The sequence below is a fragment of the Aquila chrysaetos genome, chromosome 2 (genome assembly GCF_900496995.4).
Source record: "Aquila chrysaetos chrysaetos chromosome 2, bAquChr1.4, whole genome shotgun sequence".
NCBI classification, from domain to species: domain Eukaryota; kingdom Metazoa; phylum Chordata; class Aves; order Accipitriformes; family Accipitridae; genus Aquila; species Aquila chrysaetos.
The window spans coordinates 48,730,557-48,802,645 of NC_044005.1; positions in this window are offsets into that span (position 1 = coordinate 48,730,557).

Here is a 72,089-nt window from a genome sequence, read left to right on the forward strand (position 1 = left end):
TTGTTTCTTTGGAGACTTTTTGATCAGTTGGTTAGTAGCCTAAAAAGTTAATTGCAGGGTAACTGAAATAGTTTGTGTCTAATTAACTGAAGAGCTTCAACTGAAACAAAAAATTATTATTTTGTGTTGGATCAGTTAACTTCATTTTGACACTTTCAAAGCATTTGAGATTTAGGTTGATAAAAAAATAACCTGAGAGGTAGGTAAAATAAAAATCAGAAATAAAAACTGAACTCTAGTTACCAGATTCCCCAGAAATGCTCATTTCCACTTTCACTATACGGCTTTGAAAGTGGATAACTGAATCCACTCTGTCTTGTGTGTCAGGAGCTGTGAGACTCCTGTGCAGACAAGTGAATACAACCTAGGTTTGTTAATAAGCAATTTGTCACTCAGTGGACTAGAGAATCTAGCCATGAGCATTTATCCTTTTGATCCCTGACTTTACTGTAATCACTTAAAAATAAGGCATTCTAGCTTGGCCCAAATTTAAAAAAAAAAAAAAAAAAAAAGAATTGATAGCTGGTGGATCTTGTTTCAACAAGAAAGGGCTGTTCACAAAAGCTGATTTTATCCTGTGAACACCAGTTTTTCTAGGCTCCTTCTATGTTCATTAAACAATGAAAAACTCCTCCAAGGGTTATTCAGACCCTGAAAGAAACTATCATCTCACCACTGCTTGTTGAAGAAATTTAGAGGCACCAGCATTCCACAACTCAAACATTTGCAAACACACTTTAAAAACACATACAGAAAAATATTTCATGTCCATTTAACCTGTTCAGCAGCAAAACCAGAAAGAAATCAATATGTTTGCACTGTTCTAATTGGAAACTGAGGTTTTTCCTCTCCTGTTATTTGGTCTAACATCAAAACATCAGAGTAAATTTTTGTGCTCTCTATTAGATTTGTGATCTGCTTGAATGAATAAAGAAAGTAAAACATGCAATTATCAGACATTTTACTGCAACACAAATCCAAATGGAAGATCTGCAGCTGCCCTTCTCTGTGGAACATCAAGGCTCTGTGTGTGTGTGTGTGTGTGTGTGTGTGTGTGTATAAATAAATAAATAAACAAAATAAGCAGCAGGCTTGGGCAGGTGGCGGTGGGGGAGAGGGGTTATTCCTGACCCTTTATTTTAAAAGTATATTGGCTAGAGGATGTAAGATCCTATTATTTTATATGCCTTGAATAAAAATGCCAAATGGCTCAGCTGCACAGAGGTTGGTGAAAAAGAGTGATCTAAGTCATGGACTAGCTTTAGTTCACAGTCACATTTCCCTGCAGATGATCATACAATGAACAGTGCAGAATGTGATTATTTGAGGGCTCTGTCATAAGGTACCATACTATCGGTCCTCTATTCCTGTTCCTGGGTAATGGTGGAAAAGTCAGCCTAAATCATGAACTTATACTAATATATGTGTGTGATGTTATGTTTTATTGTTCTGAAAATAAACTGAAACGAGGATACAGTTGAGCCTACTTAGGTCAGCTCTTTGGTTAAATCCTAACTACAAAGCAGGTTTATTATAATGCTTAAAACACCACCTGCTCTTCACCATGAAGCTGGTCCTAATCAAATCTGGAAGATAAGAGCTTGCATCCTGATTTTAGAATTGAAGAGGAGCACTGCTCCAACTGATAGCTGGCATGCTGCAATTGCCATGTTATTTTCAATGTTCGAGGTTAACCAAATGCCCACTGAAAGGCTGCGTGTATTGGGAACAGAGGACAAGAGAAGCGTAAGGACAGGATTTTAGTAGAAAAAGAATATCCTTGGCAGTTTATCTTTGGTATCCTTTAGTAGAAAAAGCATACTGTTCTAAAACTGTATTTTCTTTAGACTTGGCTAATGGACACTCTGCATCCTTAACTTAGCACTCTAAAACAGACTTCACAATTTGTAGCTCATACAACCCCTTCAAAGAACTATTGGAAGTTTGGCAGTTGCAGAGTGAGGAGGCAGAATTTGCGCATATGCGTTCAAACTGAGAGTAAAATAGAAGAACTGTACAGTTTTTAAAACTAGTAAGTGATAAATTCCTATGGCAGCTTCCATTTAGTAAGTGCAGAGAATAGAGAAAAAAATAAGAAATGTTTTGACCTTTTGACTAATTAATTGTCGGACACACTTATGAGTGATTTGTAACTCACTCAAATAGAAGACCAAGAACTTGCCAAATTCATGGCAACTTGTGATAACCTCTGCACCGGTATTTTGGATGTACAATATTCCAAATGTCCTATTAATACTGTTCTGCTTATAGATAGCTGCATAGACATTTCTGTGCATCCACAAAAATACATCACGAGGAAAAAAAAACCCTCATATGAATGCATCTGTGTCATTCATCTGAGTAAGCTCTAAAAGAACAGAGAGAAATAATGGCTGAATGTAATCAACACATAATTTGAGTTTAATATATTTTTTTCTTTCTATGAGTTTAAAAGTTGTGCTCATGTTTAATATGACAAATTCAGCTTTAACTGAAAATTATACAAAATAAAAATGAGTCTGCCTACTTCCCCAAGTCATTATTCAGGTTCCAGGAATTAACAAGAAGCTACAGATTATGACATTTTAATATGGTGTTTTGGGTTTGTGTGGCGGGGTTTTGGTAGCGGGGCAGGGTGCGCAGGGCCGGCTCCTGCTGGAAGCTGCTGGAAGCTCCCCCGGCCCCGAGCCGGACCTGCCGCTGGCCCCGGCCGAGCCCCTCAGCGACGGCGGCAGCGCCTCTGGGAGAGCGGAGTGAAGGGGGGAAACCTGCGGTGAGTGGGGATTGGGACGGGAGAGGAACCCCTCTGCGGGTACCGAGGTCGGGGAAGGAGGGGAGGAGGTGTGCCGGAGGAGGGGATGCCCCCTGTGCCGCGGTGAGGCGGCAGGCTGTCCCCCCCAGCCCACGGAGGGGAGCAGGGGAGCAGATGCCCACCTGCAGCCCGGGGAGAGAGGAGCCCACGCTGGAGCAGGTGGATGCCCCCCAAAATGGCCACCACTCCATGGGAAAGCTCGCGCTGGAGCAGGCTGTGCCTGAAGGACTGCAGCCCACATAAAGGACCCGCGCTGGAGGAGTTTGTGAGGAGCTGCAGCCCGCGGGAAGGACCCACGCTGGAGCAGTTGGTGAAGGGCTGCCTCCCGCGGGAGACACCCCACGGAGGAGCAGGGGCCGAGCGCGGAGTCCTCCTCCCCCCGAGGAGGAAGGAGCGGCAGAGACGTGTAATGAACTGACCCTGTCCCCCATTCCCCTTCCCCCTGCACTGCTGGGGGGAAGGACGGAGAGAAAATCAGGAGTAAAATTAAACCTGGGAAGAAGAGGGTGGGGGGGAGGTGTTGTAAGGTTTGGGTTTACTTCTCAGTATCCTTGGTTTGATTTGATTGGTAGTAAATTAAATTGATTTTGTTTCTTCCCCAAGCTGAGCCTGTCTTTTGCTTGTGACCATAAGTGAGGAGTGATCCCTCCCTGCCCTTGTCTCGACCCATGAGCCTTTCTTTATATTTTCTCCTTCTCATCCTACTGGGGTCGGGGCTGGGGGGAGAGGAGTGAGTGCGTGGCTTCGTGGTGCTTTGTTGCTGGCTAGGCTTAAATCCCGACATATAGCCTAGCCTTTAAACTTTTATAAGCTCTTTTAATGATTGAACTTCTAGAACTCTCATTTTTAAGTTTTCTCTGCAACAAATGTCATTTACTTCTTCCCTTCTGTAGGGAAAATGGAAATTCTTATGTACAATATAGAGATGTTTTGTAATGTTTTTCTGAACAAGATAATTGACTAAATGTACTCATCTGTCTGTAAAATTACTCACCAGAGCTGAATGACTTAAATCTTTCCTGGAGAGCATTCATTTTTAAGAGGACTGAGAAAAGAGAAAAACAGAGCAATAGCTTGTAGGTGTCTCTGTTGCTCTGACCGCAGCTGAATAGCTGTCCACCCATCTTGGGGGACGAGGACTGGACATCATGCTTTTAACAACCGGGAGCCAGGGAACCAAGTGTGAACAGCTTGGCTATTAACTTTTGCAGCAGATCAGAACAGAGAAATGAAGATTCTTTGGGCAAGCAAGACTGACAACTTTGCTAAGCCAGTCTAAGTTAAGGTTTGACTTGGTCATGGAAAGAGCAGGACTTTATATAGTATATTCCAGTTAACTAATAAACACTGCTTTGTTTTGAAAAGGTTTCATGAATCAGTGTAATTACTTCTGGTCACCTTATTTCTTCACAAACTAGGAGTTTTAGCACAGTTGTTTCTATGGACTCTTTGGAGAATTCCGTCAAAACCACAGCTACTGAAGGTACGGTCTCAAGAGAGGAGGAAGCCAAGGGGGCTTTCTCTGACACTGAAGTCATGCTGGGGGCTCTTTCAAGGAGTTGGAAATGTGTCTTCAACCTGACTACACAGAAAAGAGAGCGTGTCATCTGAGTGCAACACGGGGGCAAGCAGCTTTCAGCAGGCAAGAGATTTTACTGAACTGAGGATCGAGACTTCGAGTTCTGTGTTTCAGTAGCAGTTTTCAGTGTGTCATTTTGGATTGTTATAAGAATGTGATCTTGGTCATGATAAAGACAGCAAGTCAATCTTATTTTATTAAACTTAGCAGCAGTAATATCTTCTAGCATGGTATCAGACCATCTCTATTTAGGATTATGTATTTTTTGCCATGGACTCTGAGTGATCAGTAAGGCATTAGGCTTGTGTATTTGTGACAACTTTAGAAACTCACTGTTTTTCTATATAAGAAAGTAAATCTAAAAAAGAAGTGAATTTGTCTGAACGGCAGCAGTGGCAAAACAACAAAATCATGGTATAATATCTATGGATTAATAAAGCAGTAGGGAAAGCAAGAACATAGCAAAACGCCTGTGGTTGTTATTGTTCATCACACTACATTGAGAACAGTCTCAGACAGTGTGAACAGACAGGTTTTTAGAGCAGATATTTGTATTTTTAATTATAGATATTTACATGCAGACTTAGAATACATGAAAGAGACAAAAGAGCCTGAAGAGGCATTGCTATCTAATACCTGCAAATCCACCTATGTATACTTAGTCTTTGTACTCTTCCTCTCAAAAAAGGTGATGTCTTCTTTCCTTCACTCTTAATTTGCCTTTTTTACCCAGCACTAAGTTTTATAAATACTTATATGTATTTATTCATATGACTGCAATGAACTTCTCAAATGTGTAAAAGTAAAAATCTTCAGAGAATGGACTGTCTTTAGATATTTCTAAATAGCACAGGTAACACAGGGCCCCTTATGGTTTGCCACGCCTACACAAATGCTGAATAAGAACAACAAAAAAAATCAAGTAATAATAGCCATTTTACCTGGCATGAAACAAAAAGGTAACTCCTAATTCAGTTTATAATAGTATCTACTGTGACTCATGGTGGCATTGTGAGTTTGGAGACCCTCAAATAAGACAGAAAGAGTAGCCTGTCAGAAAGAAAATACATAGGGTTTTTTTTAGAAATAAAATAAAATATACCATAAAACTGCACAATGGAAGAGCCTTTCTTGCTGTGATCAGACTGTTGCATTTTTCCTGGTGCTGGTTAGTAAAACCTGAGTTTCAAATGTGGTAAGAACAAGAAGCATTTTCATCCTGTAGTATTCTATTTCACTGCTAAAATTAATTCCATTAATTATGTGGTTACAATTAACCTATTTTGCCAAGGCTGAAGTTAAGTTGTAGGCTTAAGTTTTAAGACTTCTCTTATCAGCAATTATATCCTCCCATCTAGGAATAGACATATTTTCTTTATTTTCTATACATTTTATTGTTTTATTTTAAGTCATTTCTTGGATATAAATTCATGTCTTAAGTGTTTGGTTGGGGTTTTTTTTATTTATTTCCTATAAGCCTGAGTTACTTCTTCAAATCCTGTTTTCCCTTCTTTGTGTGTGGCTTTTCTGAATTTTTAATTTTAGAAAACTCAAGATTTCCTGATACAGCCCTATTGATCTTTTACTAGGATTCTTGTCTTTCTCCTGATACGGACAGTTTGCCATTGCTGAATTAATATGGTTTCTTTCAGTACCTGTCAGCTCTGCTACAACCCTTTATACCTTAGAATAGTCTTCCAAGTCCCTAACAACCAGGTTCCTCAGGTCATTGAGGTCTCCTTTTTCTGAAGTCCCTTGCCTTCATTTCACTGTTATCAGTCCTTTCTTTCCTTAAAATCAGAAACACTATTGAAATTAATTTCTATTGTTATTCTACCACTTTTACTCAAAATTCAATCTAAAGTAGCTCATCTTTAGATAATTTCCTACCATTTATGATAATGCTGATCCAAAGATTTTCTAACATCTCAAGTTATCTGAGCCTTGCTTTTCTAACAGATAGTCAATAATTAAAGGTCCCTATTATCACAAGGTCCCACTTTGTGAATAATGCTTGTAGTTGTTTAGAAAAACCCCAAACACATCATTCACCTCTTTCCTGAATAGATGCTTCTTTAATAGACCTTACCATGGTATCCTCCTCCTTATCCTTCATTACCTTCAGAGTGAGCTGGCGTGTTAACAAATAGAAATAACCTTAAAATATAAAGAAAATTATGGGTTTGGTTTTTTTTTTTTTTTTACCCATCCTCTTATCCCTAAACAGGTGTTACCCTTTTAATTATGTATTTAGTAAGTTCCACTGAGCATCTGACTATATTTTTTTTGGTCTTACATATCTACATTTTTCGAGACATTTTTTCTTTCTAGTTCAGACTGTTCTTGTTATAAACAGTTCTTTCTTGACCATTCTCATCTTATTCTCCAGTGATGATTAACAAAACAGAACCTGTTGGCAGAAACAAAAGGCAATCAATTAATTAGTCTTCTTGACATCAAAATAAAAAAATCCCCCTGCTTTCTTGGAACATTGTAAACTGGCTTTAGCTCCTGGGCACTAATCTTACCTATTCTATAAAAGCAACTATAATTCCTCATATAGCAAGTAAAAATTCTGTGATCTCACAATCAGAAAAATCTGCCCCATTACAAAACCCAGAAACCTCTAGTTGTCTCCACAGGCATGAAAGATGCTGTTCTAATTTCTCCGTATCATCCACTCACAAATGGGTATTGTTGTGTCCATTAGCTTTGTATGCATTCAATGGATAAATAAGGACTTTGAACTAATCTGTACACAAAGCTGGCTTGGCAGGGTTTTGAGGTTTAATTGAACTTTGTATTCATTTACAATTAGTTTGTTTTGTTTACTTTCTGATAGCATTAGCAAACTTATTAAAAAGGAGATACAAATAAAATTTGTGCCAGTTACATATGAGAATAATTGGATTTTATTAATCCAAGAATTCATGCAATCAATTTAATTATTGGTACTCTCATTTCAGATACCTTATTATTCTTCACACTAATTAATCACAACCACTAATGAGTAGTTTTGAAAGGGGAGTCTTTACTCACTTACCCTGAATGGAAAGTTCCTTAAATAACCATTGATATTTACTTTACAGAAACAAGAAAGTTTTATAAATTAATTTATACATTTTTTTTCAAAAAAAGATGTGAGTCTGTAAGGTAACAGCAGCTTTCTTGGTTCAAAATAAGAAATTTAAAAGACTTTCATATGGGACTTACATTTCATTTACAGTATTGTCTACAGTTATAGACTTAGATTATAGGAGAATAGAGCTCATGATTTTTATTTTTTATTCCAGTACTGAGTTTGGGCAAGTGACTTATCTTTGCCTTCTTAAATATGTTGTTAGTCAGCAAGGATCAGTGCACATCAAAATGGAGGATTAACAAATACTGTATATAAACATAGGGCTATGCAGAGGTCTTTACTGAACAACCATATAAGCTTTTGGAGGTTATCTTCCTCTTGTGTCTCTATACATTCAGTCTGGAAGTACATTCCATTTTTTATGATGTCATGTAGAGAAAACATACGAATGTGAGAGTCTAGCAAATAGGGTATTACAAAGACTATCCTTCCTCATAGAGATGTAAGAGAAAACACATTTGAAAAGGAAGGTGTTATTTCTGATGCAATACCATGTATAGAAGAACTTGAAGATATGCTAATTCCAAAAGTGAATACGGGAAACACATTTGGTTTTTAACTGAGGACACCAAAGGAAGGGGGATAAAGCCAGACTGGTTAGGAAAAATAATAAAGCTGATGGACTATTTCTGACAGACAAGAATGGGACAAGATTGTGGAGATCAGAGAATAAGTAATGAAGAGACTTATGTCAGAAAATGAAGAAGAGAAATAGCAAAGACAAGGGTTATAATTTTAGTTGTACACATAGCAAGATAAAAAGCAACCCCCTAAGATGCTGAGAAAAAGACTCTCTGTAAGAACATCTTTAAGAAAAGGCAAAAACGCCATAAGAAAAGGCAAAAACGCCATAGAGCAGAGAGGAGAGAAGAAAAAAGAAGTGTGAGAAACAACAGTGTGAACACCGCGGTCAGAGAAGGAGGGGGAGGAGGTGCTCCAGGCAGAGCAGAGGTTCTCCTCCAGCCTGTGGAAGAGCCCACGGTGGAGATGGTATTTCCCTGCAGCCCACAGGTGAGTCCACGCTGGAGCAGACAGCCACCCTGCCGCCCTGGGAGGACCCAGGCGGGAGCAGTTGGGTGTTTCCTGAAGGAACTCTGGCTGGAGGAGAGCCCATGCTGGAGCAAGGGAAAGTGTGGGGAGGAAGGAGCTGCAGAAAGGAGCTGCTCAGGGGAGGCGTGGAGGGAGGTAGAGGAATCGGGAGTGAAGTTGAGCCTGGGAAAAAGGATGGGGAGAGGGTGTTTTAATTTTGTCTTTGTCATTACCCAAATCCATTTTAACTGGCAGTAGATGAAATTAATTTTCCCCAAGCCGAGTCTGTTTTCCCCGTTGCAGGAACCGGTAAATGATCTCCCTGTCTCTATCTCAACCCACATGCTTTTTCATTTCATTTTCTCCCTGTGTCCGGTCGAGGAGGGGAATGAGGGAAGGGCTGGGTGGGCAGCTGGCAGCTGGATGAGGTCAGCCCAGCACACATTTACCAACAGAAAGAGCAGAGTATATTGATACTGTCATTTCTTGACTGGATTCATTCTAATTTCTTCTGTGGATAATGCAGTTTTAAAAAAAGTAATGATGATGTTAGTTTAATTTGTAGTGATAGAAATACCACATTTTTTCATTTTAAAATACTCATTTTAAGGCTCTGATGGTTTCAACTTTCATTAAAAAGTGAAAATAGTTATTAAAACTTATTCATTAAAATTACTTTTGCTTAGTGAAATGTTATTTAAGGACTTAAAAATAAATTTTCTTTTATTAAGGACAAAAATATACCCTGTAAGAAACAAGTAACAAAAGCTCTTTTCCTCAGGCTTTATGCCTTTTGGTAGAAGTTATGATACCTAGTCAGGCGCCAATGCCAGTAACAGGTTGTATGATGATTAGGGTATTCTTAATACCTTTCTTTCCCTTTGGATTCTTTAATAAGTGCTGAATTCATCCCCCTGCTTTCCCAATAGAAGAGGCAATACTACAAGGATCATTTCTATCCAGAAGTCACTTTTGACAAAATGCTTAGGAACTTTGGAGAGCTGTGTATATCTGACAAACATCTTTCCAATTGATCAGCAGACACAGACTATGGTGTCTTCACTCACAAAAGAACACATTTGCTGAGGAAAAATAGTGAATAAAACAACTGCCTGCAACTACAGTTTATGAAGGCAGAACACAATCAACAACCATAAGACTCTGCCAACAAACTAAAATTAGCACCCTTCTCTTGTATAACCACCACATATTTGATGATCACTGTTAATAAAACCCAATATTTTAAGAGAAAGGACTTCCTTTAAAGTGCTTAAGAAGCTTCCATTATTTTCACACTATACTCACTTCCCTGCCAAATAAATGAAGGAAAAAGAAAATCCAAATAGAAAAAATATATTAGGCTATATTAGAGCTACACTTCAAAACATAAAGAAAAAAAGTATATTAAAAAAGGTTTTCCGTATCATTTTCCAATTAAAAACAGAGCTATTTTGAAAGTGTCTAAGCCAGACCTAAAGTGACAGATCTGCATCTGTTGTCATTGCTGTTAAATTCCCTAAGATCATTTTTTAAAATTATTTTTAAATGTAGGTGTGCTAATGACAAAATAGAATCACTAGTTTGCAATATAAAAATAATGCTTTCTCTTCAAAATACCTTTAAAAAGTTGACACACATCATCATTAAATACTTTCAGAATCTGAGGATACGTAGATACAGCTGATCTCAATGATAGTTCTGCCCTAGTGAACAAAACCAGAAGGAGAAGATACATGTGGAAGCATAACACATTGTTCTAACTCAATCTGTTCTCTTAAAACAAGATTAAAAAACCCCAATTTGCTTGATCTGTATTTTTGCTTCTACTCTTCTTTTTGCGCACTGGCATGCAAAAATTAAATTCGGGGTTTATCATTACCTCTAAATAAGCAGTTAATTTGATTACCAACTGGTCATTTGCAATCCTCAGAAATGCAACACGCAACAAGTGTTTGTGCGATGGGTTCTCAACCCAATATTGGAGCAAGTCACTGATAACAGTTACTTGACATGCACAAAGTATTTGAAAGTGTGATTTCAGCACACCTAAACGTTTTCTTAAGTAAAGGTCTGCATGCAACTGGGTGATTACTAAAACCATGTTAAGTTCCTACTACTAGTAGTGATCAAATAGTAGACACAAAAATGTCTAGTTCTGTAATGTTTTGAAAATTTAGTCTAATGAAATAACTAAACTAATTCCAGAAGACTCAGATAATAACTTCTTTAGGATTATTTTTATTGTTAGTCCATACTATCAACTGGTTCTATATATAAAAAAGTAGGACTGTAAACAATGATTAATTTGTCTAGTATTCACAGCAATAATAGGCATCTATAGGAAACTATTGTGCATAAAATTGTTTTACTGCATTTCTCTCTAAGTATTTACGGTGAGATATGTAACACATTTCCATATATTGTAAGTATCAGATGGGCTTCAGATACTTAAAGGTGCTTTTCTTCCTTAATATATCAAACATGCTAATGTAAATTTTGCAGTTTATATGACACCTAAAACTGCAAGCTGTTTTTTTAATTTCAATTTAATACTATTGTAGCAGAACTAAAGTCCTTTTCTACACCAGACACTGTAAGCTTAAACTTGCCACCCCACTTCACTTTTTCAGCTGGAAAATACATGACAAACACAATCACATCCCAGTAGTTCCCCATGGCACTTCAGAATTAAAAGATAATTCATATGATATCTCACTAGATGAAAAAAAAAAACAAACCCAAAGCTTACAATGACAAAGAGTAAAAAGCTTCTTTAGCCTAATTTTTTTAGAAATCAAAAATAATGCTTTGTACTCCAAAAGGTGGAACTTGCCTCTGGGAAAGTCATTGTAGCACTTTTTAGATAAAAATCAACGTTAGAAAAAAAACCTAAACCCAAATTTTGGAATAGTCAGGGACTGTATGATAATGAACTTTGGCACCCAATTAAGTAGGGAATATCTAAGCTCTTCAAAGCTCCATTTATGTATAAACTAGATCAAAGTTGTCTGTCAACTATCTTTGAAGAAAAGCATTTTCAATTCCTATTTTCCTTCCTGCTCTACCATCTGATTTTCCCCTCCTACTTTCAGGGTTCTGATAACTTCTAATGGCACGTTTCAGCAAATCATTGGGTGCAACCTAGAGAGATGGCTGGAGGAAACATTTCACTTTAACATGGAAGTTGAAGCATTGTCACGTACAGAGCTTAGTGTGGACTTGTTATTCCTGATATAATTTTAAAATGTAAAAGAGCATATGATCCACAAAATTCTGTTCTAGACTTGGTGGAGGATATTTATACGTGCTACATTTAGGTACCTAACTTGAATTAGGAGACTAGTCATATTGTCTCTGCAGATGGATGCCTCCTGCTAGAGGATGATTCTGAGCAGAAGTTCACTTTAGGGTTTTTAATTGCTCCGGACTACTTTCAGTAGCCTTCCAGTATTTCACACAATTATAAATCAGCTGTCTGATCAATGATAACAGTGAAAACCATTTCTGCAACAAATTCCTGCATTCAAATTGCTGCCTATTCTAGCAGAAGTCTAAGCAGATACCTTAGATAAGGCAACAAAGTTTTAGAAAGCTAAGATTGTAATGTTTTCAGTTGTATTGCAAACTAACAGTCCAGCCATTTAAAAATAAACACAATCATAATTAAGTTACTAATAAGCACAGTAAATTATGCCATACAATAACCTGTAGAGTCATGAATAAATTATTTGTAGCACCTGAGCGAATATATTCTATGTTGGCCCATCTCATTCATGATGCAACATCAATAAAAACTGTTAAACTGCATTTATTTTAACTGGGAAGCTGAATCTTAAGATGAAAGCCTTAGTTATATTTTTTATTGGCACAACTTAACACTTCAAGAAACAGCCAGATGCTTTCTTGAAATATGTGAAGTTTACCTTACATTTCACATGAAATCAAGCTTTGATAACTGATTGTGCAAAACTGAAGAAAACGATTGGTCCCCCAAAATATATTTTTTAGGAGCTAAGCAGGCAAGTGTCCAATCCAACTCTATAAATATAGACAGAATTAAAAATTTGAAAAATTCATCAACCATCAGTGTGCATATTTTTCGGTGTCAGATAATTTTATTTTTGTTTGTACAATATTTAGCACCATCAAAGTCTCAATAGTATTCCCAAACTTCAGTGTAAACCGTCTTAGTGACATACTATGACTAAGAGTCAAAAAAGTATGGCAAATTCTCTAGAAGTAACTTTTGTGTATCACTGGACTTAAATTTTGCCTTCATGTACTTATGCCTCGGTTAAGAAAAATTAAACCTTGGCAATAATTCCTCTAGTGCACTTTGGAAAATCATGCTTACAGACACTGAATCAAAAAACAATTGCTAGATAAAATACTGTGGGTTCACATGTACATTAAAACTAAACCAAACAAAAATAACGTATCATCTCCTATTTCTATGTTTTTGTTTTTATAACAATGGGCCTTTTGGCCTCTTTAAGGTCAAGAGGAAGGCTTTACCAAATGCATTTGTTCCTCTGTGTTACTGCCTTAAACCCAAAAATGTTCTTTCTTAGTCTAATACTTAGTAATAAGTAGTTTCCTGGACACACTCAATCTGGATGTGGAATCTTCAGGCAAAATGTCCTGTAATGGTGTCAGACATGAAATTGTCTTGTGGGATGTTCTGTGTAAATATAACTCCCTCATCAAAGGCATTGCAAGAAATCTTCATTAGCGCACCATTCAGAAGTATATTTGTACAGTCCAAATCATCAATGGTATTATCAAATACTAGTTTGTCTCATGCTATGTGGTACTCAACACTGCAGCAGATCATAATACAGCACTACCTTGAAAATGGAAGTTTCTGTCCATAATGCTGAAGAAAGGAGCTTGAAAATCTAGTTTCTAAAGATGTTTTTTAAAGAAGCAAATTAAAAGAAGCATAAATACATTAACTGAAAAGTTTAATGAATTAAAAGCCATTACAGTCCCTTCATGATTTTTTAATGGAGTCGATAGCACTGCATGGATCAAGTTCTTTAGCATTTATTCCATTAAACACTTGAGAACTTGCCTTGAATGCAGTCAGGCAAAAAGAATGCCTTCTCCAGGCAAACCCCACATTGCCTTGAATTTTGTCAGAGATTTTTGTCAGAATAAGGGTTCCAGGATTTGATTTTGTAAGTTTCCAATTATGCTTAGTACTTTATAAAGTGTTTCAGTTAAACAAGAGTAACATTTTTGTTGTGAGTACTCAATTCATGTAACTTAACCACACAGCTAAGTTCCCATCAGCAAATCCAAAGGCGAGGAAGTCTGCAATGAATTGTAACAAGAGCATTTCTGTAGGAAATATTTTGCACTATATTTTCAATTCAAATAAAACATTTAAATTATTCTTATATTTCTTTAAAGTAACACTATATCTTTAGTTCAAACCAGAGCTGAGATAACAATCTGGTAGTGAATACTTTATCCAAAGGTTTGGGTTTGTTTCTTTGTTTTTTTTTTTTTCACTGTTCACTGAATACTACAGTACAAATACAGCTTTCTAATATTTTGGTTGAATTTCTTATTAATATACTTTAAAATTTATATATATTGTTCTTAAAGCTTTCCTTAATTCATTAGTATTTCTTGGAACTCAAGATTTCATATTTTAAACATTTTTGACCATTTCTTAAAAAATAGTTATAAGCAGAAACAATTAATATTATTTTAGTAAAGTGGGTAATTATGGGCCTGTTTTAATTTTATTTTTATAATACATGCCTGATTGCAGTTAAAACTCTATATTTGGAGAAAAGAGAAGCTAAGTAAAATGTTTTTCTTCTTTGTTATTTGTGTTAAGGAAGCACCTAGAAACCATAACAAAGAAAAGTATGATCATGCTAAGGAGAGGAATATTAAGATCCAGTATCTGTACTAAAAAGTCTGTTCTCTAAATAGAAGAGATGGAGTCAGAAAAGAAGAGGCACAGAATGGTAAAATGATTGCCAGGGTTACACAGCACACTAGCATAAGCGAGCCATGAAGCCTATATTTCCTACCCTCCTGTGCACTTTGCCTTCTTCCTGGAACTATGTTGCCTCTTGTATTCAATTAATCAACATATCAACATTCTGTAGTGCTACATTTACAACTTGTCCCCGGAGAAGAATGCATGGACATGAATTAATGAGGACCCATAAACCAAGGATAAGAAGATAAGAAACATCACTATCTCAATTACTTAACAGTTGGAAAATGAAAACTCTAGGAACTCAATTCCCTGCAACAGTATCAACTAGAAATACACCGTGCAAAACCTGCATTCCTGAGGAAGAGAAGGCCCAGAACATTCAAATGATTTGCAGAAGATGACATGGGAAATCTATAGCAAAACCTTTACCTTGGACTGCTTAACTCCCAACCCTGCATCTTAATCATAGAATGCTTCTTCCTCCCTACACTAAATGTGATAAACGGACACATCTAAGCCTAACTCTCTCCCCCCCCTGCACCAAGGTATCTTAGGAACTCATATCGATTTTGATGGTTTGTGTCTGAGCACAGCTTAAGACAGAAGTTTGGCCTTTGAGGTTTTTTTAAGCAGTTGATACTTTGTTAAATGGGAAAATAAAACCAAAAAATAATCTTGTTCGTACCTTTTATTCATTCTTGGTATTTGACATTTTCGTTTAAAGCATGTTTTGGAATACAGTGTAATTTCCCAAGCCTGGAAACTATTTTAATACATGAGTTAAATCATTCCTAGATTATATAGTTAAGGTTATAAATATTTTAATCTCTTTGGGTTAAAGAAGATTAAATAATGACATGTACATACCCTCCCTATATAGGACTGATTTCTTGAATGCTATACTAATTTTTATAAGTCTCAAGAAGTTATTTTAATCATTATATTGGATAAATATGTTCAAAACAATTATATTTATATTTTTACCATAAAGCATTTTATATCCTCTGAATTGTTTGAAACTTTACCTTGGAGCTCTTTTTCAGTGGGTTTTTTTCAGGCATAAGAAGAGAAAAAAAGGTCAAAGAAGGAGAGAAGGAATAAATATACAAACCTACCACAGCAAGAAACTGTCATTGTAATTAGGCTTCCTGAGAATAGTTGTGGAGCAATATGAGCTTATAGAAATAAACTAAAAAGTTTGTTTTCATAGAAGGGAGTGTAGTTTATTCTGAAATGGATTCAGATATAGATTTTTCCCGGCTGCTTGAAAACCTACTTGTTTGTTTTGAACAAGCAGGAAGAACGGCATGTGAAATGGCAGGGTGACATCTAACAGAATCCTTGAAAGCAATTCTGTAGCCATTTTCTAACTCATCTGGCCCACTGAGAACTGAGAAGATGGAGGACACGAGTTTAACATTTCATAGTAGAATGGATTTACTATAAGTTGAAGTAGTATTTTAGGGACATGGGTTTTCTTGCCAAATTTCAACTCAGTAAACATGAAGTCATTCACTGCACTTGTTAAAAATGGGGTTTGGATTCCTGGAAGCAGTATCTACAACATCGTCTTGAAATTAGGGGCACAGACATGTTGACAATAAGATGAGTGTTTGTTAAGATGGATTTTCTTCATGAATATGTCACACAGATTTACACACAGAGCATGTTGTTAAAATGGCTTCAAATTTACATAAGTTACTCTAATAATAGTCTAAATTTGGCCTCTAGCAATTGAATATTAACAGGGATAAATTATATCAAACAAATTGGTTTAGAAATTTAACAATTATCTACTTTAAGACTCTTTAATTAAATGGTTAGTATGCTGTACTTCCCTTTGGCCAAAGGATAAGGAAAAATGCTTATTTTTATATCTCCTTTCTACTATATCAGTTGTCTCTTATGCGACAAGCCTCATCTTCTTTAACACACTTCCATTTTATCCAAAACTACCTCCATGCTAGCTATTAAGCTAGGATAAAATGCGTACAGAAGTCATTGTTTACTTACATTCTTTTTCCTAGACATTGCTATTGTCAGATATTAGGAGACATGATAGTCTCAAGTAGCAGCCAAATGGGGAGGGCGAAGAAAGGTGCAACAGGCGAAGAACCACAGTTTATCATGCCATTCACTCCATGTTTTGATATATGGTCACAAGCAAAATCCAGAACCATCCTGAACATCTTGATTTGCAATAATATAATACACCCTGTTGATTCTGTACAGTAGCAAAGCGTCTACACTATACAGATCATGTCTACAAAGTGACACTGGCATAAATAACACTGGAAATGGAATTGCAAGTAAAGATATGCTATATCACTGTTCATACTTACAGATTCTTTACTTACCGGTAATTTTGGATTATTTTCTGGTTCATTTACTGATCCATCTGGAAGTATCTAAGAACATTAGTTCACAAAAGTTTTACTTGAAAAACATGTCATTTACTATATATTCTGTATCACATCAGGGTGACAGTCTGTAATAAGTCCATTCAAACACCCTAGGAGCTGTGTTGCAGAATAGTCTGTATTACTGTGACAGGTGCTTCATTTAATTGTTTGCAGGGAGAAAACAATCAGGTTTTCCATCCAGTATAGTTACCAGTCTGTCAGAAGATCAAAGGCCCTCATTAAAATTAGAGAAATATTAGCAAGCACAAACTGTACCGTAGTTAAAATCACACCAGAAAGGCCCCGCACAGAGACCATTCCTATATAAAGACCCACCACGTCTCCACTATCCCAATAAGGTCATAGCCCTGTAACGGCACAGAGACTTCTAACTCCTGTTTGCTCCCCATTCTGCTCACATTGGTGCAGGGGCACTTCCGAGAGGCAGTAAAGTGTGCTAATTGCCTAGTACATGTTTGAGCGATTTCCCCTTGAAGATGCTTTGCAGGCATTTAGTTGTTTACATGTCTACCCTCAAAAGGATCCACTTCGGCTTCAGTTGGCCAGCCTGCTGGTGAAGGTACTTTTGCCCCATGCAGTCACATGGATCCTGTCTCTTCCAAAGAGCTGTTGAGCCTCAAAAAGGGTCCCATGGTCATAGAAACCAAAGCCCTGCTGCTACCACAAGCTGCACAACCCACAGGATCCACTCCTCAAACCTTTCCGCTTTACCAGGGGGGTTAAAAACTCATTTGGGCTCCCATTCCCTTGAACACTGCCCCCAGAATCCTCCAGTCACCCTTGATACTTCCCAGGTCACCCCAGTAGTATCACTGGGTCTTACATGGAAAAGCAACAGAGTAGCGGACAAAAGGCCAGAAGAGCCTCTGTAGTTTCTCCACAACATCCCGAGTGCAAACCCCTGGGAATCAACAAACGGACAAACCTCCCAAGGTGACAAGTCAAGTCAGTTGATGGGTGTCTCTGTCCCCTGCAATAGGGAGTCTCCTACCACTGTCACTCACTGCTTCCTTGTAGTGGTCATGTGTGGCTCAGGCTCAGCCATCTGAGAAGCTCCACAAGACAGCACCCAGAGATCATCATCAACTAGAAGGGCAGTTAACCTATTCTGCAGGTCAGTAGGTAGGGCAGGAGCCTTCCTCCTGGTAGGAGGACTCATCAGCTTCCAGCCTCCATCATGACAGCAATTTCTGATTTCACAGGTACAGGCTCTTCTTGCCCCTCCCCTGTAGCTGGAGGTTCAGACTCTTGAAGCTGTAGGGACTCAGAGAAGATCTAGTTGATCTCCTTCTTATCGTTTCTGATGCTGCACAGTCTGCTGACCTCCACTCAAAGCTCTTTTACTTGGCAGCACAGCTCCTCAGCAACTGTGTATCTCCTGCGGGCTAAAAGACCATATGGCCAAGACTCAGCAAGAGGTCCCAAGCACTCCTTGCAGCCAGAAACTTGCAGAGCTGCAGCCTCCTTCCAAAGCTCTGTATGATTCCAAGAGTCCCATAGGAAATGGACAGTTACTCTAGCAGCACTTGAGGAAAAACCTGTGATGCGTGATCACCATACCTAAGAATGTATATGCAGCACAGGAAAAGCTTGCTAGTCTCTCATTTGCATCTGTGCTGGTTTGGGCTGGGATAGAGTTAATTTTCTTCACAGTAGCTAGTATGGGGCTCTGCTTTGGATTTGTGCTGCAAACAGTGTTGGTGACACAGGGATGTTTTCGTTACTGCTGAGCAGTGCTCACACAGAGCCAAGGACTTTTCTGCTTCTCCCCCCACCCCACCAGGGGCAGGCTGGGGGGGCACAAGGAGTCGGGAGGGGACACAGCCGGGACAGCTGACCCCGACTGACCCAAGGGATATTCCAGACCATAGGACGTCATGCTCGGCATATAAACCTGGGGGAAGAAGGACAGGGGTGATGTTTGGAGTGATGGCATTTGTCTTCCCAAGTAACTGCTACTTAGTGTGATGGAACCTGGCTTTCCTGGAGATGGCTGAACACCTGCCTGCCCATGGGAAGGGGGAATGGATTCCTTATTTTGCTCTGCTTGCGTGTGCGGCTTTTTCTTTACCTATTAAACTGTCTTTATCTCAACCCATGAGTTTTCTCACTATTACCCTTCTGATTCTCTCCCCCATCCCACCAGAGGGGAGTGAGTGAGCAGCTGTCTGGGGCTGAGCTGCCGGCTGGGGTTAAACCACGACAGCACCCTGCTGCATAAACTGCCTGGCTCTTATACAGGCTAAGAGTGCTTGACTCTCCCCGATCACGGGTTAGCTGGAACAAAGACTAGAGGCACCCTTGATCAAGGACAGCTGACAGAGTTTGTTAGGAGCTGTTAGAGCTACCCTTACTTTATTCTTAGCATTACATGGTAGCAGCAGAAACCCTCAGAGGGTTCCCAGGAGTTCCCAGATCCCAGGGAAAGTGCGCAGAAAGCTTGACAAGATCTCAAGAAAATCTCAAAGAAGCAGAGCCCAGAAACTGCTGTGCAAACTGCTGCATCTGCTGGTTGCCTCTGGGAGCTGTGCTGTTACCTACCCTAACGGCCTAAATTTGGTTCCTAGCGTATTTTCTTCCTTTAGCCAAAACATTAAAGCATTATGGTAGGCAGCAGAGCAACATTGCTTGGTTAAGGCAACATATCTAATTTGGATTTGTTTTCTTGTGTATTTCTAAATGCATATTAAAGATTGCTCCTAAGTTTATAAATGTGAATTGCCCCTTTCAACACAGAGTGCTTAAGCACACTTCTGGATCAAGGTTTAAAAATCGTGAATTATATTACACATTCATAGAAAGTGAAGAGGAGCAGTTTCATATGGCAATTTAAATTTAGTCTAGAGTCTTAAAGAGGATTTAAGCAAAGAGACACTCACCACCAGATGAATAACAGTGAAATTAGAGATTAGGCCACAGAATTTACCCCAATTGCAACACTTTTTTGGAATATATTTCTTTCTTTCTGTATCACTTTCTTCATTTGGGCAGACTCAAAATGAAATTCTGACTCAGCTGAAATAATTAGTTTCAGGGGGTTTAGGATAGGGTCTTTCACCCATTAACTGAATATGTATTTGGGGTGAATTTCCTGCTGCTTTCTGTACTCACCATATCAAGAAGTATCTACTAGATGTTGTCTTATGTGGAGTCTTAACAAGTGGCAGTAAGATGAGGAAATGCTGTACAAAAAGCAATTCAAAAGCATAAAGAATATAATCCCTTGGGGTAATATAGAAATAGTATTATGTAGAATAGTAGAATATTATTCTTTAAAAACAGAAAGACATACGATGTGTTAATTTTAAATGGAGTCAAAGTCATGTGCATTACATAACCATTTTTTCTTCCTTGTGCATATAATCATATTTAAAGAGAAGATATCTCTTTGATGTTGACCACCAAAGAAAATGTCTGTATTCAGGAATAAGTCTTTCCTGCAAACAGTAATGAATAGAATCATTTCTATCCCAAACACGTCTAATTCACCCTACTGTCTGTATAATGAATCACATAGCTCTTCCTACTGAAAAAAAAAGGAAGAATAGAAAAATGTCACAAATAAGAATGCACATAAAACCAAGAAACAACCAATATTATATTTTAAAATTATTGCATTATCAAGAAAATTGCATTGTTGAATGCAATGTGAGATGAAAGTCAGGAGTCTATGTTTTCAGTTACAATGACTGATTTTCTCCTGAATACAAACTTGCATGCACTGATAGTGGCCTATGGAAATCCTTGCTTTGTTTTATTTTTTCCCAAAACACTGAGTTCCCTGAGTTGATGGATATCATTACTCTCTTGCTTGGCTTTCTTTAAAGAGATTGAAAGTTTTCTTCCTTTTGAAAATTATGCCCCAACTAAGTGTAACAGTAGCCGGTTCAGGAAAAAGAGGAATGTAAAATCTGGTCCTGGCAGGTAAGTGAAAAGAGGAAGGTGATTTTCCACTTTCTCTCTATTATTTGCAAGTCTACCTATATTATCTGCTATCAGTTTGGGGTGTCCCACAGTTCAGGAAAAATTATTTTCAGTACACCATTAAACACTTATCAATGCAATATTGAAGGTTCAGAGATAGCAATGCAAAGATTGCCAGTAATTTTAAGAGCAACAGGCACCATGAATAAGCAGCAAATCATTATTTTCAAAAGGTCATTCAGCACGATTGAGCTCTGCTATCTTACATCAAAACACATACAGGATATTATTGCGAGGAATGCTAGATGACATTCAAAGCAAAAGCTTGCTGTAAAGGGAGTACTATGATGGCTATTTTCAGTAACTTGCCATTTAGTTCTGTCAGCGATGAACTGCACAATATCACAGGACATACTCTGCTTTTTGGTTTCTGATTCTGAAATGTACCTGAAAATAGAATGAAATAAAGTGTCATTAAATTTACTGCAGAACTATATTTAATTTCAAAAAAGTTTAAGAAATTGGTGTTTGTTGACTGGAATTAGACATGGCTTTCTATCCTTTACTATTTGATTTAGAGTAGCCCCTATGATTTCAACTTAATGTTTGTGTTTCAGTACATGAAGCTGTGCAGAACAGTTTTGTACCTCTCTCAAAGTGCAGTCAGACAGATCCAAGATGTCATCATATATAGAAAAGAAGAGAAAATGAGGATAATAAGAGTATTTTCCATTTGTGTAGGCTATCAGCTTCCACTGTTCATCATTTTGAGTCAGTTCTTATTATTTCATTATTTATATAAATAATAAATACAAGATGAATTTCAGATGTCTTGACTGTCTCATCTTCTTATATTTGAATTTAACGTAAGCAGTTATGGAGAGTGGATTTTAGAGAAACAAAAGTACAGTGATTCGGTGTCATGGTTTCAGCCCAGCCGGTAACAAAGCACCACACAGCCACTCGCTCACCCCCCCAGCCCTGGTGGGAAGAGGAGAAAATAGAAAGAAACATTCGTGGGTTGTGGGTCGAGACAAGAGCAGGGAGGGATCACTCCCCACTTATGGTCATGGGCAGAAGACAGGCTCAGCTTGGGGAAGAAACAAAATCAATTTAATTTGCTACCAATCAAATCAAAGCAAGGATATTGGGAAGTAAACCCCAACCCGAGAGCAGCTTCCCCCCCGCCCTCCCTCCTTCCCGCCTCAGCCCCACTCCCGGTTCTCTGTCCCCAGGGGAGCAGGGGACGGGGCTGCGGTCGGTTCCTCACCCCTTGTCTCTGCCGCTCCTTCCTCCTCGGGGGGAGGAGGACTCCGCGCTCGGCCCCTGCTCCGCCGGGGGGTGTCTCCCGCGGGAGGCAGCCCTCCACCAACTGCTCCAGCGCGGGTCCTTCCCGCGGGCTGCAGTCCTTCAGGCACAGCCTGCTCCAGCGCGGGCTTTCCCACGGAGTCACGGCCATTTTGGGTGGCCTCCGCTCCCCCACTTCCCTCCGTGGGCTGGGGGGCACAGCCTGCCGCCTCACCGCGGCACAGGGGGCATCCCCTCCTCCGGCACACCTCCTCCCCTCCTTCCCCGACCTCGGTACCCGCAGAGGGGTTCCTCTCCCGTCCCAATCCCCACTCACCGCAGGTTTCCCCCCTTCACTCCGCTCTCCCAGAGGCGCTGCCGCCGTCGCTGAGGGGCTCGGCCGGGGCCAGCGGCGGGTCCGGCTCGGGGCCGGGGGAGCTTCCAGCAGCTTCCAGCAGGAGCCGGCCCCGCGCACCCTGCCCCGCTACCAAAACCCCGCCACACAAACCCAAAGCAGTAGGGAAGCACGCTTTGCCTTTATCTCGACAAATATTTGCTTACTGGAACGATACTTCCAGCGTTCACTAATACTCTGCAATACCTCTGTATGAGCCAAACCCCCTTTTTTTTATAAATACCACTGGGGTGGAAGGAAAGAAAATAGTATGAGCATGAATTCACAGCACTCATATCCAGTTCGGGCAAGATTCTGTGCCAAAGGAAAACAAGAGCAGGAAGATGGTCAAAGCTTTTGCTTCTGGCTGCTGCTATATTTACTTCTGCCTCACACGTGCAACTTTTTTTCTCTGAGAGCTAATGTATGGGGTGCAATGCACCTAACACATTTTTGAGGAACTCAGATATTACTTAGGTAGTAACTGTACTTTGTGACACTGGGTCTCACAATGTGATGAGCATGGAACCAAACAAAGGGATAGGAAAAGATTATTTTGCGTCAACTTAAATGCAATATAAATGGTTTTGTTTACACAAGACGTCAATGAGAATGTACATTCACTAAATGTAATCACATGTAAGCATGTGAGTGTCACATGCTTTAATTCATCAGGAATTAAAAAACTAATTGAATAACTACTAAAACTGAGATGCTGCCTAATGCTCTCCTTAAAGTTGCAGCACAATATTAGTCATCTGAATTGCATTTTCATAAGGGCTCAGCAACTAGCAAATGTCTATTAGGCACTTCATCAAAACAAGCTTTCTGTTTTCTTCAGAGAGGATGCTTAATCCACCAATCTTTATCTGTGTTTGCTAAATATATAACTAAGCTCTTGCTTAATTCCCCTTCCTCCCCCTTCCTGAAAACAAAGGCCCCATCAAAACATCTAGGTACAGAAACAGAAAAATCATCTCACACCAAAGTCAAGAATCCCTGAATTTACTAGTTTTCAAATCATCTGGAAGTAGGAGAATAAGTGTCACTGAATGAAAGAAAAGAGGATGGCTTTAGCACCGTGTCAGGAAGTAGCAATGATCTATACTTTGAAATCAAGGTGTCAATACCCATGAATAAACCTGTTCTGAGAACTGTTTATTCATATAGCTCAGTTCTAAATCACCAAAATTAAGACTACTGCTGTAAGAGGCTGCTATTAATATTGAAAATTTGTAGAACAATCTGTTTTAGATAGTTTCCATTCCTCCATGAAAAACCTCTTGGTTTTGGAAAACATGGAGGTTTCCAAAGCTCCATGAAAAAATCTCTTTAGGACTATAAACTATTAGCAATCCATTCTCGTCATAGTATTTTTAATATGAAGTTGTTTAATAATTCTTGTGACCACACCTAATAAAAGGAGTACTCACATGCTTATAGCAAGAGAGAATTCTGCCATAGACCGCAAGTAACATCACGCGCAATTTAAACATTTTAATAAATTCATTGTTAGTATACTAAAAACAACAAGTCATCTATACTGAACTCCCATTAGGGACATCCATGTTGGAATAACTACGCTAGGTTAGTCTTGTTCTCTGTACCATGACAGTAGGACGGGCCCTGTCCTCCTGCCCTGGGGACCCCCCCACCGGTCCCAGCACCCGGAGGGTCTCCAGCCTCGCTGCACCCTGACCCTGTCTTAGACACAGCACAGAGCAACCCAACGGTGAGGAACAGTGTTCCTGTCTGCTCTTTGTTAGCCGAATGAGCATGGATAGAAAAAATTAAGCAGGCTATGGACAATTGGCTGCCAAAGTTTTCGGAATTTGTGGAATAAAGCAAAATGGAAATATTGTTAATGAACCTGATAGTGAGCCCCGGGATACAATAGGCCAGGTTTAAAAGTGTTGTTTCTTTCAAAGGTATCACATTGACTTTTCTTCAGTGAGGTGAATTCAACCTAGATCTCTGTGGAATTTGTTTTCACTGATAAAGTTTCTTTCTTTGTATTCCTCTAATTTTTACTAGCTTTTTTTGAGTTGTCCAAGAATAATATAAACCTTGAATTCACTTGATTTGTATTTCTGTGTTAGATTGGTTTAATCAAGATTAGCAACGTTAAAGAAACATGTTATCCATGGATCTGATATTAAATCTATTCTAGCATGATCAGATGTGTGGAGCCAGATGTGCATATACCCTCAGTGACACTCCTTAAGGTAAGTCCTTAAGGTCTGTAAACCTGAGCATTGATCAATGCAAGGAAAATTGTTGTATTCCTGGTATGCTTACTGATGGCTAATATCAAATGTAGTTAACAGAGATGTTAACATAGTAAATAGAGCACCTTTTACCTGCAATTAAAACAACAATAAAGTTTCATGTCAGGAGAAGATGAGAAGAATGCATAACAAAACCCAAGAGGTTTCTTTTTTCACTAATCGCAGACACTAGAATAGATCAAAGTTGAAAGGAAAAAACCCAGCTGACCTAGGCATGGTTTTACTTATTTAGTTTTTCCTTGTTCTTTACGGTCTGGTTCAGTGAATCAATTCTTCTGAATAGTTCACTAAGTTATGACTACTTTACAAATTCCCATAAATACCTGCTTATCATTTGGTTTTCAGAACAATATCATGTTATAATTCCCTCCAAATACGAAATGAAGGTATATGGTCACAACACTTTCTTATACATGTAACAAAGTCTTGAAATTCAGAGATGATTACATTTCAGTAGGTCATTCAATCTGTCCCCTTGTCAGTGCATGCTAATCCTCTGCACATATTTGCTAGTGCTTTATCTTGCTTTATTTTACAAGAGCCAAGCTAACAGATCTTTAAATGAATTTTCAGCAACTTTTTACAGTTTAATAAAACTCATGGTAAGATCATACTACAAATTCATAAAGATAAAGAAATTATTTAAGTTTCCATGTTTATTTTGTGGCTAAGTTACATCAAGGAAGTGTTAAATTCTCCAAATATTAAGGTTTTTTTGGTTTGTAGAAAAAAATCCACATGTGTATTAGATTATATCATGGATGACATTATTGGATAACTGTTTTTAAAATCAAATTACCACACAAGGAATTGCCGGTGACTTAAATATGGCCAGAATTTAATCTACATAACTCCCATCCTCCATTACTAATACTAATTTGCTACTGTACATTAAGGTTGATACAAAGGGGTGAACAAGGTGTGCTGGACTGTTCATTTTTAGGAGTTAATACATTGGTTACATCATAATGACTTCTGAAGGTATTGCAAAATATGACATGGATTGATATTTTTACTTAATCGTCCTTGGTTCTTTAGTTTTATTTCAATTTTTTCCTTTAGCAAAAGTTTTATGTTTTTAAATTTACCACATAGGTCAACCTCTTTTGTTCTTTCAGAAGTGATGCAATTTAAAGGCTCCTGAACAAATATGAATGCACTCTAGTGCACTGCAGCAGCTGTGCTTTCAGAATCCATCTTCTGAATATTAAATGCAATAAGACATGCATCTGAATAGGGAGCAGGTGAAAAAATTCTCAAGTTTGCCTGCTCAGAGTATGGCATACCCTTTGTATCATAGCATAGAATTAAGATTATGCCTCAGAGTATAGGGAGAAAAAAATTGATAAATTAACTTAGTATTTAATCTTTCTGAACTATAAAAAGTTAGGTTTAGACTGACTTCTGGAAAGATTTAACATTTCTTTCTGAGAATGAAGTACTTGAGCCGATGGGCACCGCTAACTTAATTTTTCTGGATCATTTAGCCTATTCCTTCTCATGACTTATTGTTAGCCTCTTGGAATCATTCTGAAAAATATACTGCACAATATAGAGTGCACTGTATCTCACCAGTTTATGACTTTTTATTGCCGCAATATTTTTCTATGACCTTGAAATGCATTAAATGTGATAAATAATGTAGTTATTTCATAGAACACTGTGAAGCACATTTAAGTTTCTGATGTCTATTATAGGTAACTCCCAGTTCAACTTCTTTGATGGCATTACAATTGAAAACCAGTTTGAATGTTTCCTGAACCCACACTTAAATTAATTGTTGTTATTCATGTGTCTTAATAAGCTTTTGGCTACGCTTTAATGAAGCTTGGGAAAGCTTATCAGCATAGAGCCAAAACCTGCAAATGTTTGGTCAGAATAGTTATGTCTTGCCCTGAAACAGAATGAACAATCCACTAAAGAGTGGGGAAAATGTGTAATCCGTGCATTTTCTCTTCAAGCTACTACTATTTATGAATTATTTATCATAGTGGTGAATAGGACTTCATCCTCTATTTGCACAAACAGAGGGTTACATGCAGAAGTTACTAGGTTGTAGGAGACATTGATCTCCACAGAATACATCCATTTAAATTAAAGGTGCTATTACTTAAGATATGTAAGTTGATTAACACCTAGAAATGTTCACCTGGAGGAGGATGAAAATAGCCTTAGTCAAGTGCATAAAAATTTCTACAGTGAAGTGAGAGATCTACATTTAGCTTTTATTTTAGCACCTCAAATGATTTTAATATTAAATGTTTTCAAAGCGTGTCAGGTATGTGCATGTGTTTGAAAATACCATAGTTATCTTGTTATTGCACCTCCAGATCTATGTAGAGAAAATCTTGATACTAAAATCGCAGCTGTATTAGATATAGAGCTATCACACAAAACCACAAGGTAACACACTAATATTTCAAATCAAATATCCATTTCATTTGCCATTATTTTTAACTGATATCCAATTGAGTTTACAGTTGTGCTTCAGTAACGCAAGTGTATATGTTATTACTAAGACACACACAGATATGTAGGGTGGGCTTTTAAAATTATTAACCCTGTTATAATTGAAGTTATCGAGTTGAGTGATCATTGAATTCTAGGCTGCATATTTGAAAAAATAGCCCTCCATGGTGAAATTTCTTGTACAATACAAGTGATGATGTCAACTTATACCCATTAAAACAGAGGCCTGAACAGCAAATCACTGTAGATTCATAACAACCCTTGGTTTAAGAATATCAGTGTTCCCAGACTCTCGAAAAAAAAACCCCACCAAACATACTGGATCTTATAATCTCAAAAGAACAGAGCTGAGCAGGTGTGTTTTGGAAAATGAAAAGATACCGCCAAGCAGACTGCAGCCATTTTTCTGTCCTTTTATTTTTTCTACTCAAAATTGGTCCTTCATTGGCATTTTGATCCTTTGAAGCACTTTTGTATGTAATCCCATTGCTTTTTGAGCTCATCTAACTATCTGCCATATTAAGATAAGTTTTATTTTCCATTGGCAGAGGCAAAACATAGCAGCAGGCTAACTTTTTAGTTTTATTTTTTGTTTTATATTCTTGTTCAAGTTTAGAAGTAGACACACTTCATCAAGTGCACATGAAAAGTAGTAACACACAGAACTATGAAGGTACATTGCCTAGACATATATAGATTCATAAATTAATTTCAGATTTTTATAAGAGCCCACCTTCTTATGAATAACACTTTCAAGGAAGCTTCATCAAACTCGTAGTCAGTGTGAGGCCCTACAGCAGCATTTGGCAGTTGGAACTATGTGGGATATGATTACAGCCAGATTGTGATTTTTGTTCTAAAAGAAGCAAAGAAATAGAACTCCTGGGTATGTCAAGCTTAAGAAAATCTGTGGTATCTGTCATTCCACAGGAAGAAAAATTTTGCTTTACCTCAGTAACCCCTGTTTTAAGTAGTTCCAGTTCAGAACATTAACCCTCTTTTGCATGTCTACGATGTCTAAAACCATGGAATTGCATATAATAAGGAACTTGAGAATGACTTACATTTACACAGAAAGATATTTTTAAACTGCATTATTTGAGGTAATAAATGAAGTACTTTAAATGGGATTTTAATCTATAATTTTCTTCTCAGTTATACTGGGATAACAATTCACAAATTAATCCTGCTCTATGTTTTCATAGACTAGCCACTGATTTAATTAATTACTTTAAATATTTCTTTGTTCTGTGCAAATAAGTATTTAGTCTACAGACTTCATTCAATGTTTGAGCTGGAATAGTATGTTCTTTCTTGAGTTGTCATATCTGAGTAGTTTAATCTAAGAAATACAAATCATAAAAGTAATGAATTTATATGGCAACTGATCCTTTTTAGCTTTCTGTTGTTTCAATTTGATTTTTTTTTTCCCCATTCATTTTAAGCTGCGTACAGCACTAACATCCTGTTTCCAAAGGACTTTCAAAGGATTCCTTATGCTTTTTGATTGGTTAGTTCCATAAACTCACCGGAAATTAATCTGAAAGATAAATAGAAAAGTAGTACTGAAAACACTAGAGAAGAAATCAGAATGTTCATTAGCTGTAAATATATATAATCCCGACTCTGCTGCTGAGCTTCTGGGCCTGGCAACTCAGTCTCCAAGAAGCTTAGCTTCCTGTCATATTTTCATTTTATTTTCCTTTGTCCGTTCATTCAATGTAAAATAACAGATATTATGTAATGCAAAGTCAGCACAAGAAGACATCATCTTCACCATGATTATCTTTTTTAAAGAAACTATAAGCATTGATTTGACAAGAATAATAAAATAAGGGTACACAAATAAGAACTACCCTTGAAGAACAAGAGTTCTTGGAGTAACAAGAATGCCAATAACAACTGTCACATAAGAAGCAAGCACAGAAGACTAGGGAGACCTGCAGGGGAAGGTTTGGGACTTAGAGAAAGGTGAAAGTGGGACAGAATAGGGAAGGCAAAATAGAGACTTCACTCCCCTTTTATGTGTAAGAAGTATCTGTGGCTGTTGCCAATTTTGTGCTTTGGAAATTATTAAGTGGAACAGGCATTGGGACCTGATACCTACTATTATTTTTTTTCTATGTACAGCATATTTCAATCTCATGCATTAAAGTTACTTCATCAACAAACCTTATGGAGAATAAAAGAGATGACAAAAGCCTGCTCTGAAGTTTTTTCTCATTCTTAGAATATGATCTGACATCAGTTTCTTCATGAAGCATCCTGACAATACACCATGAACCTTAACTGGGAGCTCATGACTCAAGGAAGTGTCTCAGTTTTCATTGCCATCTCAGGTTTTCATATCTTTTTTGTTACTGTCAGCAAAAGAGGTAAAAAAGTCTGCTGTGATCATGCTTTGTGAAATGGTCTGGAACCACACAGCTATTTCACATATATTAAAATGAGAAAAGTTAACCTAATTTCATTTCTAAGCTCTTTGGAACCACACAGCTGTTTCACCTGTATTAAATGGAGAAAAGTTAATCTAATTTAATTTTTAATCTGTTCCACCAAAATTAACAAGAAATTCATATATATCTTTTAAATGAGTATTTTCTCTGTCATTACCCAAGCTGAAATTTATTTCCAATTTCTAAAACCACTTTTTCATAAATTATTAAAATTTCTAAAGAGGTAGGACGTGTAGCACATTCAGTTCATCTTTCATGGAGCTATTGCAGAATCATAAGCCTAGTCTCCATAATCTGTAAGAAGTCTATCCAGAAAGTCCTATGCCACAGAAATAGCAGAGCACCACAAAACTGCATTTGTCCTGTTAGTTTCCCATGCCTTGTCATATCTGCATCTTTATTAACGGATGCCAGACAAATATGTATTTATCATTTGTTTTGAAGTTGGTAAAACAAATAAATTGTGAATCAAGGCAAACAACATAATTTTTGCAAGTATTTGGATCTTGAAAACATTTAACTACATTTTCAACTGAGTTATTTTGCAAAATACATTATAAAGTATTCAATACTAGATTCTTCATGGATATATAAATAAATTTGGTTCAACTATTAACCTATATTTTAGGTTTAATTTTGTCAGAAATTCAGCAAAAAGAGGATGTTAGACCCTATGCAAATAGGGCTAATCTTTGGAGACAGAAGGCACTTTTGTATTTATTTTGACCACTGAGCATACAACTAAAAATGAAGGGAAAAAGGCACTAAAACTAAAATACAGACTTTTTTTTTTAATAGGGATTTGTATGATATTTGGGAATCTGTGCATTTTCTCCAGTGGCTTTCTTACAGAAAATAAATAAGTAGGATAAAATAATGGAGAGTACGTGGAGGAGAGAAAAACAGTAAAAGGCTAAAAGTAATTACTTGTAAGGAAAACTGTTTAAATCAGTAAGAATTACATATTCAGAAGTAGGATTAAAAACTTCTGTTTGGAGACTTAACTTTTTCTTGCTGAGGCCACTTTAGTCCATTGATTTGGCCAAAGATAACTGTTAGAGGATGATTTGCTCAGGAAAATCTCTGCTACTGCACCAATTGATTGTGCTGTTTCCAATATAAATAAGAAGGTGAGGAGAAAGAGTGCCTGGAGGTATGCTTGGATCATAAATGTATAGGTGTCTTTAGTAGAGTATCTTACAAAAAAATTACACACACCCACCCCCCTTTAATTCCTTGATTTTATCATTGGAAAAAAAATGGGGGGGAAGTCAGAATTACTAAGTAAACAAAACTGAAAACAAAAGTATGAAAGAAATAAAATATAACCTTGGTGGATGTTACTGGTTACTGTAATAAAAGGTTTTAAACTTATCGGTTGCTGGCTATCTGTACAAAACCCACAAGACCTATCATAGATTTGAGGGTTTTTTAAGACTAGTACTATATCTTACTCTTAAAATTTCCTTTCTAAGGGAAATGTATTTCTTAATCTTTAATTTCTCTGAGAAAGGATATTATGTTGTGTAGAAACTGTGTGTCTATGCCACAGAAGTCCCAGAGTTACTGTCTCTCTCATGCATGTGTCATGCTGATAATTCATGCTACAGAGCAATGGGTTCTTAGATGCATATTTATATATAGTATGTTCTTCACCACATATTGTTAATAGCTATCAAATTACAGCAGTGTGGTATGGTTTTAAATTTGGATCCTTTCAGGATATAACAGTCAGTAGAAGGAAGTAGTGCCACAAGTGTGATAGCACAGTTCTGTGCCTTAGAGGTTCCTGGTAAACAATTGTACTCTGGTGAAACATCTGCTGGAAAAACACAGGCATAGGAGGAGATTTAGATTTGACACATTTTACTCAGATACCAAAGTTTGTCTCTGCTCTGTCAGAATGAACTTTGATTCTGACTTGCCCCCGGATTTAATTATTACCCCAAATACACAGAAATGGCCATGGCATAAAATCAAAATCTCTCTCTCTTGATTCATATTTTAAAAACATATTAATACTGAGGGTCTGTTGGAGGTGTGCTCCTGCTATGTTGGGACTAAGGAAAGGTGAGGTAGGAGGTGAAAAATGGGAAAGGAAAGCTTCATTTTGCTCCACCACACTAACGAACAAAGACTTTCCCAGGCTTTGACTCCTTTCAGAGCTGTCTTAGAACTCCCAGAAAGGTGTATAAATGAGACTATTTACATCTGGATACATGTGGCCATACAGATCAGTATGGAACATGCTAGGTGTACAAAAAGAATTACACAACAGAACCGATGGCAGCAAATGGAGACCAGATTTGACAACTCAGAAAATAGAAAAGACAATGTTTCTGTACTGTCCCATTTCTTCTAACATATGCCAGATCTTTCTGAAAATGCCTTCATGGAATGTGATGACAGACAAACTGGTAGAAGAAAAATAAGTGATAACTCTGCTATGAGGAGGGACTTGTATGAAAAGGTGAAAATCACAGGTCAGTCCAGCGATGTGCTTTAGCTGGGATCATCAGTGAAAGTAGTTATCGTTATGGACAGCAGCAAAAGGTGGACTTGGTAACAATGAATGAGAGCAGACAGACATATAAAGACAAGCAAGTTGTGATGACAATTTTAAATGCTGTCTACATTGTTTCTAAAAGTTCACAGACATTTCTGAAATGTATGGTCCTTAAAATATTCTGAAAGAGGGTTAACAATCACTTTAAAGATTGTCTTCATTAGTAATAGATGCCAGCTTCTATTTCAGGGTGGTAAACATCAATAATAGCAAATCTTTCATAATTACTAGACAACACCAAATCTGCAACACACATCTGTCATGACCAAGTGACTTGAATAGTTGAAAGGAGATTTTGCATACTGATGACATATTTTAATCAACCTTTTAGTCTAAACATTCCTCTTTATTTATCAGCTATGGTCAAAATGTAGGAAGGGTGCAATGTAAATGCTTTTTTAATAGAAAGAGAGGAAACAAAAGCTGTAGTCTTTATTTTGGGAAATTTTGTCCTGAGGAAAAAATGTCCAGTTCATATGAGATATATTTTGATTTTTTATTAGTTGAGTAGGATGGCATAGAAAACAAGATCTGCTTATGAAACAGACTGTTAAATAGGAAAAATATTTTTCCGTATTAAAAGGATAATAGTGTAGACTTGTGCCAGGTCATTATACTGGATACCAGTGTACTCATGCAATCTTTGGCCTTAACAAACTGCTCTGCAGTTTATTTTCATGGCATGTTTGGCAAATATTCTGGGCAAAGAATATCTGTCTCTCATTCTAAACTCGTCTACTTCTCCTTCTTCCACAAGGACTAGCAGCATGTACGTAGACTGTCCAGAATCTTAAATACATGATTTTCCAACTATTTTTCTTGGGGTTTTAACTTTTGAGTTTGACTATTTAGGAGCACATGGTTGAAAAAATATGAAAAAACCCAACCTCCACAAAATATTCCAACCAAAAGCAGTTATTGTGTCAGATTCTGAAATGATTTATTTTTTATGATATATACACTAGTATTGTCAAAATAACAAGCTTCACAGTAATGGTCCTGCTTCAGTGTCATTATTTTTCTCAAGCATTCAATGCGCACAGGTCACAGACACAAGAACTTTCTCTTGTAGCTTGGGAATTGTCCACAAATGAAGGGAAAATCTCTTCTTTCTGCTCTATAGCAAATGATTTTAGCTGCTTTTTCAGGTAAATGGAGTTTCTGCCTGCTACTGATGCATTCATCTCCTCTTTTGTCTATTGGCACAACTCCTTTAGTGTTCTGTGAGTTTCACTGGTCCTCCCACATTTCTGTAATTTTCATGGTTGAATCCCTGCACCTTCCATTCTGTCTTCTGAATTCGATCATATACTGTTCCCTAGCCTCGCTTCCTGCGTTGAGATCAGGAGACATTCCTTGGGCCGGACATTTCTACTCCAATTGCCTGGTATTTCAGTACTGTTGTCCACTCTAATGCCTGGCCTATGAAAGATGGACGTCTGACACATCTCCTGTGAACAGACAGAGGTATTCGCTGGTGTAATGGTTTGATACAACTGTCGGGCCTGGGTGCCTGACAGGTCTCAACAGCCCTGAGCAGCCTTCTCCCCTGGGGCCTCCACCTACCCCTGCTGACGGGCCCATTTCAGCTCAGCCCGAGGCCATCAGTTGCTGTCAAGATGGTTATTGCAGTGCCAGTCTCCAGCCCTGTTCTTGGATTGCCTGGATTTCCCAGATTAACTGTTGACCTGCCTTGTGACCTTCTGTTTACCTGTTGATCACCGGACAGTCAGTAGGACCTGCTGCTCTCAGCAACCTGCTCCGCTCGCCCGGCTTGGGACGGCACCTCGGCGGTGACCTGAACCCCTCTGCCCTGGGAGGTCTCTCAGGGGCAGGCTGGACCCTCCGCTCGGCCTTGCAAACTCTTCGGTGGTGGCTCGATCCCGTTGACCTTGTGTAGGTCTCCGCTATGACCACAGTGTTCCACAGCCAAGTGCCTCCAGAGCTGTGTAAGGCGTGAGGACGAACCTGGCCGAACGGAGACGCTGGTGCCGGGGCCCCAAGCACGTCCCCCCCTCCCGGGGGTCTGGCAGCGGGGCCCGGGGCCAGCGCAGCCCAGAGCTGCCCAGTTCCCACTGGTGGTGGCCTTGGGTTGAGGCAGCACAGCCCCAGCGCCTCGCAGCAGGGACCCCAAACCACAGGCTGACCTCCTGGCCTGACCCCCACCTGCCTCCTCGCCGCGGACCTGCGGTGACCTGGTGATGGGACCGTACCTGACCCTGTTCACGGTCTCCATGCCTGATCCTGGCCCTGACTCGTTAACCCGTGTTCCCACCTTGACCTCAGAGCTGCCTTGCCGACAAGGAATTGCCTGCCCTGCGACAGAACAACAGCAAGGTTGTAACCGGAATGGGGATGTACGCAGCTTCTGCAGATGGCTTGCTCAAATCATCAAACCTTTTCATTTCTTTATCTCCTTGGTCTTCTTTCACATAACAGGCTTACTCTTGAAAAAGTGTGTAGTCATTCAGGACTACATTTCCCTGACCCTCGAAGTTTTAGTGTTTTAACAAACACCTCTTTTTTTTACAGAGACGGGATCCTTAGAATAGCAAGTCTTCACACATTTTTTCTTGAAAGATAACGGATGATATGGCATGTAAAATCCAGTAAAGAAAGGGACTTTTTTTTTGTCTGAAGAATTTGACCTTCTTTCAGATTTTGATTTTCCCATTGAGACTTCCTTGCTGCTAAATGCTGATACATTAATCAATATACTGATACGGCTCATGATGATGTTATTAATTAAAATGTAAAGAAATAGCATTGTTTATTGTGCCTTATTACAAACAGTCTTGAATTTCAGCAATATTTAGATCTGTCTTGAATCTGTAACTGTTCTCTGTTCTTAATATGAAATAGGCTGATACCCTTAGCCAACAATTTTGGGACAGGTGGTAGGGCTGAAATCTAGAACATAATCCAAATTTTGCATCTCACCTATCTGTTACACAATGCTGTACCACAGGTGACAGATGCCAAACAAATAAATTCTTGCTTTAGGAAACTTTTTACTGGAAGGCTAAAAGTATGCTTCCAAGAGAAACATTAAATGGCATTCTTTATGTCATACATCATAGAATAAGTTAGATTTCACATATAAAGGTCACAGTAACAGGTATCCTCATAAGACCAGGTAAGCATTTGGAAGGCTTCCAGGACCAAACCTTTAATACATTAAATAAGAGGAATTTCTGTAATACGGAGCATCACAGAGGATTTCAGTGAAGTGGATGAAACAGAAAAAGGTGAATAGCAATATGAAGGTGTGATAAAAATTTTCAGTAAGGGAAAAGAATATAGGTAGCAGTGGAGAAGTATCTCCTGTGAACACCAATGCTGATAGAAAAGAAACACTGATGCAAAGGAAATACTTTCATTAGCCTAACATACCCCCTTTCTACTATTTAGGATGGTAACAACCAAATTTATTTTCTGCCTTTAAAATACATATGTAGGTGTGTGTAACCTGGAGATGGGAATACAGTAAAAGTTAAAACAGCACTCTAATATGTTGAAAACACACTAGAAGTTTAATACTGTCAGTAGTTAGTTGGCTATAATTCACTTAATTTCACTTTTCTATGTCTCAGTTAAGGAAAATTGGGAGATAGTACTGCAGAAAACTTTCTGCATGAGAGATAGGCATGAAATGATGCTAGTTCTTGTTAAAATACATATTACAACATGTTTAGCAAAAAATAAGTCAGGTAGCTAAATTTTTTTTGTGTCAGGCCTTCTGTGTGCATGCAACTTAATATAGAGGTTGAAAAGCTTTCATAGAGAGCTTGGCAGATTGTCTTTTGTCTTTTCCAAATTACAGGTTTTGTGTCTGCCAGCAGAAACTCAATCAGATCCAAGAAATGCTGCCTCTCAAACGGGCAAGTTGCTGCTGGTAATCTTCTGTGTTAGTTTGTCTCTCTGAAAGGAAATGTACCCTGGTTTTCAGCCTTTCCTAAATTTGGTCCTCCATGTGAGTGAGATGGGAGTCACTGACACTAAATGCTGTTTCAGGATGACTTGCCTCCCACCATCCTGTACAAGCCCTACAGCGTGCCATTTAATGGCTAGCTGTGTGATGTCTTTGCCAGGTTGTATTTTAGGAGGACTTTTAGTGCCTACGGTTCTTGTATGAAAATTGACCATGCTAATTTTAGGTCCCACTGCCTAAATTATAAGACCATATGAATTTGATTATGTATACTATTTTATTTTGCAGATAAGAAGCCATTACTAATGAATATTTACTTTGTTTGGGAGCACTTGATATAAGAATTTGGACTGTAATTACTTACTTGTGTTTTACAATAGTAGGTCTTGTAGTATAAGGGAGGAGGAAGCTACATACTGAAAGAATTTAGTAAATAGAAGGTTCCTACAGTGAGTTATTACTCAACCACAATGCTGCACCAATGTGTGCTTCTGGTGAACTTAAAAGCGAATAGATGTAAAACTGAGGTCTCATGGTTGGAAAGTAACTGCCCACAGTTTTTAAAAAAAGTGTTAATTTCTATAACCTGTTCAGACTTTGTATCAAATGTTTACTTTCCGATTCCTTACATTTTCTCAAAACTTTGTCCCAACCTGTCTGTGGCCCTGAGTGCTCTGCTCACTATATTCTCTGGTAAGGAGAAAAACCTGAAACAATATGGGACAAGAGTAAAACTGGTCTCTGGAAGGGCAATACAGAAAAAGAGGCAGAGAAACCTGTGATCAAAACAAAGGCATATTGAAAAAGACAATAGAAGTTAATGAGGGAAAAAAAAAAAATCTGAGGAGGAGTTCCCAAATGTAATATTCCTGGCTATCGAAAGGATAACATACAATGCCTCTATAGATGTCCAGGTTGTTCTCAACAGGGATATTCCGAGTGACTGGTGATTCTACTTATGTAGCCTTAGATAAGCAGGAAAGCTCAGTAGACTGCAGCAAGTTTGCCTACCCTCCAGTGGTCCTGAGAGGATCTTTGACAGACATGAAAAATTCAAAATATAATAAACAAAACAAACAAAAAAATTTTGTGTATGTTGCCCTTTGAATAATATTCACTGAAAAAGAATTCAGGTAAAAGTTCACAAAATAAGCAACTATTTATCTTCTTTCATTTTCCCATAATTAATGGTATTTTTTAAGAACAGAATTCTTTTATCACCTGGGCTTAACACTCCTGGAATGATTTGTGAGAAATTTCAGCTGTTCTTTATGCAAAAGAGTAGGAATATTGGAACAAAGTTGCCCTTCAGCAGCAGTTGTATTCCTTACCTTTATTCCTTTTTTTGAGAAGCCTTGATATCTTAATTTCTAACTACTTTCCCTACACAATTTGCATTATTATCATGGACCTGATGTTGTAGATAAGTTCTAGCAGCTGCTTCCAAAAACTTCAGCTGAACACCTGGCTGACAAGGCCTGCATGCAGTGTGCATCCATGTGAGTAATTATTTGTCTATGTCTTATGTCCATACAGTTTTAGGAAAAGTGAATAATTGAAAAAAAAATCTGACAAATGCTTCTGCTGTTAGCTCTAAACATTCCCGATGGAATTAGAGAAAGTCTATCATAGAGTACTGCTGGGGCTCCTAGGGTAAATATATATAGTTTAAGATATACTATTAACATTTTCTTTTAACTAAAAAAAACAAACCCCAAAGCCAACAAACTTTTTTTTTTAAAAAGAAACAATTTTTCACTTTATAAACCAACACCAAATTCCTGCAGCAGCAATGACATCAGAAGCAGCAAAGAAAAGAGCAGTTTAAAATTCAGGTAACCAAGCCATTTAGATTAATGAATTTTATAATAATGGTATTCAATTCTACTTAGATTCCTCAGGCACATTTAACCATCTGTCTTAAGTGAGTTTTCCTTTTATTGGCCAATGATTTCAAAAAGTTGGAACAAGTGTCTTGAGATAGCCTTGCATTGATTATGGTAAGCCATTTGGAGAGACTGATATTAACTATTTAAGATAAGCAATAGCTGGTGAATCCATATAATTTCCAGGCCCTGTCATAAAAGTTAGTCCATTTTTTATCCCTCTCTCATATTTAATTCAGCGTGAGCTCAGTAAAACTTCCAATAGGGAGCAAAAAAAAAAATTTTCACTGTAGTCATCATCCTGATTATTGTTGATAGTTTAATGGTACTCTTCTTCTCATGAACTGTAATTGAATATAAATGTACTGTGCAAAAAGTTACATCACCTGATGTTTATTACCTTTATATTTTCCCTTTTGTTCTGTTAGTCTCTTTTGCATCTTGTTTCAAATGAAATAGTAAGGAAAGGTATCTAGCTTCTTGTATATCATTCCAAGCCCAGCAAAATAAGATCATATTATTTCTGGCAAACAAGTATGATCAGACTGCAGCACTAAGGTAAATGGTTGAAAAAGCAAAGAAAGGGAAAAGTTCTCAGTGAAATAAGTGGGCTTTAAAGGCAAGATTGAAACATACCACTCTCACTGCATGTTTGCCTATAGTATCAACAGCCATAATATTCTGGATAAAGAGTTTTCATGCACAAAATTTCCAGGAGAAAGCAAAGATATTCTTATACTACATTCCAGAAAAGGGATATTCATAGGTAGTGTATTATTTATTTTTTTCTAAACAATGGGGTTGACAATATAAGAAAGGGGAAGGACAGATGTGAAAAGTGGTTGCCCTTGTAAGAGGCAGTCAGTTGAGATGAATGCTTGAATTCACTCAAGTATGTCACAATATTATGTAAGTGCTGTAATTTGTATTGACAGCATCTGTTACTTGTCATGGCCCAGAGGGTGTCAAACTAGATATAAATTTGAAAATGCAAATATTATAGCTTCCATTCAAAGTTAAATTTTCACATTAAACCTGAAACAATAAATAAATCTGAGGTATAGTCTTCCCCCTCCAACCACACATCACATACATTAAAACAGAAAGCATTAATTGGTGCCTTTAGACTTTCTAGATTTTAAAGAAAATACCACGTATGCAGTTGACAAGCAGCTGAACTGTGGGGCAAGCTGACAGTCTCATTCATTGAACAGTGGTCTTGATATGTAGGTAACTACCACAGCCATCTTCTTCTATTAGAATCCTTTCAGAATGCTGCAATATTTCCCAAGCCAAAAAAACCCCCCAAACAACCAGAAAAACAAATCCACACCACCCCCCCCCCCATAAACAAACAAACAAAATTCCAGAAATGGCCTGTCTTTCTTATCTTCATCAAGTGAGACCAAAAACCATCACATTTTCCTCAATGTCCATATGAATTTGCAAATTAGATTAATAGACAACATAAACAAAGTTCTGAGATTTGTAGATTATCTACTTTTGCTTTACATTTGAATTTTCTTGATCAGTGTCTTTTCAATTAAAAACAATCTTTTTGCTTTTGATTCTATGGACAATTATTACTCCCTGTACACAGATCTAATCTTTTCTCAGGAAACACTTGATGTGTAAGAACAACTACATCTGCCTTCTGAGTTACTGACAAACCAATACAAGCTCTTATTACCGAAACTATCTAGAATTTTGTTGTTTCTACATGCAACTATGCTTCATTTTTATGAACTAGAGAAAAGGTTATAGATATCTTTTCAGCTAATTGGCATAAGTTGGACCTGAGCGCTACTACATTACTGTTTCCCGTCATTCCAGATACTGAATGCTCTTGAGGAGACATGTGGTCCGCTAGAAGACCATCAGGCACTCATGTCATTATAATTCTTGGAAAAAGCTTCTTTTAGGCCTCGACTTGCTTGTTCTCTGGTCTCGCAATGCTTCCATGCATGGCAGGGTGAACGCTTTGAAGTAGGTGGCATATTTTAGCCATAGTGGTTAGCTGGCTTGTGTCATTAAGCTTACTGCAACTTTACTTCTTTCTATTCATCCTTCTCCCTGATGGAACAATATTCATTGTCTTTAGGCACATGATTTGGCCTATCGCTCTGAACTCCCTTCAGTTTGTCTTGCTGAATTTGTGTCTTTCAGATTATCAGAATTGAAAAGGAGATGTATTCATGCTTTATTTTTTCATTTAATAAATTTCACATGTTGCTTTTCCCCCCCTTTTGATCCTGCATCTTCTTCCAATGGCAATATTGGTGACGTACGGTGTTTGCTCTATATCTTACCATACTCCAATATAAGTTGTGTAACTAATTCAGTTTATAGACACAAACTAGACTTTCTTGCTCTATTATATTTTGAGAGTGTTCTTTTAGAATCCCATAGTTAAGATCAAAGTTGCTAAAAGAGACATTACCTCATAAAAGCATAGGTAAAGCATCATCATACTTGCATACTTATTTAAGAACGCAAGTAAAAGAGTAGCATGACTCAGAAATGCCAATTTGCTTCATTTTGCCGTATTTGTGAATATTTAGTTCACCTCAAAATCGGCCTATTCTTTTAAGAGACTTACTAATAGGCATCCAGATTTAAAATCAGAAAGTAAAAATCCTCATGAATCTTCATAACAAAAAAAAACAGTGGAAAAAAAAATATCTCAATGGCTAATCGGTGGAAGTCTAGGAATCTCTGATTCCAAAGCCGACCTGAATGTCACCCCCTTGCCTTTCCTGACTTAATCAGTACGAGGTATCAATGTAAGAAAGTCAACATATGCTGCCCACGAGAAATGGAAATCCACCCTATTGGGGATAAACACTACAAAGTACAGTCTGTGGTTTTGATCCAGAGTTACAGTATTTCTGTAAGAGTATCAATACCCCCTTCTTTCCACAAACCGGCAAAACCCAAATCACTGTAATCTATATGAAGGTTTGTATTTTGTTACATCTGTTCTAGGTGCATACAACTTTGTCAGCATAATCATGAGCTTCTTGTACCTCTTTGACTTATGATGCTTGGATATATAAATCTTGCTTAAGCTTAAATTCATGCAAGGGAATACAGACCTACAACAGATAGTGGTTTTCTTTCTATCTTTTTCCATACCCCTGTGTACATTTTCCTATTACCAAAATAAGACAGTGTAAAGAGAACACAGTGGGATTTATACTTCTATGTTGCCTCATACATTTAAAACACAAAGCTATTTTCCAAAGGACTGAAAATATTTGATTGTCACCGATCGTCACTGTGCTGCAGGTTGTTATAAATTCTGTTCAGAAAAACCCAACTCTGTGACATTTCTTTGACACTGTACATTGTAGCTCATAGCTTACATAATTTGCAGTGCACCCCAGTGTTACTAGCCTTGCAACATATAGAATAAGAGCAACGTTAACAGTCAGCTCACCGGTGCTGCATGAGGAGGAGCAGTTCTGAGGGGGAGTAAGTTAATAGCAGCTTATTCTCTAAACCCCTGTAAGAAACATAACTTCTCCTTAGTCATCATATGGTACACTTTTATATCTGATCTCAAACCTTCCTGACAGTTATTGAGGCTCCTAAGCCTACTGTAACAAACCAAATACAGCCAAATGGCATGGCTTTCTCACCTGCATTACTCTGCATTACAGCACCAAGAAATTTCACTATGACTTTTCATTTATACCATTTTAGGTTCTGCTGGTAATTACACTTTATCCTTTTCAATATCTGACATTATTTTTCAGTGGCCTTAGACTTACTCTGTAATTGCTTCTAACTTAGGACTGACCAAAATAAATACATACATGAAAACATAAATAAAATAACCAGTGCATTTGCCCTTTATAACACCACTCATTTTATCAGCACATTCATTTTTTTTTCCATCCACGGAAACTAATTCAATCTACCCCAGGCTTTAGCTTTTCATTGTATCATTCCCTTTCACTCTTGGTCTTAACCCAAGCTGGAGCATAAGTGACAGACAGCAAGCATGAAGGTAATAAGACCATCTTGATTATAAATGAAAGTAAACAGACTGTCATAAAACTGTGGAACAGCATAGATGACAGACAACATTTTCTCTCTGAAAGCAATTATTTTTGTTCCTCAGATGAAATCATCTGTAATTTTAAGGGCCAAAGGAAGTAGTTGTTTGTCTTTCAGTTGGCTCATTCAAATGAAAGCAGAAATCTACATGCTAGTGAGGATAGCAGTGGCGATAGATGTCCCCATGCACCAGAAAAAACACTGCTTATCTGTACTAATCCCTATTGGATCCCAATTTATTACAACAGTAGCACTTTTTATTGGTTTACCATGGCTGTATTTGCTCCTGAAATGCTATTTTTCTCATTGAAAGAACAACGAGAAAAAGCCATTCAGCTGATACTTAAAGACTATCAGTCACATTAATATGGAGATACTGAACATGGAGTCATAAATACTGGTACCTGAAATAAAGTTTTATGTGTTTGTGTGTAATATGCTGATTTGAAGCAGAGTCTTTCCCAGCTCAATGATGTGCTGGGCAGGGGAGTGTGTTCCAAATCCTACTGTCTTTTTGGCACAGCAGCCAATCACTAGGCAATTTGGGAATAGAGAAGGTAGGGCTTGCAGTCTCCAGAGTACTGGCCTGCACTCCCCTACCCCAACCATCCCAGCAGGCAGGCTGTCTCAGATCATGATTTTCTTTCTCTTCTTAGATACATTTTGGCATGTTCCTTATTTGTTCCAAAATGAGTTAAATCAAGTGCTGAAATATGTGAAACAGTATTTTTTGTTTTGTTTTGTTTAAACCTATTTCTGTTCACAAGATTAAAAAATAATTAGAGTTTTGGGATTCAATCACAGGGAGGTGGGTTATTTTTAAATATAATTATAATTTGTTTCACAAATGCATGTTCAAATATTATATATACACATAACTATTGTATTAAAACTTTTTTACTCATAAGGTAGATAAGGTTTCTTGCATCTCCTCTGAATCATCTGTTGGTAGTCATTGCTGGAGACAGCATATTGGATTGGAAGACTTCTGTTTTTGTCCATGTAGTAATTATACCCATTGCCCATCTATTGTGTTGGCCACTATACAGATGCTTTTAGACAACATAGAGGAAGTTAAAAAATAGAAGAATGCACCCTTCCCTTCTGCCTGTTAATTCCCAATAGTACCAAATATTCTTTAAAAATGTCAAGTGCTTATTTAAATCATGCTGTATTTCATTTTCAGTAATCGGCATGTACCAAAGAGTTCCACGGACTTTCACATGACTTGGGACCAGAGTATATCTTACCAGGATTTATAGTTGACACCTCAATTTTTTATGTCTTTCTGGGGTTTTATGTTATAATTTTTTTTATCTACCTTCTCTATACTATTTGTCATTGTGCACTTACCCTGCTCAATCTTATTCATCTGCTTTTTGAGATAAATAATCTTCAATCTTCCCAGTCACTTCTACAAAAATATTAAGGCTTCTAATCATTTTGCCCATATGATTTTGCAATGTCCTTTAGGTCATGGGTATGTGACTCACAAAACAGCGAGCAGATGTGGTATATTCCATTAATTAATGACTACTTATAATTACTTTTTAATAGTGGGTCCTTGCAATGGTCTATAAAACTACTGAGACTAGAGCACATTCTGATACACCTCTCTGATGAAAATCTAGCTCACCTCTAGTTCACTTTGGCTATGCCAGCTGCAAGACCCAGTAAGAGTATCTCCAAGGCAAGCTCTTTTCAAATAAATTTGATGTGGTCCCGTGCTGCCTTTTAGGTTAGGACTAGGAGCTTGATTTGGACCACATATCTTTGAGCCAATGAACAAAAAAAAGAAGAATATTGGTTACATTAATGTACATTTTTAATCCTTTCAAATTATGGCCCCTCTGGAGACAAATCTGACATTTTAATAAAACCCCTGTGATTTGTATAGCCAGTGTGATAAGTACTTTTTGGCTAGTTGCAGAAGCAGAAATTGGCCTTATCTGGTGTTTTGATAAGTTGCATTTTCTATTTGACTTTGATCAAAACTCAGAAATTTAGAGGAGGACAGATACATTGATGTTAGATTTTCAGCACTTTCTGTATAAATTTGAAATAACCAAGTGAAATTGTTATAGTAATCCCAAAGAGAGGTATTGTTTCAGCTATGTTTCCACAGAGTCAACAGAATCTTTTCCAGAAAGTGTTTAGTGTTGATAGTATTCTAAGAAAGACATTTAACTGTTAAGTTCCTTCTGAATATTCTCATTCTCAGTTACTGCTGTGATTTGGAAAGCTGATTTGTTTTATTTTGCCACAGTCAATAATCTTGAACTATAGATTCAAAAGCAACGGATCTGGTCTCCAATGCTCATAGCATAGAGGCCAACAAAGTGGACACATGTAGACTTTGGTGTTTTTCAACAGTGGAGGGGAATTATGAAGCAGTTTACATGATTCTCATAAACTGATAAATTGTGAAATCTATGCATTGACTATAATGGATTTTAAAATACTAAACTGTGATTCTTTGAATTAATGTGATATGCACTGTTAATTTAAGACCATTATTCAGTGTTTATACTGCAAGCTTAAAGATTCCCTCAAATTAATAAATAAAAAGAAAAAGAAATGCAAATATTTCAATTCCTTTATCTAAAAAGTGTAACAGTCTGTAAGTAACTTGTAGAATTTCTCTGGATAAGATTATACTATCTGAGCCCAGAATTTCAATGTATTCAGGTTTACAGAGCACAGAAGAATACATTAGGAAATCAGTTCTAGCATTCACCTGTATCTTTATTTAATATAGATTGAGGTGACAAAGTGATAAAGATTGTTTTGACTTTGGAATGAGTTTTAGATTATTTCTACACAAAGAAAAAGGCACAGAATGGCAAAATTAAGATTATGCATTTCAAGGTTTTAACTTCCTGTTAAAATCATAAATTAATTGTTCCCTTTTTCAGAAATTATTTCTATCAGAATTTTTAATTTATCTGATAAAGCCAATGACCTTTTAGGTCATGTTTTTTCTGACGTAGATCCAAAACAGGGTTCAGGAACAAGGGTTTCAGCTGACATGAACAGGATGTTGTTCTTAATATAGATAATAGAATTTGGCCCCTCATATATATTGAAATGAAATCTATAAGATTTATATGATTGTTTCATATACACAAGATGTATATCTGCTTATTAACTCTGCAACACCTTAAAGGTCTTTCTTTCGCTTAGCTTTTATTTGTTTCATTGCTCAGAAAAATATGAGAAGCATCTGCATGCAATGAAAATGAAGTAACAAAATGTAACAAAATTACAAAACTAGGTTTTCAATCTTTGAAAAATTAAGCTTAATCAGTTGTCACTGGTAAAAAGAAAACTTTGGCCCATTGTGAAGAACAGTTTCCCCTTCTGTGTTTTAATCAGGCCTTTGTGCTTTAGAGTAATTGTTGCGGTCTAGTCTTAAAATCTGCTTCAGTGATTGACAAATATTTATTGCATTTACACTCTAAAGTTTTCAAAACACAGTTTTCTAGTTTGATGCATATACTTAAAATAAATTGTTGATTTTTTACCATAATAAGGAGATGGTCCTTCAGATGTATAGTAAAAGCAATAAGCTTATTTGTTTGGCATGTTTTGCATGTTGCATACATGTTTAGCATGTTTTAACAGACCTGTTTCTTTTTCATTACGCATCAGAAAGGAAATATTAGGTGTTTCAATTTGGTACAAAATTCATTAAATGATTTGGAAATTATGGTTTGTAGAAGTAGTTAGATACCAGCAAAGAACTGAGGGGAAAAAAAAAAAAAAAAGGTAAGAGTTTTGAACATGAAGTCTGTTACTCATTATGGTAACTTAGTGGAACATATTAACAGTTAATTTGTGTTCAAAAGTGATAAGGTAGACATCTCCTCTGAGTCTCTCACTCATTTGACATAAATGTTTATTTAAAGAGGTGCACTTATATAATCCTGACAGCTCTTAAATAGGTCCCTTATATATGATTATCTAAGAAATGGGGATTGTATGTCACTGCTAGCAGTCAGTCCTTTCCCTTGCTAAGTGGGTTAAATAGTATCCAAAACACCCTTAAAAGGACAAATTTAGTATCACCAGATTCTTAATAAGGATTTTCTGAAGCAGGCAAGAACGGAGCATGTTAGGAACTGAAAAAAAAAAAAACCCCAAAGCCAGCATGCTGTGCATCCCTGTAATTTCCTTTGAAACAAAGTTACAAATTAGAATTATTCTTAATGAGCTACAAGCTGGGTGATGAGTGGATTGAGAGCAGCCCCAGAAGCTCAACATGACCCAGCAATGTGTGTGGGCAGCCCAGAAAGCCAACTGTCTCCTGGGCTGCATCAAAAGAAGCGTGACCAGCAGGTCGAGGGAGGCGATTCTCCCCCTCTGCTCTGCTCTGGTGAGACCCCACCTGGAGTACTGCATTCAGCTCTGGGGTCCCCAACATAAGAAAGACATGGACCTGGTCAAGTGGGTCCACAGTAGGGCCACGAAGATCATCTGAGGGCTGGAGCACCTCTCCTATGAAGACAGGCTGAGACAGTTGGGGTTGTTCAGCCTGGAGAAGAGAAGGCTCCAGGGACACCTCATAGCAGCCTTCCAGTATCTAAAGGGGGCCTACAGGAAAGCCAGAGAGGGACTTTTTACAAGGACATGTAGTGAGAGGACAAGGGGTAATGGCTTTAAACTGAAAGAGGGTAGATTGAGATGATATGTAAGGAAGACGTTCTTCCCTGTGAGGGTGGTGAGGCACTGGAAGAGGTTGCCCAGAGAGGCTGTGGCTGCCCCATCCCTGGCAGTGTTCAAGGCCAGGTTGGATGGGGCTTTGAGCAACCTGGTCTAGTGGAAGGTGTCCCTACCCGTGGCAGGGGGTTGGAACTAGATGATCTTTAAGGTCCTTTCCAGCCCAAACCATTCTATGATTCTGTGTTTCTATGATTAATCCTTGCTAAATAGCCCATTTCCCTGTGTACTGACAGAACAGAAGAAAAAAAACAGTCCTAAAGGTTTTACCCTAATTGTACATCATAGCATTTCTGATAGACCTCCCACTGCTTCATGGGAGGTTCATGGGCTTTCATTCTATAATTGACAGTGAAGCATAACGCACTCCGTGCTGGCATTAACATTAAAAAAATGCACTTATATATCTGTATGGATATTTATCAGTAGGCTGGTCAACATATATCACAGACATGCTTTTGTGACAAAGTGGATCTCAGTATTAACAATCCCAGCAGTGATACACTCAAAGCATTCCAGACAAAATGGGGGGAAAATTCATATCAAATTACTGAAATACTTATATTCATCTCCTTTTCTGGTCTATAGTGATTTGACAGTTCCTCAGGTGCACAGTGAAAGTGGTGGGTTTTTATTTCCTTAGCAACCACCAGATCTTCATTTTCATAAATTAAAGAGCATATGCAAAGCTTGTTGTTATTTTACTTAATGTCATTTTCTTTTGGAGTTATATGGAATTCAAAGTGGTCAAGAAAATAGAGGGAGAGGGAGAATACAGAGGGAGTACTGGTAAGGAAAGAGAGGGATGGTTAAGCCCAGGATCTGGCCATGTTTTCAGTCATGACACTGTCCCTGCGAGGTAGGAAAAAGGAAGGAAGCAAGCCCTTTCAAGGTACAGGACATAGCTGAAACTATTTAAACTCAGGACAAAAAATAAAGACAGTAGAAGCTAAAGTTGTGGAATGAATGTTCAGATTATGAAGTCCTTGCTTACATAAGAAAAAATACAATCTTATTTTCTGTTTCCATATGAATTTTCAGTGCTGGATATTAGAAGAATCATTGCTTGGCTTGCAAACCTACAAATTTATAAACCAAACAAATTTCCTAAGAAATTACTGAATGTGAATAAATTATCATAAATCATACCTACAGCATTCCGCTATTATGACAAAAGTGCTCAGACTCTCCGGGTATTATAAATGCGTATGCATTATAAAAATGTAAATCAGACAAGAATGAGTATAATTTTTTTCTTAATTTTGGTCTATAATTAGACTGTCACAAAATGCTCACTAACAAACTGATTGTAACCCTAACTCTCCAGTTTAGAAAGTGTGTTAACTGTGTTCTAGAAAACAGCCCCTCTTCCCACCTTTGGGGGAAAAAAAAAAAAAAGTGTTGACAGTTTGGGGAATTTCCTAGGTAATTTTGTGTAAAGAATAGTAATTTTTAAAAAGTTATACACTATCAGGATCTATTAGAAATAAAGTAAATTAAATCATCATTATGAAAATACATCAGTAATGCTTGTGTAATACTAATGGAATATGACAGCATTCAATACTATGTCATATTTTCAATTTCTTGAACCTTTCCCTTCTGCACACCTAGCTTTTTCAGCTTTACATATAACATCTGCCTTCTGGGGTGATTTTTTTTCTTAAAATATCTCAAGATTTCCTAACACTTTGGCTACCCTTCCTTTACATAAATTTAGTTTTAGGTTAATTTATTCACAATTTAAAAAATCTGAGAGCAAAATAGGGACTAAGTATGACCCAACACTTCTGAGCTTTTACAGAAACAAAAATCCTGTTGGGATTGTAAAATAAAATGTGTACATTTTAAAGAGGTTTCTCTGAGTAGGCAAGAGTAGCATGAAAATTTCCTGCTGCAGGTCACACAGGCTTTTTGTCACAGCAAATACCTGTGTGATAGCTTACACCTAACTTCTAGATACTTGAAGAAATTTTCCAGTACATTGCTAAGTGGTATTTGGAATGATACCTGGGAGTTATGATTTTAGACAGTTTGCACAGTTTTGGAACTCAAGTGATAAAAAGAACGAGTCTCATTGACTGGGATATTTTCCTCTAATGCCATTTTTACAGTCTATTTTTAAGATTCATTTACTAGTAGTAATGTTTAAAGGTTGGAAGGAAGAAAAATGAGAGGCAGGGTACTTTTGTAACCCCCACATTAGAACTTGCAAACACACTTGCCAAGCTAGATGAGAGACAGCTTTTTTCTCTTACATCTCTACAAACCTACTTCTACTGCCCAAAGCTGTTTCAGTTTGTTACATGGGCAGTTTTTTACTACTTTCTCCTTCAAGATACTAATATTCCACGTAAAACTGACTTGGTTTGGGAAGATTCACTTTGCTGTATGTTTAAGGAAACAGACAAGCTAGGTGTGCAGCAAAGTGAAAATTGCCAAAGACAGTCAGTCTCTCCGAGGCTCACTGCTGTGCTGCAGTCACAGCATGTTGTGCTCTTCTGGAAAAACTCCTGGAAGTATCAGAAGAGATAAGAGGAAAAAAAGAGGAAAAACATCAGCAAGACCCTGAGAGGAAGAGCTTTTAAGCAAGTAGAATAAGAATCAACTTTGTGCTACCGGCGTGCAAAGAGCTACATAAATCAAGTACTATTCAATGGAGAAATTCTAATGTGACATTAGGCTTCTATACACACTCAATATCAAGAATCTTTTATTCCGAAACTCTGGGCAGTTTGGCCTAAATCTGCTCCATTGGACACTACTGCAATTTATCTTTTATTTTCAGAAGATGATTGCGGTTAATGCTGAATACTTTTGAAAAATCCAGTTTAGGTATTTGCAGAAGCCTGAACATAGTCAAATAGAAAGGGATGCTTACACAGCTAATGTAAGTAACCTGATTAACCTGTCAACAGGAAGGTAAAAAAGTGAACAAGGGAAAAAAACAGTGCTCTGAAAGCAGGCTGTGTTTTGTGTTGAGAAAGGAAAATACAAACAGGTCTCAGAAAAAATTTGTTGAAGTGGAAGTGTAAACTAACATGTCCTATTAGTAAACAGAATTCTATAGATAATTAGTTTTATTTCCTGAATTTACAATGATCACCCATTTGATCTCCCTGCTCCCTGCTCTACAATACAGATCTGGGCAACTTCTATTACAGGTATCTTCTGGATTTGCATAGGCCTTGGAAAAATAATGTACTGAAAAATACAAAGCATTCAAGGGTAAGACAGAGGGAAGGCTGGTTAATTTGCCATTTGGTGGCTTAAATTAAGAAACTATGAAGAAAAGTCCTTCTTATAAAAGTTTAGACTTTTTTTTTTTCATTTTTGGGCATATCTCTACCTCTTTGAAAAGGATATAAATAAATCTAGTTCAATTAATACCTCAATTTGAAATAGAAAGTGCATCAATAAAATAATGTAGGAAAATTTCAAATCACGTTTCCTCAGGTTTTCAGAGAAAACTACTTAATGATTGTGATTTGGCTGACCTAAAACTGCATCTTCCTGTTAAGAGAGATATTTTTTATAAGAAACATTTATGTCCTTCTAAGAAACCCAGACTTTTGGGTGGTAGAATCTGTGAGTTTTTCAGTTCGGTGGCTCGAGGAATCACCTTCTCGATTTCTTGACTATTATTCAGGGGTGGTGAGTAATAGTTCTGATGGGAGGACCATCAGTATCATTTCACATTCCTGGCGAGTCTTGGAAGGATATTCTGCACTGGAAACATTATTGGTCAGAATTATCTAATCAAAATTTATTAGAAATCTATCTCACAAAAAAAGTTGGAGACAAATAAAGTATGGGTTTTTTCACTTTAAGGGTTAAACTAAATAAACTAGAACAACTAAATTCAAGCCCTGACTCCTTGATTTTTCTGCCAACTTGTGTACAGTATAATGAAACAAAAAAAATCTCTACCAAGAGAACAGAGATGTAATTTCACCCAGTTTGCTAAATTTTGTTTTACTGGATTTAGTTTTAAGCGTTAATTTAAAGCTTTGACACTTAAATTGAGCATTAAGAAGAACTGCAATCACTAAAGCACTAAAATGGAAAAGGCACAGCAGTTATTATTTATCATATTCTTTTTTCTGCTTTATAATCCGAAATGTAATGTCCATGTTAATTTCTCTCAGTAATTTGTACATATACATATATTAAGCTAATTTATTCTTACCCAGAGAATTTAGGTATTTGAAACAGAATCTGTTTTTCAAAATGCTGTCATCAAAAGTGCAAGATAAAACTTTCATGCTTTTTTTTTTTTTTTTTTTTTTTTGCCTACTATACAACTTTAAAGGATCAAAACCAACAAAATACCATAAAGCTTTGTGACAGGAGGTAAGATCTCAGAAAGTAGGAAAAAGTCATTTTAGAGGACTGGTGTGTTTGATTCCTTGTGTAACTTTTTTCCTCTTATTATTAATCTAATTTAAATACCTTATACATTGTATTAATTATCAAGATGATTCTTAATAATTTTATGCATGACATTTTAATTTTCTCACCCCATATAAACAGAAGTTACTGACACAGATGGCATGCTCTGCATATATCAGCTTTCACTTTGTTCTTGTGTAAATGGCTAACAGAGGAATAAGGATAAGAAATACAGAAGGATAGAAAAAGAGTTTTGATAAAAATGCCACTTGTGCTAAAATCTCACTTATTTTTCAGAATTAAAACTAATTTTAGTTTTGAAAAAGATTATCTTTTTTTTTTTTTTCTTCACAGAAGTCAATCTTTCCTGGGTATTATAATTTATTACCTTGGACTATAGAGGGCTGACAATTCCACTGCAAATGCAAGAAATAATCTTAATGATGGAACACAAAATATGTGATTAAACAGGATTTCTGATGAAAACATTGAGTTCAAACAAATAAACAAAAAAATCTGCAGCAGGACAACAACAATACTGTAAAATTTCAATGTTTAACAACATTTGGATACCTTTTAGCAATTCACTGTTTTCTCTTAAACTCAATTAGAGATGTGGGTCTTTGTTTTATACTGTCACAGTGTCTCTCAAGATTTGGCCCATTAAAATTAGGATTTTTGGAAGGTCGTCAGCTTTTCTAGAAATGACAAAACACAAATGACAAGCAAAATACTTCCTTCAAAATACCTTCCTTCTGCATGTTCTTGTTATGCCATCTAGACTCAAGATGGGGCTGGATGGGCAAAGAACGTTGTATTTAACATGAATACTCCTTGAGCCACAATAGCTTTTTAAATCATTACAAGAAAGAAAAAGACTCTAAATTCTTGTTACTGCTTGACAAATTTTTCTTGCCAACAATCCTTATCTTGAAGTTCCCATATTGTGATATTGTTTCTCAATATGAAAATTATTTTTTGCTTGATGCTCCTATGTATCAATTTTCTTCTCAAGTATCTTGCTTGTAGAAATACAAGCTGCACTAAACGTTGCAAACGTGAGGACAAGAATAGTTAGAAAGTATGAAACATTTAGTTCAGGTCACTCACAGCTCCCTCCCTTCTCAAAAGTTTCTAAATGAAGAAAAACTGTGTCTTTCAGACTGCTCTGTTTTGAAATTGTTGAATGTGCCGTCTTTTTTGGTTCAGTAACGTTGTAGGCATGTTACTATACTGTGGCATAGTAATGACCATTTATTTAATATATCTTTAAAACTGTGAGTGAATTAAAAAAACAAAACCAACTGAAAAAACCTGTTTTCTGAAACAGTATTTTCTAGATTCATGAGAGTTTAACAGAAAATTAAAATCTGCTTTAAAAAGGTCTAAAGAACTGCACTTTCCAAATGTGACACCATCCAACTGTCATTCAGCTCATTTTCATATTAAATATTAAGTCTTTAAATCTGTGGTTATCTTACTGATTAGATTTTGTTTTTAAAGAGAGTTCTTGCTGGTTATTTTGAGCTCAGAGCAAATTGTTCTTAGCTTTCTAAGCTTTCCTTGCAAAAGGCTCCCATTAAGACAGTTAAATCCCCAAAACTAAGACAAATATAAATAGCTGAGACAAATATACATTTTTAACATTAAGCTTAAAAAATTAGTTAAGGCAAAATGGAAGGCTTAATTTTTCTAATATGTTATAAGTCTTTCAGATATTGTATAAACATATTTGTATATTCTACAGGTAAATGTGCTTTCACTTTGTCCCTGGCTGACAAAACCCAGAAATATTCTGGATTATTTTTATTTCCAATTCAGCTTGAACCCTGTACTACAATAAGAAAGCAAAACCAAGCATCTGTCGCTGCATTGTCTGAAACCCAAGGTAATAAACAACTTAAAACTCTGTAAAGAAGAAGGTAGTTCTGTCATGACATCATGCTATAAGAATAAATAGATATGAAATTACCGTCGAAACTAACTTCTAACATAAGTTATCTGTTCTTGAAATTTCAAGTTGATGACAGATGTCCTCCAAAGATGTTCTAACTGAACACAGTAATATAGAGAGAACTGGCTAGAGCTACACAAAGTCCATTGAGACTATGTGATTTAACGGTCATTTTGGCCTATATATATGGCATATACAGGAAGTGATGGTGGCTCTGCACTGGGAGAGATTTCACCTTTTCATAGTAGATGTGGCATGGAGCCAAAAGCTAATATTTTTAAAGCTTTTCTTATGACTGAAGTCCTAGTACTGTTTGTTTTAGCCCTCATGAAATGAAAGGTTATCTCAAACAAATTTGTCTTCAGGAGTCAATAGGTCTCTATGCATTTTTTAAAAGGGGATCTTGTGCCCGCCTAAGCACAAAGAAACCAAAATAAGCTTGATTATGTTTCTTAACTATTTTCTCACTCACTTTTTCTACATTACCAAAAAGAAAAATCCACTTTAAAAATCAAGATTAATAATGGTAAATATTATGATAGTTCTGTAAATAATTACGTTTGTAAAGGCATATTGTTTCAAACGATTTTTTAAATCCATGACTACACATCCATCTAAAAATTCATGTATGGATTAAGCCATGGATTAGCCCAACAGACCTAGTGAGCATATTTCCATCATTTGTTAGAACAACTGGGTTATTAACAGCAGAAAAATAATGAAGGATTTGCTGTTTCAGCATAGCTCTCCATTTCCAAAAGGTTTTCCTTTTTCTTACAGAGAACTTAGAAATAAAAGGGACTTGAGTTTAGATTGTAATCTTCCGAGTTTTATGCTTCACTTTTCCTAGTCTTTTGGTGCTACGTTTTCCTTTATCACTGATGACAGGAAAGCAATCCTCTTTCCTTCAACCTCCACTTTTAAATAGCCATTGGCTACATTCTCATGTCCCATAGTAAATCAGACTTCTTGGTGCCTGTAACATTTGTCTAAAGAAATATTTACCTTCCTCTCACAGGAGCTAAAAACCTAATGCCAAATCTTATCCTGATTCTCAACGAACTGGGGGATGGTGGCACAGAAATAAGGATAGCCATCCATGAGCCATACTCCTGTATTAGACAAAAAGGCTCTCGTGCTGCCTGAGGGGAAGATAGACTAGAACGTGACTTATTGTTGAAACAAGGGCCAATATGAGGCTTCTGTCAATGGCTCAAAAATTCTAGACAAGCAACAAAGAGCCTCACTACATTCAAAGGTGCTTGAGCTATTCTTTTCCACATAAAGCCTGTACTGTACTATCTGACAAAATAGATGGTCCTGTTTAGAGTCATTCTGTGTAAAGGGCAAGATACTCCTACTTGCTCAAATAGAAAAAGGAACTGACAGTAATATTGAAGAAGGAAAAGCTTCTAAAGGATAGAGAATGGAGGAGGAGGTACTTGTTTCACGCCATATTAAATTCTTCTCTTCCGCCAGCTCCATTGGTATTTCACCTGTCATAATCTTTTTCCAATACTATTGTAGCTCTACCAAGATAAGTGTACACGGGAAGCAAACACTCTATGATTTATACCCTACTATATTCACTTGCCTGAGATTCACTTGCCTTACACAGAAAAAACAGGGAAGTGAAAATTAACACAGATTAATGCAGACTAATTTATAAGCAACCTTACCATGAGGTCAAATTCACTTTATACTTGGAACAAACACAACCAGACTTCCTTGATTTAATAGGTTGTTAAAGATGGAGGAATGCATTTATGTAGTAACATGGGTACATATTTTAAAAAAATAAAATGGAAACGCACTCGCATCCCACAGGTAATACCCACAAAGTCTAGAATTTGTAATAAGATGTTGGATATGTATACCCTTCTCACTGTTCTCTTTTGGAACAAGAGGCTCTTTAAAACCTTTCTGAATGCACAAGACAGACTTAAAACAACTCAGAAACCAGAGGAAATGTCATAGAATCATAGCATCATAGAATCATTTAGGTCGGAAAAGACCTTTAAGATCATCGAGTCAACCGTTAACCAAGCCCACTAAAAAATGTCCTGAAGTGCCTTATCTACGTGCTTTTTGAATACCTCCAGGGATGGTGACTCCACCACTTCCCTGGGCAGCCTGTTCCAATGCCTGACAACCCTCTCAGTAAAGAAATTTTTCCTAATATCCAATCTAAACCTCCCCTGGCACAACTTGAGGCCATTTCCTCTCGTCCTATCACTAGTTACTTGACAGAAGAGACCAGCACCCACCTCACTACAACGTCCTTTCAGGTAGTTGTAGAGAGCAATAAGGTCTCCCTTCAGCCTCCTCTTCTCCAGACTAAACAGCCCCAGCTCCCTCAGCTGCTCCTCATAGGACTTGTGCTCTAGACCCCTCACCACCTTCGTTGCCCTTCTCTGGACATGCTCCAGCACCTCAGTGTCTTTCCTGTAGTGAGGGGCCCAAAACTGAACACAGGACTCGAGGTGCGGCCTCACCAGTGCCCAGTACGGGGGGACAGTCACCTCCCTGCTCCTGCTGGCCACACTATTTCTGATACAGGCCAGGATGTCGTTGGCCTTCTTGGCCACCTGGGCACACTGCTGGCTCATACTCAGCCGGCTGTCGACCAGCACCCCCAGGTCCTTTTCCACCAGGCAGCTTTCCAGCCACTCTTGCCCAAGCCTGTAGCGCTGCGTGGGGTTGTTGTGACCCAAGTGCAGGACCCAGCACTCAGCCTTGTTGAACCTCATACAATTGGCCTCGGCCCATCGATCCAGCCTGTCCAGATCCCTCTGTAGAGCCTTCCCACCCTCGAGCAGATCAACCCTCCCTCCCAACTTGGTGTCATCCGCAAACTTACTGAGGGTGCGCTCGATCCCCTCATCCAGATCATTGATAAAGATATTAAACAGAATGGGGCCCAACACCGAGCCCTGGGGAACACCACTTGTGACCCGCCGCCAACTGGATTTCACCCCATTCACCACAACTCTCTGGGCTCGTCCACCCAGCCAGTTTTTCACCCAGCGAAGAGTACACTTGTCCAAGCCATGAGCCGCCAGCTTCTCAAGGAGTATGCCGTAAGAGACAGTGTCAAAGGCCTTGCTGAAGTCCAGGTAGACAACACCCACAGCCTTCCCCTCATCCACTAGGCGGGTCACATGGTCATAGAAGGAGATCAGGTTGGCCAAGCAGGACCTGCCTTTCATGAACCCATGCCGGCTGGGCCTGATCCCCTGCTTGTCCTGCACATGCCATGTGAGTGCTCTCAAGATGAACTGTTCCATGATCTTCCCCGGTCCCGAGGTCAGGCTGACAGGCCCGTAGTTCCCCGGATCCTCCCTCCGACCCTTCTTGTAAATGGGCATCATGCTGGCAAGCCTCCAGTCATCTGGGACCTCCCCCATTGACCAGGATTGCTGATAAATGATGGAGAGTGGCTTGGCAAGCTCCTCCGCCAGCTCCTTCAGTACTCTTGGATGGATCCCATCGGGTCCCATAGATTTGTGAGTGTATGTAATGAGACAAAAGTTTTTTTCGATTAAGTGATAGACTTATGCACATAAGGTGCTCTACTAAAAACTGTCTCAAAATACCTGCATATTAAGAAAAATGCTCAACTTTGATCCATTTATTGACATTGATATTAAAAGATTGTATGCACAGTAACATTTTGTTGAAAGAACCTTAGACTCAAAATTAAATAAATCTTGCCCATAATACCTTCTTCTAGAAGCAGCATCATGCATACTTGGCTCATCTCTGGCATTTCTGAATACATATTTTGAAAGGCTATTCATACTTCTTCATTGTCAAAAAAAGACACAGAAGTTATTCTTCTGCATTAGCAGAATGAACAAAACTTGGTCTTACAGTAGATTTGTGTCCCCATATTCTTCTAAACATTTTCCTTCCAGTTCACTTCTATATATACTTCCCAAGTTTTTCCTCATCTTTTCCTGTACCAAACATAATCACCTTGATAAGCAAGTATGAACTATATTCTTTAGCTAACTTAAGAGTTATATATGAACTTATGAACTGGCCATCATATCCGTCTTCTATCTAGCTATCAGCTTCACCATACCTGAAGGCATAAAAATTTTTGACTCCCGTTTCTTTGACAAACATGGTCAATACTCACCAACAGATTCAAGAATTTTTTTGTGGGTGCCACGGTGGTGTAGTGTGGCAGCAACTCGGAACTCCTGGCATTTGAATCAAGACTGAACGTTAAAAGTTGGTGTGCTGCATGTTTGCCAAGCCTTTGAAGAACTCGTTTTACAAGGTCAGGTCGGAGGACTGCCTGGTGTGTGCCTGGGAAGATGTGGCTGAAGACAGTCACGAGTATGCATGTGGAGTGTGTGTTTATCTTCAAGTGTTCTGAGGACTGGCAAACATCCCAGCTGAGCCAGATATGCGCTTCTGTTTTAGTAACATAAAAATATGCTGTAAGAGATAATAAAGAGGTCTTTTTGCCATTGCTTCGGAACCATCTCGTCGTCATCCCGAGTGCCTCTTTCATCACCGCAGTGTAGGGGGAGAAAAGAAGACCATGCTTTTTGCCTCTTTCACTTAGTCATAAAAACTCATTTCCTTTAAAAAAAATCACACTAAAATGCACCAACCCCCCATTTTCCAAAAGCAAAGAACAAGAAAAAACCCCAAACCCTCAGTCTTTAAATTACTGAGTAATCATAAATGCTGCTCTAGATTTTATTTTTTTTCAGCAGTGTGCTGATGATGTCTACATGTTCGTCACCGAAGGTTCATTAGAAATGCTACCACGTATACAGCTCATGACATATGTGTCTCCTATGACAAACTCCTTAATGTCATTTGGGGCTCACAACAGTTTTTATAACAGACTGATTATGGGTTTAGCAGAATCAAGATTTGAAAAGTATGTAAATGAGTTACTTAAGTGAGCAGCCTTTTACTTATGGAAAAACATCATAACTATTAAATTGATACATTTGTTAGTAAATGAGTAAGCAAGTAACTCTAGTTTCACAATCACCAGTTTAGTGGAGCTACTGAGCTAACAAAAGGCAATTCTTCAATGTTTATAAAAACATATTCACAGTTGCAATCTTTCTCTTGAGGCATTATGGTTAAATATTCAGATAGTTCATAATTTATGGCAGTAGGGTTTGAAAGCCGGCTACCCACCTGGCCATAAAAACCTCACTGTCAAACTGCTTACTTTTCCTGACAACCAGAGGGTTTTATTATTTTCTTCTAATCTGTTTCAAATGTATTTATCAGGTTTTCCAAAGAGAGCATTGATTTTAAATGTAACTTGTGCTTCCTCCTACTGATGGCTGGAAACAGCAGGCTTTGTTCAAGGGAATTGCGCTGTCTGGGAGCTGACTTAGAACACGTGAAAGTATGTTACATATGAACAGATACAGAACTTTAATGGGCTTATATTTTTTTTTGTCTCAAAAAGCCACATGGAAAGGAGAGATACCCTGTAGAGATGAGCAGTTTTGGCTCTGTTCATTGCACTCACCACTCTCTCATGCCACAGCGTGGCTGCTGACTGGGCAGAACTAACTGTGTGGAATCCATTCAGAAAACCAAGATCCATAGGATTTTAATTCAGACACTAAGGGTACATGAATGATGTATAAATCCCCAGCTTTAAAGAGAGATTTGTCTGTTTTCCATTTGTACAGGTCCCTTTGCAACACTAGTAACAACATTACTTGTCCAGCTATGTTTTTATTATACATACTAATCACATGAGAGTACCGTTCTTGAATTACTTTGTAGCCAGAAAATTTGAGTTATTCACGGTCAATAAATCATACCTCTAAACGTAAGTGTCACAGGAAATGTACTGGACAGTGTGCATTCAGGTTAAAAAGGAAAATTTGTTTTCAGATACACTAAGCCACAAACTGTCCTTAATCTTAACAAGAGAAAAAAAAAATTAATTTCACTGCTGAGAGTATAATCAAGTAATAAAACCAAAAGTGGCAATATAATGACCTTCCTCTGCTCTGAATTGATATTTAGAAAAGTTTCTTGTTTTCATTTCTGTTCTCATTTCTCGAGCCCCACTGTGACCTACTGACCATGACAGCTCTTCTGCCGCAGGACAGAGCCTAACACAAGGCCTGACAGCAAAGAGTGTGTGAGAGCACTTGCATCCTGAGAAAACATATTAACAATTTAAGGTATAACAGCTTTCCTTCAATATTAAATGCTTAGAGCTTCTTTAATATTAGTCCAGCTTTACTGAGAGGAGGAAAGAGCTTCTAGCTGTTGGTATCTCGGGCACAGGGAACATAGTTTATTTCTCGCCAAGGTGCTACTGGAGCTTTAGAATCAGTCACAATGCAGCAGTATCAATCATGAGTCCATAAAAACCTAAAAGTCAGAAATTCAGAAAGCACTTAAGTAAACTGCATCATGTTTTTGCATATAGTAATTTGTCTGCACAGGTTTTATAAACCCAAGTAACTAAAATTAAAGTGTGAGTGCCATCAGTGTAATATTTCACTCACTTACTAGAGCACTTAATAAGTACAGCAGTACATTTCAATGAAATACACACTACATTCATTAAGGAATTTTATGAAGTTTTCTTTCTCTATTCAGAGCACTTGCATTTTTTTCACAGACCAGAAAAAAAGTCTAAACAGAAGTTACATAAAAATAATCAATCCTACCAGCCAAAGTTTGAATCTGTGTATTAAATTGTTTAGCAACTGATCTCAAAATATATACTTCAAATAAAAACAATGATTCAGAAAGGATGGGTCTTCATTCATCACTAAACAGAACTTTGTAATTCAGAGACAAGTACAACTGTCTTATACTTGGCATCATCTCATATGTGTTCACTCATTTAGATTGTTACATCATCTATGAAAAGATATTTAAATGCTTACAAAAGCAAAATGCAGAAGCATAATTCTCAATCATACCTCTGCTATATATCTCTGCTCACACCTAATCTGAGTAAGAGTGAATTTAGCATTTTGAGTGGAACAGAATACTTGCCCTGTGCCCTTTGTACAGAAGAAACTGAAATAATATTGTTTTCTTAAAAATTTTAGAAGTGTTGTAAAAACTGAGGCAGGTGTATTGGTATAGCAACTATAAGACTCGAGCCTGAAAAACAGACAAAATAGAGTAGTAGGAAAAGAAGGATTGAGAAAGTGATTATATAGAAAAGGCAAACATCAGCAGTTTGTTTCCATTAACTCTGCACATTATGCAGAATTTTTATGTGAAAAGCAGAATAATATGATAATGGATATGTTCAGTATGTGTAGAAATTCAAATACAGTTTCTGATTTATGAGGTAAAATATTTAAAAACTCTGCTAATGCCCCAAGGGTAAAATGAGGGGCCTGGAGCACAAGTCCTATGAGAAGCGGCTGAGGGAGCTGGGGCTGTTTAGTCTGGAGAAGAGGAGGCTGAGGGGAGACCTTATCGCTCTCCACAACTACCTGAAAGGAGGGTGTAGCGAGGTGGGTGCTGGTCTCTTCTGTCAAGTAACTAGTGATAGGACGAGAGGAAATGGCCTCAAGTTGCACCAGGGGAGGTTTAGATTGGATATTAGGAAAAAATTCTTTACTGAAAGGGTTGTCAGGCATTGGAACAGGCTGCCCAGGGAAGTGGTGGAGTCACCATCCCTGGAGGTATTCAAAAAGTGCGTTGACAAGGCACTTCAGGACATGGTTTAGTGGGCACAGCTGATGGTTGGACTCGATGATCTTGAAGGTCTTTTCCAACCTAAATGATTCTATGATTCTATATAAGTACCATATGTTAGGCTGCTCCTCCAAACCCCTGTTGTGAAATTTCATCTCTTGAATTTAGCTATGAAGCTTTATCTTAAACATTATTATTCCTTTTGCATTATATTTAATATATTTTTATAAATGCTGGGTATTTTAAAATCAGATATGCAGAAAGCCCTTGAGGATTTCATGAGATGAGACACATGTACAAATAACAGACTAAATCCAGGCTTTCAGTCTGTTTTTTAGCACCAGCAGCAACAAAACACTGACTGTTGTTGCCCAGAACCAATTCAAAACTCATCTAAAATTCTCTTAAAGTGGGAAATAAAATTGTGTCTGACATTAAGGTCTTTGTAGAAGAAATTTACATTGAGAATCCTGAGTGTAAGTCTTTAATATGAACCTTTGTGTACTGTCTTGGTTATTTAACATAATGTAGTGGAGTTTATTTTAAATTTATACAAGGTAGACATTTGTCTAGTGTTTTTCCATATAAACCATTGAATACTGGTGCTTGCTCGTATTCACCTAAACTTTGAATGATAGCAGAATTTTTTTTTCCTGGGACATATGTACCATTAAAGTATCAATAGCCAAAGCATTTCATTTTAAATAAATGAACTGCTCTAGCAATTTGACACTACCTCAGACTTGGGAATACACGCTAGGTGAGTTTAAGTATGTCTGATTTTTTTCTGATCCTAGAGGTATCATCTTAATGAGTAGTACAAGCATCAACATCAACAAGAACAGTGGAGATGTGAAAGTATTACAATGAATCTATACCTTTCAGAAAACAGATTTAGTTATCATTTAAATTGGGCAAATGCTCAGAGACTGTAGGCTAGAACCCTCACACTTCAGTTCCACAAAGCTCAGCAGCAAACTAAAGATTATCTCCCATGACTGGAGAGAGCTGAGACATTATTTGTAGGATCAAATGCTATAATGAAAAATCGGGCATACTGCTTCTAGTTAGGTAACACGTTTTCCCATGGGTTATAATCTCCAAAAGTAAGAAAGTGTCTTTAAAAATCTCTGTGCATGCAGATACACAGTAGTATTTGAATTAATTGTGGGCTACTTATAATTAATATTAACTATGACCGTCTCCTCTTTTCTATCCTACTCATAAAAACTTCAAGACAGGACAATGAGGCAATAGGAATGAGATTTCTCACAGATTCAGTTTTCACTGAATTAGTTAATATCAAATATTAACAGATGATTGGCTCTCCTTCAGGAAAATGACAACAATAGACATATACAGGCATATTCATAGAAATGTATACAGATCTATATGCAGAATTTACCAGCTGCCTCATATATATCCTTTTAAGCTTCTGATAAGGATAGGTATAGTCCTTCACAAAAAACCCAAAGAAAAGCATAGTTTTACATAAAAGCTAAATCAAACCAAATCTGAATGATTTTCACTTGCTGAAAAGGATTCAGTTTATGTTTTAAAATAATTAATGGTGATTTCTCTTTTGTTTATTTTTTATATAGAAGAATAGAATAGTTCAGTTGGAAGAGACCTACAACAATCATCTAGTCCAATTGCCTGTCCAACTGAAATATTCTAATTCTAATTCTAACTGCCTGACCACATCAGGGCTAAATAAAAGCTAAAGCATATTATTAAGGGCACTGTCCAAATAAATTTTAACCACTGAGAAGCATAATAGGACAAATTGGAGTAGATGGTGAAAGAGGTTGCTTCTGAGACATTTCTAGAATGTTATCACCATCCCAAGAGATTCGAAAGAATCGTTAGTTAAAATGCACACCCTTGAAACATAGATACTGTGTAAACACTTCAAATCTCTTATTGCACATTGAAAGAAGTTCCTACTCTAAATATTTAATGTACAGGTCCCTTGTAGATACACTGGAAGCTAAAGGAAGTTGAAGGAAGAGAGGATTTTACCTAGGATTTCTAATATATAACTACATTAAGCTTGAAAATAAAAACCTAAAATATAGAAACACAAGAAAAGTAGATCTGGAATGCCAAGTGAATAAAAATGATTAACACTGTTCAGTATCAAGGTGCTGGTAGGGAATCCATTTTAAAAGACCTAACTCTTAATCATTTTATGAATGTCATATTTATAGAAGGCATGTCAAGTTTGGCATCAAAAATTTAGGACTCCAAACCAGCTAATTACTTTTTTGAAAATGTAGGACAAAATAACAATTAGTGACTTGGGCTTGTTAAGGGAACCTTAGCTATAGAGGACAGTACAAAGAGATTACTAAGCCTTAGAATTCTCCACTTTTCCCACCCAGACTGATTAATGGCATGGAGACCCCAAATAAATTATATTGGATTATACTATAAAAACTGTAAGAAAAAATAGAAAAAATAAAGACTGTACTCTTCCAGGCTACTAGAAGATAGCTATAATAACGAACACCTATCTGGATTCTAAATGCAATTGAATGAGATGAAATGGAGACTGAATAGGTATTAATTCCAAAGTGTAAGATGGGAAGCGCACGTCCCACCTTGGAAAAAAAGAGAGTTTTCTTGCCTTTGCCTGCAACTAGGGACCACTTTTTATTTTCTCCATAATTTTGATGTCCCAGCCATCCACGAATTAGAAGATTTTCTGAGCCATTGAATCTAAGGAAAATATGATAGGTCAGTTCTGTTATACTACATTCGCAATTGCACTGATTGCCATATTGGCTGAAAAGGTCATGAGCCTGTTTAAACTTATGGGATTTATTTCCACTAAGTTCAATTAGAGCTGGTGCAAGACCTAAGAATATATATTGGCACAGTAAGCATAACTTCATTAAAAAAGCAAGTGGAAGAAGCATTGACTCCTAAATACTTGCAAAATAAAGACAAGTAAACAAAATGTAGATGCACTTCAGAAAAGTCTGAGGACCAGGACAGGACCAGTACTTATCACGAGTTTAATATAAGTTTCTTTTTGCAACTTCTAATTCTCTCTTTTAAAGAAAAAAGTATGCTCATGGACTGTAAGATCTATAGGTGCTATTTTTTGCTACTACTGTTTTGTATCTTTTCACAATATGTCATTTGCAGATTATATATTTGTTCTTTTCCTCATAAAAACAAACAATACAGGAAGTATGGGGATGAAACATGCTTTATAAATCACATGTGAGATCATCATTACTCTGGCAAATTTGCTTACATTAATATCTCAAGATTCAATGTCACATTATGTATACCTGTATGTATTTTAGCTAATGATACTTTAAAAGTGTTGACTGAGGCAATACTTACAGTCTCATCACACTTTTAATACTGATGTTTAAGACTCTCCTTCTATTCTTCTCTTCCTCCACCCCCTCCGCTTCAGAATTCACATGGATGAGACAATGGAAGAGGTCATGCCTCTTCCTTTTGTTTATTATTTGGTTTATCTTTTTGTTTATCATCAGTTTCTCGTTCTTTACACAAAGGCATGATTATTTCATTTGGATTTGCAGTACAACTGGGAAATATTTTTGTTCTACAGCGTATAAATGCACAAATTTTCATAAAACTCCCTTTTTGGACAAACATCTAAACAAAAACTTTAAAAGCGTCTTAGCTCAGATCTTCTAAAGAACCTTTTTCTTTAAGAAAACAAACACAATTTGCCAAATTATTTGTAGTTACCCCTTTAAAATAACCCCAAATGAGGGTAGTTGCACCCAATAGTTTTGCCCTTTCTCACCAAAATAATTCATCTGCTACATGATGAATTATTATTGCAAGAATTCCAGGACAGACGGGACCCTGGCTGGCTGCTCCTATGGAATGTGTTATTGAGATGGCTGGTGATATTTTAACTGATCGGAGGAGATCTGAGCTGAAGTTTCACAAGACAACACATACAACAATGATATTCACTGATGATTTCTTTGCACTAGCACTTCTCTTTGAGGACAAAGAAATAGGTGGAAAAAGAGGTCTTGAATATAAATGGCAGTTGGTGACATCTGGAAAAAGTATGAGCTTCTGGTGAGTGTAACAAAACAAACATTTATGGGCATTGACCAAACAGACTATATCACAAAGTGTCCTTTAGCTTAGCAAACAGATAGGTCTTTTTCATTCCTATGTGAAACTATTTGATGCACCTATCATTCTCCCTGGTATAAATAAGTCCACAGTCAGAATCTTCTCTAAAGCAACAGTTCCTCTACATCAACATGACATGAAAGTCTTTGGACAGATCTGGTCCTATAATAACTGTGAGAGAGTTTTATTTTTGGTGGGATGTAAACTGTCAAACCAAACTACCAGATTCCTAGGCTGAAAAGAGCATTTTGTTTGATTTAATACATATAAATCATCCCTGCAAAACGTTACAGGAAGTTGTGGCATTTAATAAGGAAACACCAAACATAATTTAATACTGATCCTTATATTTTAAAGTGACTTTTAAAGAAAGAGTCAATAGCACGGGAAGACTGTATATGCAGCTTATACTGGCTCTGATTTTATATACTTAATAATATTACATATGTTGAAAAGAGGGGAGAGATTCCCAAACAAGTACTGTGTGTCACTACCTTCAAAGCTAGGTACTAACTTTCACCTATGATACATTGTCAATAAAAGTCTGAAGTCTTGTGAGGGAACCAAGGGTGCAATTCTACAAACTGCTTTCTTGGTGATAGTGCTGTTTTAAAGACTTCCCTTTTGCCGGCCTCCAGCTATTTATTTCTAGGCCTATGTTGACCTTAAAGATGAGTCAGCACAGGAGTTTGTAGTTCCGTGACAGTGCACATCAGTGAAACATTGGTGTTTTAAAAAAACAAAGTGTTATTTTAAATCTAGTACTTCACTAATTTGTTTGACTATATGCCCAATATAGGGCATGCAGGTTATGCTTGCGTATTTGAAGTCGACACGCAGAAACAGGAACAAGTGTCATTGTTACCTAAGAGAAAGTCACGTAGCCAGAATAGCTCTGTAGTCTTGTGTTAAGCGTGGTTTAGATATAGAACTCACAACTGAGGTGATTACCTTACTGAAGAAAATTACATTTCTGGGAAGCTGAAAGTAGCTCTGAGGGAAGGGAATCACTTAGTTATTCAAGTTGGTGCTAACTGCTAGTCTACAATAGTATCAGCCAGCACAGGTACGATAATAAATGAAGATAACCCAGGAACGCTCAGGTCATTCTAAAGAATCTTTTCAATTGGACAACAAGATAAAAATTTTCAGTGTCACTCAAGCCTAAGAAACACGATTTGCATTTTGATAGCCTTTCCCCTACTAGAGCTCTTATGAAAAGCTACAATTTTTTCAGCCAACTATTATGTTTGAAACCCTTGTTGCATAATACAACATACAAACGAATGTACTCCCCTTGCACTTCCTATGGTGCATGCAGACCAGTATAGAGTGGATGGACAAATGGTTTATATACTGGTATAGAAGATGCAAGACAGGCATAAATGCATTTAGGAACACTCAGTAAAATTATAACAGATATATACATGTAATTTAGAATCACATATCTCAGATGTGTTTTTAAGAGCTTTTCAGCTTTACTTGCAGCTGAGACTAATCATAAATACTGTAAAAATCAGTGAAGCTGAGAATGGTTTTCATTCCATTTAAACAACAAATTCTGATTCCTGCTCTGGTTTCAACTAGGACCTCCGTTACCAAGTGAGAACTTTAATTAAGCTGCATGCTAAGCAGTTCTTTTTAATAATGAAACACCACAAGGCCAGCTTCTAACTTTTGTTCTAGAGTCCTCTTTCTGCATGTCATTATCAGGAATTTCCCCAGCACTCCCTCTATTTTCTGTGTATGCAAGAAGATTAATAAAAATACTATTATTACTATGGCCTAAATTATGGACATTTCCACACTATAACAATTAAAACCAAAAAGCCCATTTCTACCTATGTCTTTGGTTAGATTTAAGATATTCTGATTCCCTGCAACCTCCCTTTCTCAATTGTTTCAACCACATCCCTGACTGTCATATTAAAACCAGAAATCTATTTTGTTCTGAAATTAAATTTAAACAGAAGGCTCTTGCTTTGCACTGAGAACATAATAATGAAGGTATCTTCTCCAACATGAATACACATAAATATGGTAATGCTAACATGCATTTGATGTTAATTTGCAGGGTCTTTGTATAACTCTCTAAATTTGTTATAATTATTGACAGATAAAAGAAAGGTATGTGAGAAAATGTTGCAGTACAGCAAATGGGGTGATGAATGAAGACAAAGTGCTTTTTAAAAAACTAAGAAACCCAGGATGTGTTTAGGTACTACTGCCAAGGATTCGGTATATAGATGCTCCCCAAACTAGGCAAATTATTATTAGAAAAATAATGAAAATATCAAGAAATATTAAAAAAAAAACCTAAAACTTTATTTATCTGAAACTTTCAAGGAACATTTTAGATTTTTATGGACCATGTAAAAATACTGTATTCTGGAAAATTTTCAAAAGGCCTACATTAAAGGTTTCTTTTGCCTAGTAATTAGATAACGTACAAAGAATGGGAGAACAAGAGAAAAAAGAACAATGGGAATAGAATTAGGCTGAAAATAATGCAAATGAGATTTAAGAATTCTTCTGGACATCTGATGGGTAACACTGAGTTCCTGTTTGTACCACTGTAAACCACATAGAATTTGGTTGAAACAAATTAATTTCTGGGGTTTGCTTTTCTATTGCTGTACTTTATTGGAGTGAGTAGAACCTGACTTCCTAAATTTTATTTTTCATTTTAGTGAAAATGAAATACAGTGTGTTAGCAGACACAAATAAATGCTCAAATTCCAACTCCTAAATAATAAAGGTCTTTTTAATCTTGCCTTTACGTGCTTTTCTTAAGGCAGTGATTCAAATCATTTTATATGCTAATACTAAATAAGTCCATTTCATCTGACAGTAGAAATAATTAGCAGAGCAAAACTATCTATCCTAGAATATACTATATAGCATGTGGAATGTAATCCATTTGATTATTCTGCAAATAAAACACATTTAAACTAAAAGGCAACTAAAAAAATTAAAGGGGAACTAAAAGCTCAACAAAAAAAAGAGATAGTTGAAGCAAAGAAAGAACAAGAGGATGTAGTGAGGCACAAAGAGTTGGGACAGTGAAAGAAAAATAACAGCTGCAAAAGACACAATAGAAGACTGAAGCTTATGGCGGGGTGGGGGAAGACACAAATAAACATTACTGAAAAAGAGAATTGACAAGTGCTGAAATGAAACCTGATCCAGACCACAAAAGTAACTAAATGTAGGTACAGAATAAACATTATTTGAACTTTTTCTTGTTCATAAAATACTCAGAAATACTCCTGTAGGAAATCATAGAAGTATAGATTCCTGTAAAGGACTGTGAAAGCTAAGAGCAAATCTAATTTTCCCTTCACTCATAGTAACTGGAAATTAAATATTGCAACTATAAATATGAATTATTATAAGTACAGCTGCTGGAAATAAACCAAGAACCAATTCTAAACTGTTTTAAGCGCCATTGATTTAAAGCTAACATGGTAACTGAAAAGCAATAATGCAGAATGTATTAGACAATATCCTTGTAATTTCTAATGCTAAGAAAGCTTCATCAAACCCTATAATCTTTGCTCTAAGCGGACAAGATTTGGAAAGTGAATTTGAGTTAGCAAACATTTTTGCACTGTAGTTTAAACTGCTTTATGCCAGAGTCATATGTGACAGTTATTGTTTTGCAACCATGTGCTTGACAGTTGTGCCCAAGCTGCCTCCCTCTTTTAGGTCGTCTCTTGGTCTGTACGGCAAAGCAGAAATCTCCTGTGCCTGGGGCCTCCTGAGTGATGATTTCTAGCTAAAGACATGAGTGCTCTTTTCCTCCAAGTGTAAGTACACCAATTTTGAGGGAATACGAAGATGATGGCAGTGTCTTACAAATAACAAGAAGAATACGTTCGCTTTTGTCGACACCGAATCATAAGTATAACTGATTTTTTTCCCTTTCACCTCTAAGCCCCAAACATGCACAATCTTCTGCCATCACACAGAGTCTGATTAGCCTGACGTCAGTTTGAGTGGAGCATTTTGCCCACAGAGACAGAATCTGAATATGTATTTATTTTTGTTTATTTTTCAATAATTGCTCTTCTTTTTTTCTGTATTTCCATACACGTTTTCATCCACCTTTTCCATTTCCATTTCATTCTCATACTTGGTATGATGTCACTTATACCAAGGAACTGTGGTTTTGGCTAGATATTGCATTCCTTACACAGAAGACAGTACCAATAGAATCTTCTTTTACAGTAATTTGAAAGCTCCACATGCTTTCAGTGCATAACACTAAAGAAAATGAAATTCCACTTAGAATTACATGAAACTGTGGAGCAAAAATAATATTTCAAAATCTAGGTAGGATCTTGTTGCATTAATTAACAACTCCAGCATAGCAGACTCCTACCTAAGTTAGGCAGGACTGTAAACTGCTTCTTCATGAAAGCAAATACTGTAGCAACTATAAAAACAATATTAGTATTTTTATCAATCAACAGCAATTTCTGATGGCAGATATAAGTAATCCTATGCTGTTCACAGGATACTATTTATTGAAAGAAAAATTTCTTCTTTTGTTAGACAGAACATAGTCTGAAGTACAGTACCAACTTTGTGCCTGCAAGGATGTGTGTGCAGTTTCTTTCACACTTGTGAATTAGGTTCCATGAAGTATCTGAACGAGACCAGCTTCACCCTTGAGAGTAACAAAATCCCATGCAGAAAGTAATATAAATTAATAAAATGTGGTTATATTTTCTAGAAAATACAATATTGTGTTGATTTTTTTTAGTCACAGGAGGGGACCACTACTTTGGGCTATAGTTTATGTACAGTCTAGCTATTCATCAGTGACTATCCTGAACACATTGTGCAAGATGTCACTGGCATCAAGATTTTCTTTGGACATAGTAGATTTTATTTGTTCTCTCCCCAGTCTCATGCATTTGTCTGCCATCCTCTCCCATAATTTAGTGCCAAGATAATCATGTACAGTCAGAAAATGAAATGTTGAAATTAGATACTGAGAAAGTATTTTTTTAGTTCTGAGATTTACAGAGGAGCATGCATACTTGATTCCTCTGACTATTGGGACTGTGTATGTGTCACAAAACTGCTCACTGTTTGCTCTGTAATTGAGTGTTTGTGCCTGGTCTGGGGGAAATATTCAGCGTTGATGCTCCAGCAGTACAAAGATTTTGTATTATTTGACCTAGAATCTTATACTCTGTTGATGCTGTGCTCAACACTATTTTTGACCGAGTCTCTTCCTTTTTCTTATGATTCTTATGATTTCTGTGATAATATCTATTCCTCAGGTTTCTTTTAAAAAGTGGGGTTTTCTTTGGGTTTTTTTGATATTTGGATACAGTATTCTAACTTTTAAAAAGGAATTAATCGTTTCTGTATGTCACTTGATCTCTCTCTATTTTTTTCCCAACAATAAGATTGAGTTGATATTCTTTATCTGCTTCACAAAAAACGGATTTTGTAATGCATCATTTTAGGTCAGTGAGTCAGAAATCACAAATCTCTTATCTAATTTTTTGAATGAATCCAAAGTTTCTAATCCCCTGGTGACAGAAAACACAAAAAAAAGTTGCAAGGGGCAGGAATTCTGTACAGATGAAGAAATGGTAAATTTTCTGAGGATATTAAGGTAGCCCTTTCCTGTTGGAACAAATGTGTGAGAAGAACTATGTGATATCTCTGTCCCTCCTAACCGTTGAATCCTCTATGGGTATGTATTTAGAGAAAATCTAGGAAGTATATGTTACACATGTGTGCATAAGAAACTTAATAAGCCGTTCATATGGAAATATTTTAACACTAGATATTGCTATTATGTAATTTGTGCTATTCAATTTGTGTCTATAAAACATATATGTAACTAAATTTCATCCTAACTTTTTGGCAGAATATCAGTTTTGCAAATAATGAAAATAAAGCTTCTGTGCCTTAGCACTTTCTGGCTTACCACAGTCTCATAAAACTTCCTTTCTTCTGAGTTCTGTGACAACAAGGCTGGGCGAGAGAAGAGTTTATGATGCCATAAAAAGAAGTAATCTGCTTCAATAAAATGAATGAAAGCTCTTATAATGCCAGTACTTTTTCTACCACAGAACTTCACTGAAATAATATTAGAAATTATATCGGATGTTACATTATCTGTGTTTCAACAGACTAGATTATAACCATGGCCTGGGTTCATAATACTTAACTTTCCCAAGTAAGAACAAATAGTCACTTAACGAATCTTGTACGGCACTCCACAAAACACAAGTGAGAAGCTGCTTCTAGCAGGAATTAATTCAGCATCTAGTACAAACAGTAATAGCAATAGGAAAAGAGAATGTTTGCTTCAAACACATACGGTTTTTCGCATTCATAAAACACAGAAAAAGCTAAAAGTAAAACAAAGAGCATGAAGCAGTGGAGCAGAAATCCTGGCCAAATGGAAAACTTGTGTTTTGTCTGCTACAGAGAATCCTTTCTTTTCTCAAACTGGAGGGGAATATTTATTACAATGACCAAGACCAAGAATCTGTGTGAAAGATATTCTCTCAGTTACATCACCGGTCACAAAAGTAACCAGTCACAAAAGTAAATTTGCTGGGTCTAAATTTTTTTCTAGAGTCTCTAGTTCAACTAATATTTTTGCCACTTTTGTTCAAAGTCAGTAAGAACTATGGATGTATTTAAAAACTTAGACTCTGACCACTGTCTAAATAAGGAAACGTGTAGACCAGTTTAAATAATTAGTCAAGTGTCGCGGTATCGTGCTAAATTTAATTACTTGTTCTGCCTATGACTTCCGTTAGGATCTTGAGCAAGATTACATCCAGCTAATGTCTGGGGTTTTGTTTACCTGTGTTAGACAGTTAATCAGCTGTGGAACTGGGAACAGCAAGCAGGAATATTGACTCTCAGTCCCTGTTCTATCCACACAAACAACCTATCCTTAACAAAAGAAAAAATTATTTGAGTCATAGTATGTATTTCAATGTTTCTCATGTTTTTGATTTTT